The following is a 72089-nucleotide window of genomic DNA, read 5'->3' as shown; positions in this document are numbered from 1 at the left end:
ACATATACATAGAACGGATGTCACTAGGTGCTATAGCATGGACCCAGTTCAGGATCTAACTATACTGATGAATCACAACGCAAGTGTGGTAGTTATATCGAGTATACATGATCATAGTAATGTGGATGCTCACGGCTTGCAGATATGCAGGGGTCGTGGGTAGGTCCCAAAATCCCTTTGATAGGGGAGCGTACAGCCTGGGATCTAGACATCACATTATACCTTATCCCTCAAATAAGGCAGCTGAGTACCGATGTAGTATTTATTACAAATACTACAGTACTTACATGATTACCCTAGACTTAAGGTAATTGGTACAGTTGTAGTTCGACACTACACCATAGTACTATTCCGTTTTACCATTACATTTATTTCGTGAACATTCACACGACGCACGGTAATGTAGAAACTATATTTTTAGTTAATGATAGTCATACCTGGGAAAACACATACTCTTACAAGAGACACACACAGACACTAGATGTCTTGGTAGAAGACTACATCCAGAGCAGTTAGGTCTTGGTAGAAGACTACATCCAGAACAGTTAGGTTTTGGTAGAAGACTACATTGAGAACAGTTAAAGTCTTGGTAGAAGACTCCTTTTGTTACTAATAGGAATCATAGGGATTTCTAGGGCTTTTCAAATGTTTACAGTTGTTTTACAAACATTTTCATACCTACAGTTCATTTACATTTTCAATACTTACAATTCGTATACATACAAATATTTACAATTCAAATACATACACATATTTACATACAAATTAAGACACTAAAATACTTATGATCTCACCAGCTGCAAAGCTGATACTTGCTTTCAAAATTACTTGTATCCTCAGGTCATCATAGACAGGTACAAATGCAAGGATTTGGTAAGATGGAGCTCGTTGAAGACTCATCTTTCATTTTGATTTATGCTTTAGTGTTTATCAAAATTTGACAAAACACATTTGTATAATAATTATATTATTAATGAAATGGATGATGTTGTTACTTGTTTACTACTTCACATTGTTGTGATACTGAACATGACGTCCTCCACCCCAGAACGTTTCCGCCGTTCTTGGTTTTGGGGTGTGACAGATTGGTATCAGAGCATTGTTTATAGTGAATTAAGTATATCAACCCATAAAAGATATACTAACTATAAATACATAAGGGATTAAAAATACTCTGACCAAGAGTTTATACTTTAAATAATAAAATATTTAAGTAAGTATACGTGCTGCATTCATACTAAAATCAGTGTCACTAGGACAGTACAAAAGAATTACGATTGTTGGGCAACACAGGTGGGCTTAGAGACATATGGTCAAAACTGGGAAGATATAGCCTGATCACCTATATTATCCGAGGGTTGACTAACATGTGCCTAAGTTTAATTGTGTGGTTGTAACAATGCTAAAATCTTACCAACCCTACCACAATGAGAACAATAGAACATAACATTAAAATTTAAAATACTATAGGAGTATTTGGTGTTACTATAAGTACTTTATACTTGAGAACTAAAACGGGATCTTCATTTCTAAGTTGATAGTTACTAAGTGGATACACAAAGGATATATGTAATTAGGATGTTATAGACTTAGAATCTGTGAAATTTTACTTTACCCCGATTCTGTGTGAATTTGGAGTTAAGGTCACATATTCGAAGGCCTATCCTGTTTCGATTACCTATAACTGGTATGCACTTCACAAATAGCGATGTAACTGATGACGATTTTCTAAATAATTATCTAGATAGTTCGTCTAATAATTATTCTCTTACCCCAAGTCTCGCATAGATAACATGGCTGGATTCCATCCCCGCGGCAACCAATATATCCTGAACGAAGTCATTTCTGGTTAGTTTGGAGAAGAACCAGAGAATGATCATCCTATCACTTTGAATGATCACCATGATGAAAACCCTTCGGACTATGCTAATTCCGAACCAGAGGTTGAGAACCTACCCTAAGCAGCTCCCTTTCCAATTCCTAACCCTCGTCCGGATTTTCATGGCCCGACGCCTGAGTGGGTGGAATATTTAGAAACATGGAGCCAAGGACAAGATCAGCCCATGCCATTTAATGGCGACCGAAGCTTTTACGACCTGAGCAATGGGGGCTTAGCAAATAGAATCTTGCCAATCTTGGTCCGCAGAGTGGTGCGAAATGAAATTCCAGGCAGGACAACCCTACATCAGATCACTAAAGTTGTCGCCAATGCAAGAATGCATACCCTCCACACCATTCGTCTAGAAGATGCTCGCAAGAGACCAGATAGAAACCGTGAAACCCTACTTCACACACTGGCTGAATCACGAGCCGAAGTCATAGAGCGCCGAGTACGCCAGAGGGTGTACGAAAGACACTTACTTGATGTAGAACGTCAACTGGCTGAACTGAGAGTTCACCTGAGGGATGACTGTCGTCAGTAGTAGATTCTTTACTTTATTTTCCTTATTAAAAGGAATCATTTTTTGTCGATGCCCGATGTGGCATTTTCTATGAAATTATCTTGTATTGTAAGTACTTTTTGTTAGGTCTTTACGCTGTCAAGAACTATCTTCTCTGGTTATGATGGAAGACCTTTACAGGGTCATTTTCCCACATCTTTACGTCGTGAATATCAAAGATATTGACAGCCGGCTAACTTCTGTGTCATTCTTTATTCAAGTACTCTTATCATACTCTCATTGGAGTTTATCTGAAACCTGCTTTAGTCAAGTCATTGGACTATAGCAAGTTAGATCCGGAGACATTTCCAAGTCTCTTTCAGTGGTTGGATCTTGTTATTCACCAACCCACGATACCTCGGTTTGAACGACAAACGTCTTGAGACCATTCTACAAACTCACTTCCATTCTGTACTAGGACTGCATCATAGGGATGTAGGTAAACCTTTCGAGAACATACTCTTACTCCTTACTTGAACAATCTAAGTACATCTAGGTTCAACCAGAATCGCTCACAAAATCCTTACCTTTCGTGTAACAGAATCATGTCGTCATCCGGAAACAACCAGCCAAGCAACGAGACCTCTACTTTTCCTATGGACGCCGCTACTTTTCAAGCCACCGTTACAGCTGCCGTGATGGCTGCTGTGACAGCAGTCCTGGCAAATCGCAGCACTGCCAACGCAAACAAGGCTGAAAAAGGAGTTGACAATCCAGATCGTGTTAACGATCCGAGGAATTAACAAATAGTAACAGTCACCACCACCCAAAACAACAACTTAGAGTTCAAGAAAAGAAAACGTCAAGCCAAAGTGGAACGCAAACGATTTCAGAGAATTGCCAGGCAACAACCACAAGTAGAAACCTCTGCCATCCCAGTACCGAGCAGACCATATAAAGGAACACTCCCGAAGTGCGACCGGTGCAACCACCACCACAAGGGAATTTGTCGAGCCTGGCAATGCAATAATTGCAACAAGATGGGACACATTGCTCGTTTCTGTAGAACTACCTCCACCACTGGAGCAAGCTTAGTTTGCTATATTTGTGGTGAGGTAGGGCACTATTACAGAAGTTGCCCAAAAGGGAAGATCAACGAAAGCAACCGTGTCCCCATAACTCCTACTCGACACTTCAATTCCTCCACTGATGTGGGTGCTGTCCAGATATGTCACCAATGTGGTGAAATTGGACACCTCAAGAAGGATTGCCCGATAACGCAGAACTCTGGCGAAGACGGGAAAATTCTCAGGATCACAGCTGCAGGAGAGCCTGCTTCGAAACCACGTTAATGTAATTTAGGCGTTTCGTTGTAACAGACTTATAAACTATCCCGAACTAGTGCAACTAGAGTCCTATCTTTTGTGAGATTCCGTAGGTTTAGGGATGCTCGTGCTGCGTATACTTGTCTTTTGTAGTATACCTTTTTAACAGCAATAGTCTTGTAGGAACTCTGTTGATGGTTGCACGGTTGTGTTTGTCTGTAAAACGTCTTATGTTCAAATCTAATGTCTTTAAGTTTCAGTATGATTCCGACATTATCATGAGACTCGATTCAATTTGATCCTCACAAAAATAGCTTCATACGTACATCTCTTTCTTCTAGATCGCTTTTCCAGCGAAGCTGTTATATCAGAACACCGAAGTACTCATGCATGGAGTACCTCATAGTTCTTTTTATTTCCGAAGAAATCCCCGAAGTACCACTCGTGCAGTACGTCAAGTTCAATCCAAGGACTCATATGATTGATCTACCACTGAGGAATGTATGCATAAGAGTGATATATAATCAAGGTTCTACAGGTTTAGAATTGATGATTCCACTTTAACTTTTTTTCCCGGATGGGATGTGAGCTTAAAAAAGAATCAGTTATTCGACTACCTTTTCAATCTTAATTATATATGACTCGTATACACGAAATTTTGATTGTGAACCATGTATGAATTCTAATATGAACTTCAGGACGGAGAACTGCTTAAAGCCTACGAGTAATCACATCGTCATGTGAACAAACATAGAACCCAGTACGACTCTTGTAAACAGATCACCCTATAGTCTAAACACCTACGGAGATACCAAAACAGTACAAAAAACTTAACGAAATGCACGGCGATAGAATAAAAATACTAGGCTTCTCACCCTGGAGAAACCCCAGTCTTATTCTCGCAGAGATCGACGGATTGCATCGTATGTGCCTCGGATTTCGAGGACTCCGTCAAGATTTTTCATTAGAAATCGTTAACTCTGTCTCGCATAGATGAAATGGTTGAGCAAACACAAGGAAAGATTTACTTTCAGAAATGGATCTGAGATCCGAATATCACCAGTTCAAGTGTTAGGGAAGGACGTCCAGAAGACTATCTTCCGAACTCGATGCGGACACTTCGAGTCCGTAGTGATATCCTTCGGATAGGACCAATACGCCCATAGCTTTCATGAGCTAAACGAATAAGGTACGTCTTTCTTACTTGGATCAGTTTGTCATTTCCCCCTGCAATGAATTACTTATCTACCCTCGTAGTAAGAAGGAGCTCCTAGAAACATTACCTTCAGAGGTACTTTTCGCGAAGTTCTCTAGGCACGAGTTTTGAAATTGAAGAGTCAAATTTCTATGACACCCTGTTAGTGATGTGGGAAGTTTTGAGTACTCTTACAATTTGTCAAAACAGTTGAGAAATTTGTCGACACCTGAGACGCCGACAATCATTCGTCAAATTCTAGGTCTTATCGACCTACCGTCGTAGTTCATTCAGAATCCTCGCAAATTACAGAAACCTTTACGACCTTGACCCATCAAGGAGTGGCCCTTGACTGGGAAGTTAAACAAGAAAAGGAACCTTTGGAATTCCAAGTGAGTGACCAAGTTCTTTAGGAAGTCTCACTCCGGGAACAGCTTAATATGCTTGGTATCGCATGGAAAGCTAAGTCCAATATAGTTAGGACCTCCGAGATTCTTATATATTGCATGCCTCTATATGTATAGTTATATAAGAAATGTTTAAAAGACTTAGGAAGGCTATCCACCCTATTTCCTTTTCACGCTTGAGATGTGGTCTGGTGGGATATCGGGTATTCATCCGAAGGTCATTTAAACATTAGTTATATATCACATGTACATATATAGTCATAAAGGTCCTTCCAGTTCATCCCACACCCTTGGGTAGCAAGGGTATACATCCATGTCCATACATACCAGTTAGATTACTAGTAAACTACCATGCGGGTAGTTTAGGAAGATACTAGAACTATTACTAGAATGCGATAGTAGACAATGAGTCAGTTCATTCATGAGTCAATACTTGCTAGAACATTACAGTACATTACTATACTTGCTAGATAGAGAGCACGTACACTACAGCTAGAACATTACAGTACATTACTATACTATTACATAGATAAGTTTACATGGCCACACTTACATGAGTACAATTACATGGTCGCGTTTACATGAGTACAATTACATAATCACACTTACACCAGTACACTTACATATACATAGAACGGATGTCACTAGGTGCTATAGCATGGACCCAGTTCAGGATCTAACTATACTGATGAATCACAACGCAATTGTGGTAGTTATATCGAGTATACATGATCATAGTAATGTGGATGCTCATGGCTTGCAGATATGCAGGGGTCGTGGGTAGGTCCCAAAATCCCTTTGATAGGGGAGCGTACAGCCTGGGATCTAGACATCACATTATACCTTATCCCTCAAATAAGGCAGTTGAGTACCGATGTAGTATTTATTACAAATACTACAGTACTTACACGATTACCCTAGACTTAAGGTAATTGGTACAATTGTAGTTCGACACTACACCATAGTACTATTTCATTTTTCCCATTACATTCATTTCGTGAACATTCACACGACGCACGGTAATGTAGAAACTATATTTTTAGTTAATGATAGTCATACCTGGGAAAACACATACTCTTACAAGACACTCACATAGACACTAGATGTTTTGGTAGAAGACTACATTCAGAGCAGTTAGGTCTTGGTAGAAGACTACATCCAAAGCAGTTAGGTTTTGGTAGAAGACTACATTGAGAACAGTTAAAGTCTTGGTAGAAGACTCCTTTTGTTACTAATAGAAATCATAGGGATTTCTAGGGCTTTTCAAACGTTTACAGCTGTTTTACAAACATTTTCATACCTACAGTTCATTTACATTTTCAATACTTACAATTCGTATACATAAAAATATTTACAATTCAAATACATACACATATTTACATACAAATTAAGACACTAAAATACTTATGATCTCACCAGCTGCAAAGCTGATACTCGCTTTCAAAATTACTTGTATCCTCAGGTCATCATAGACAGGTACAAATGCAAGGATTTGGTAAGATGGAGCTCGTTGAAGACTCATCTTTCATTTTGATTTATGCTTTAGTGTTTATCAAAACTTGACAAAACACAATTGTATAATAATTATATTATTAATGAAATGGATGATGTTGTTACTTGTTTACTACTTCACATTGTTGTGATACTAAACATGACGTCCTCTGCCCCAGAACGTTTCCGTCGTTCTTGGTTTTGGGGTGTCACAAGTCCTTATTTGAAAATCAATTGAAATTCAAAGATAATCAAAACAAGGGTCTTAGGTATGATAGTGTTCCTCCCCTTTTCAATCATAACTATATATCCATACCTTTGACTTAGGAAGAGATTGACCGAGAACAATTTATGGTATACGGTAAACCAGTTGTTGAACAGGCAACTGAGGATGTTGAGATGAACGATACTAATGATTCTACTTCTTGTGCAGGTAAAGTAGCAGAGGATGAGAACAAGGAGAACACCATTGAACAAACCAACATCTCCTTGAACTCTGAATATGTTGCTTCGTACTCAGTTGCTTCTGATCAACCTGCCATTGAGAAATACATGCCACTAATTCCAATGCAACAGAGTTCTTGTTGCAAGTGTGCGTGTGGGAACAACAAGAGACAAGGCAAAGACACGCCACCAGGGGCAGGAAGAAACAACTTCACAGTGAAGAAAAAGACATGTTTTCACTGTGGAACACCTGGACACATTGCCCGAAACTGTCCAAATCGCGCATACGTTCCCTACTACGTACATGGCTGGCAGAAAACACCAAGAGGGAGATACTCCAAAAGAAACCCCTCAAGGCCACATTCAGAAAATAGCGACTAGAATGCCATGAAGGCCACAAATCAACCCCACAATGCCAAGAAATCAACTCCCAAGGTCAAGAAAGGAATGTCGGCCAAGAAGCCAAATCCAAGAGATGCTCCTATAAAGCCAATATCAAAGTCATCTCAACGGCCGACATCAAGCTCAAAATCAAGTGCTGAGCCACCCATCAGATCGAAAAAGAAATGGGTTAAACCCAACTACAAATGGGTTCCAAAGGCTCACTCTCCCAAATCAACTAATGACTCTAATATTTCTTCATCTTTTGTTTGTGATAAACAGGACATGTCATGGGAGAGAGTATCATGTGTCGATGACAAAGTTCGACCCAGTTTCAAAATGGACTGGGTTCCAAAGACCAACTAATCCCGCTCTGTGTCGGAGCAGCTATGGAGGCATATCATCAGACTTCCGTTTGTTGGTAGTAGTTGTTCCACGCACATGATAGGAGACAGCTCTCAACTGTACAGTACTCAGAACATTATTTGAGAGTATGTTTCCTTGGTGGGAAAGGAATAAAGGAAGAGATCACAAACGGGGTTTGTGCTTAACGACATGAAGAATTTTCAGATCTGTTCTAAGTTTACGCGTGCTGTTCTCAGACCTTCTGGATGCAAATTCAATTGGTGACTTACGGTTTGCGTTTTCTTCTCTATACTCCTGAGTTTTTCTTAACCTGATTCGCTTTAAGGACTAATTTTTGTTTTAGGATAGTTTAAATTTGCGCATTTACTTTCGTTTCTCTCTTATGCACAAATTTAGGGGGAGAAATAAAAACAAAACAAAAATTAGAAAATTTTAAAAATCCAAAAACATTAGAAAACCAGATAATCAAAAAAAAATTTATTGGTTATGAAATGTGCTGCTTGAGGGAGATGTTTTGGGAAGTGATATGATAAAGTGATAACAGGCAACCTAAGTCTGCGTAACGTACCAGAAGTTGAAGGGTCTATGCTCTTGTTTGATGCGTCAGTAGGCACGAAATTTTTTTAAATGGACTTGACTAGGGAGAATTGAACTTAGGAAATCAAATGACTTGACAAATCTTGACCTAGATAGTTCCGTTTAGCCTGACAATACGACGCTTGGATAGGTTGAGCAGGGAGATATATATGGGAATGTACTTGTCACATTAATTGAACCCGTACTTGGAATCGTGGCTTAACGTTTCCTCGATGTGGGGATTTTGTCCATAATTCCGGTTGGATGGGGCGACTGGTAAATTCCGATAAATTAGATCTGTAAAATATCATTTTCTTTCTTTCTGTCTGTTAGTCATATGTTGTCACCTTTGCGCGACTTCCAATCCGACCTGGTACACAACATATGCAACTCTATTTCTCTGCATGTTATATATATGCGAAAAACTTCTTATCTGTTAGCCATATGATGTCTCCTTTGCGCGACTTCTAATCCGACCTGGTACACAACATATACAACCTTCTACTTCTCAACCCCTCTGAAGTAATAACTAATAATTAATAGAATTCTGAATCTATCCTCTCTCTGAATGGTTGTCTACTCACCCGGTGTAAGGAGTACTCTGGAAGTTCTTGATGGCTGGGGCATATCAGGAAGCGGGAAACACGTTCTAATACACTTAAAATTGAGCACATACAGATTGTCTATAGATCTCGCTGCTCAATTTAGGTGGATAACAATATCCCTGGTCGTCGTCAGATGAATGGTCCTTAAGATATAGTATCTAAGAAATTAGGATCATATATAATTTTTAGGAACTTAAGTTCACCTGTCTTGTAACAAATAGTGTGTCCTAAATTTGTCACAATTTTTCGTGTTTAAGTGGACAACAATACCGACAATCGACCAGACAAAGATGTGAATATGAAAGGTACCTATAAGTGGATAAAGGTTGTCTAAAAACTTTGATCCCAAATCTCTCTTAAAGTTAGATATCATTTTTATTTCTGTTAAATTTGTCATAGTTTCTTCTAATTTAAATTTTAGGAGGAGAATTAAAAATAATTCAAAAATCAAAGAAAAATCAGAAAAATTTAAAAAATCCAAAAATAGTGTTATTTTTGTTTTATTTCTTGTTCAGAAAAATCAAAAATCCGAAAATATTTTTTGTTTCTGTTTTCATTTGTGTGCTAAGTTTTCTTTTAGTTTTGTTTTGTCTTGAAAAGTGATTTCAGGTATAGATAAGACTTATGGAGTTTGTGTTGAAGATTTCTGAGCCAAAGCCTCGTCCGTGAGCATCGAAGAATTCACATTCGAAGGAGCAAGAAATGAAGATTATTATTTCGACATTCAATCTATCAACCCCAGAAGCATGGTGAAGCTGTACTTGAAGATTATGTCACAGATTGCATGGAAGCCTCATCAATCAATCTGTTGCTATCTTTGTACCTGCTGAAGTGATCCAGAAGATTTGTTCTCTCTGTAGATTCTCAAGCTGAAGCGCTATCTTTCAAGAATCTATACATCAAGCCTCCTCACCCAATGTGCATTCAGAGTCAAATCTTGAAGAAAAGCCCAACCGCTCGAGATGAAGTCATTCATGAAGATTCATCAAGTTCATCTTGAAGCTGTGAAGAAATCAAAAATTAATGCTGAAGCCAAGCTCCCAATGAAGATTAACAAGAAAAAGCCAGCTACTTTTTAGGGGGAGCTTGTTGGGTCAATTAGAAAAGAAAGTTATAAACCAAGGGGGAGATTGTTAGGTCAAAAATATGGTTTATACTTTGCTTTTCTAGGAAAATATATTTTTATGTAATGTTGTATGTGTTTGCGGTTTGTGTGTACGGTCGTACACAGGGTGTGCGGCTGTACACATGTGTATGGCCGGAGGTCCATATAAATAGAGGAGTGCATGTGAGTGTACGGTTGAAAAAAAGGAAAAGAAAAGAGAGAAGGCTAGAGAAGAGAGAGAAAGTTAGAGAGAAGAAGTGTGTGTGAAAGAGAATCTATTGTAAGGAGCATCAATCATATCATCAATACATTAGATTCAAGTTATTCTTCTTCTCCTTCTCTTATATATTTGATCTGACATCATCGAATTGATTGGGATTCCGCACCATCAATTGGATCTGATTGATACACAAGAAATTTTGGGGACTTTCATTCTTTCAGTGGGAACCATCTCTAGACATAGAATAGCCAGGTGACTGAATCTGGCAGTATATGCAACAATATCGGAGTCCTTCATCTTCAGATCCCAGAGTTCTTGCTCTAACTTTTGACTTTCGCCACATCGGCAATATTCTGCTAGCATCAGAACTTTTAAGTCATCCCAGCCCATGGCATTGGCAACCGAGAGAGATAATGATTTGACATAGCCATTCCACCAGGAAAGGGCTCTATCTAGGAAGGTGCATGCTGCGAACTTTACTTTTCTTGCTTCAGGGCAAGCATATATTTCAAACATTGATTCGGTTTTCTCGAACCAGTGTGTCAGAGTAAGGACACCTCCGGTGCCATCAAAGGTTTTGGGCTATGCATTTGTGAAGTCCTTATATGAACATTCCCTAGGGTGTCTAGAACTTTCCCTGTGATTTGAAGGATGAGCACCGCTACCCGCTCTACTATTACCAGTTGTGTTAATTTGCAACATGGCAGCAGCCACGACGGCAGTAACTAATGCTTGGAATACCTCAGGATCATATTGTGGACGTAGTGGCGGTGGTGGATTTGGTAGGTTGGCGTTCTTTTTGTTAGACTTTCTTGGAGGCATCTTTCTCTAAAATAATTTAAGTGAAAATTGATGATAGGTTTTCTATAGCAGTTATGAGTCAGGGTGATACTGAATAAATATATATTAGTTCTAAACACATCATATCCTGACTTTTAGAGTGTTCTGCGATTTACAACAAATGTTAACTAATATAAGTAAACAATCGGAATTTCAATTTATGGAAGTTGTGGTATCTCTTCAAATTAATATGTATAATGTCATCCGTACCGGATCTTTCTATAATCACTTAGTGTATACGAATCATACACAACCAAGACTAAATAGATCTTCGAATAAGTGATCCTACTCAAAGTCCACAACCAAACAAGGAAAATGAAATAAAGCTAAATTACAGACTCTAAGTCTATAAAACCTTAATTATATATAACTCTTGTGTATACACTTAGTAATTATAGCTTTACCAGTAATGATCCTTTTTTTTCACGTGTTTGTTTCTAGTAAGGATGACCTTCTTGAATCTTGTTGTTTCTGTGTTATAGTGTCATAAAAAACTCCTATAGTATTTTAACGTTATGTTTGATTATAGAGGTCTTCTAATATATAGATTTGGTAAGATTTATACATGTTTCAACACCACTATCACTCCGAAACACATGTTGGTCGTATCTCAAATAAATATAGTTGATCAAGCTATATTTATCCCATATATGATTACATAACTGTTCAGGTTTAACTATAGTGTTCAACATTTAAATACTTTTGTATAGTTCTTACCATGACAGTGTTTCTTGTATGTATGCATGTTAGTATACTTCTTATAAAATAATTGGATTTTTGAAAGTATAATTTTGGTCAAAGCGTTTCAGCCCCATATTACTTATAGTTGTATATCTTTTACATTTTGATATACTTTGTTCACTATAAAAAATGCTTGGATACCAATCTCTCTCATACCCCCAAACCGGAACGGCGGAAATGTTCGGGGGTGGATGACGTCATGTATAGTATCACAACAACGCATCATATTATTCTAAGTACAACAAACATGTATTGAAAAAGTATAATTTTTTTACATATATGTTCAAGTCATTGTATACATGACACCAAAAGTTAAAAGACATGAGTCAAAGAAGCTCCATCTTCTCAAAAATTCGTGGATGTACCTATCTACCGATTCCCTGAGAATACAAGTAGTTTTGAAAAGAAAGTCAACAATTAAGTTGGTGAGTTCATAAGTATATTTGTAACTGAAATATGTTTTCTGATCCTTGATAATGTAAGTATGTTTTCGTAGAAAATCCAATATTTTCTGTTGTAGTATGTTGTACTCAAAATATGTAATTGTTATTATACTCTGAATTGGTATAATGTAGTTTTAATTCACATAAAACCATGTAAGGTATGTTTTCTCTGCATTGGAGTAGTATTCTGTTTTTGTACCCGTATGAACATAGTATAATTGTAACTATCTGGATTTACCAGCTATACTTGTAAAATATTGTATTACAGTTTTATTATTTAATAAAACTATGTGAATTTGTTTACTTATTCCTACACTAATCGTATAGCTAAATACCAAATTGTGAGTTATTATAACCAAGCTTGATGACCTAAGATGGCCTGATGTCACACCCCGAAACCGAAGGCGGAAACGTTCCTGGGCGGAGGTGACCTCATGCGTAGTATCACAACCAATGTGCATAGTAAGCATAGTAAACACACAATATTACATTACATAGAATCATTTACATTTGTTTGAAAATAAAGTTATACATGATTATAGATATATACATCCAGAATGAACAAAAGTAAAGACGTGTCTTCCACGTACTCCGTCTTCGCCAAAACGATCGCTGGGTACCTGTCTAATGTAAACCAGAGAATACAAGCAGTTTGAAAATCAGCATAAAGCTGGTGAGTTCATAAGCGGTTTATTTTCGAAAAAGAACAAGTTTCCTTTGGTTTTCTGAAAAAGTTGTTATCCAAGAAAATCTCATATTTTCTTATAAAGATAGTTTAGTTATCCATTCGTTACACAATTCGATTATGAGCAGTTATGTTATTCCAGGAAAAACCCTTATTTTCCTAAAAGTCGTGGTTAGTTCTTAGTTCGGACTTCAATGTACTAGTATCTACCATACCGTTAATATTAGATAAGTATTCTGAAAGCCTGGTTATCCTACACACGAATGTCGAATATCTACTATACTTATTCGCAATTTCGAATCTTTGGAGATACTCAGAGACATACTCTAACTGTATATTCGAAGTTCTGGTGACATCCAAAGGCGTGTTTTAGACGTACTTCCGAAGCTCTGTCGACATCCAAAGGCGTATGTTTTTGAAACTCTGTCGATGTCCAAAGGCGTACTTTCAAATTATTTCCGAAACTTTGTCGATATCCAAAGGCATGCACTACCTATATTTTCGAAGTCCTGGGACTATTCGAAGGCATATCTTATTAGATATATTTTCGAAGTTCTGTCGATATCCAACGGTGTATCTTAGACATGTTTTCGTACTCTAACGATATCCAAGGGCATATTTTATTAGTAAATACTCTATTAACGATTAGTATGGATTATTTGTAGATTATAAATATAACATGTACTATAACGTTTTATAATGATTTTCTCATTTAGTATGAAGACTAACTTTGCAAGTCAAACTGTTGGTTAATACAATTTTCGATATTAAAAGCATAAATAATACGAAACAATTGAACTGAAAATAATAAGTTTGAGTACAAGATTTTCTTGTACTTTTGCTTGTATTCTCCCCTGAAAACATTTGAAAACACGGAAAAAGGTATAGGGGTATGAACTCACCAGTCGAGGAACGTATCGGTTTGGATGCTAAATGTCATATCGAGGCTTACAAATGTATGAGATTTCCTATGTAATATGAAAAGATACATAAAATGTATCTAATTAGGCCTTGATCTACTAATTAAAATGAATAAACACTTCGAGGCGCGAAAACACTTCAATTCAAGTATTTGAGTGACCCGGGTGGCATCTAAGGAGGGTGTAAGGCCTTGGCATGGAGTTTATCTTCAAGAGTAAACTCTTAGAGGAGTTTTCGGCCCTAATGACCATATCCCATGAGTTTACGGCCGTAAACTCATGGGTGGTGTTCTTGGGTGCTAAATGGCCTTATAACACTTGAGGGGCGATGCTAGGTTTGGTTCCAGGGAATTGGAAAGGGATTGAACCAACACATGGAATACTTTAAGGAGTTTACAGCAGTAAACTAAGAGTTTACAGCCGTAAGCTCCCTCATACCCCTTTCTTTGAAGTTTTGGTGGTCCTAGATTAATCACATGTGATTCTAAGTCATTTTACAAGCCATGGGGTGAATTTAGGGCACCATTTAACCAAGTTATAGGAGTTTACGGCCCAAGAACCTATCCTTGGGGGGTTTACGGCCGTGAACTCCTAAGGGAGTGGTTTCTTTCAATTTTAAGGCCCCTAACTCGTTTGTGGTTGCTTCTAGACACTAGTTAAAGGCTTAGAAGGGGTTTAAGGGCATCTTAACACCTTAAAATGTGTTTACTGCCCATTAAATGGTGTTTAAGGTCCAAGCATGTTCTTGGGACATAAACTCATATTTATCCCTCAATTGATAAGGTTTTGATGTTCCAAGTCCAGTCTTGTAAGCCCCTAAGTCATATCTAAGCTCCAAAGGTGGTTTGGAAGGGTTTTTGGTCTCCAAAACCCTTTTTATGTGTGTTCGCGGCCTAGGACTGTTCTAGGGCCATAAACACATGAACATGGTCCTATTTCTTGATTAAAACACAAATTTGAAGGCTAAAGATGTTATACTATGAGTTAGGATAGTTACCTTATCGATTTGGAGCTTGAATTGAGTGATTTTGGACCTAGAACTTGGATTTGAGGAGAGAGAGTGGAAAAGCTTCAAATGAAGCCCACTCAACTTTAAATATGATTTGAATTTGAGACACGGTGGAATTCTACCCGATACCAACGTTAAACGGGGCTTTTCGTCCTACCCGCTTAAGTTGTCGTAACCCGATGTGGTCGAAACTAAAAATTTTCCAAATAATAATTTGGGCCGTTTACATGAGTTTCTAAGGGGTTTGGACACTCACGAGATCATAATAAAAATATCAATTTAGATAACTTAACCCAAAAACGAAATCGGAACAATTCGCTAAAGACGAGTTTTTACGGACGGAAACGGGTTACGGCGATGGAACAAACTTCGGGTTGTCACATTATCCCCCCTTTAGAGGGAATTTCATCCCGAAATTCAAAAATTAGGATACAGTTCATGAATTTGGAAAGAGATGTGGATAATTCTACTGCATCAGGTCTACGCGCTCCCAAGTGAATTCGGGTCTCCGCTTGACATTCCAGCGAACCTTCACTATCGGGATGCGGCTTTGTTTTGTACATTTGATCTCTCGATCCATGTTTTCGATTTGTTCTTCCAGGAAGTTCTGGTTTTCGTTGATCTCGATCTTGTCAGGAGGGATTACTAGGGTTTCGTCGGGCAGGCACTTCTAAAGATTCGAGACGTGGAAGACAGGATGGATACTAATAAGCCTTTGAGATAGTCGAAGTTTGTAGGCCATGGTTCTGATTCTGGCGAGGATTTCGAAAGCTCTGATGTACCTCGGGTGAAGTTTTCCGCGCTTTCCAAAGCATACGATGCCTTTCCGGGGTAAGACCTACGACAGGACGCGATCTACAACAAGAGGGTACATCTTTCTGTGTCAGAGTAGTTAAAGGTTTGGCGATTCTGGAAGAAATTTCTGAGTGGGTCTGCGATAATAGCTGGCAGGACCCAAGAATTGACGGGTTTCTGTGGGTATCTTCGGTGCCGACTAATTCTCTATCTCCTTGATTTTTGGAAGGGTCCACGGGTATGGCTTCATCGCTTACTACATGACCAGGGAGAGTGTTTTGACCAAAGGGCACTACCACGAACTCGTAGTGACCATATCGAGTCCTAAACGCTGTCTTGGAAACATCATCCTCACGGAGACTTGGCTACGGGGTAGCTCTAGGAATTTGGTCGATGCAAGACTCAACTTGACGTTTGGGAGGAATTCTCGGGAGCTCTTTGGAAAAGACATCAGGTAAGTTGCAGACTTCGGGGATGCTCTCGTGGTCTTTAACTTCCTATTTCCCGATGATCACGTGGACTAGGAATGCATGGCACTCCTTTCGGGGAACTTTTTAAGCTTTGATGCACGAAATGATGTGAAGATTTGGAATTAAGTTTGTCGCCGTTGATCATGAGAATCAGGTCAGAGGGGAGATTGAGACAGATGGACTTTTCGTAACCAGAGATATCAGCTTGAATGAGACTCAGTCATTCCATGCCAATGATAGCATTAAAGCTCTTCATGAAAATTTTGCCATTAGGTCGAATGGAAAAGAATAATTGTCTAGAGTAAGGATACAACCTATGGATATGTCGTTAGCGTTCTCTTTCTCACTATTAGCCATCTCAATGGTAAACGTTTCGGTTATTAACGAAGGGCTAAGTTTAGAAAGGTATTTGAATGAATAGCTAACAAATTTTCTTTTGACACTAGAATCGAAAAGGATTACAGGCATAAGAGTTGTCGAAGAGGAATATACTTGTGGCAACGGTGGGGTCGGCGGCTGCCTCATCTTGTCCCATAGCTAGGACTCTCCCTGTGTTGCCAGTTGTTGCTGCCTTGGGGCAGTTTCGCTTGTAATGTCCGACTTCACCGCAACCGTAGCAGGTCTGACCGATACCCGCTCCGGAAGCTTGATTGGTTGATTGGGTTGGTGTTCTGCAGCTTCGCGCAAGGTGACCCTCCTGGCCGTAGTTTTTACAAAACTTTTCACGATATGGGCCAGGGATACGATGGTGGTAACTACACCTATTGCACCACGGAGGGTACCAGTATATCCGGAGATAGGTGCTTGGGATGAGGAACCGACAACGGAAACAGTAGCGGGGGTAGTAGCAGCGTGGACTGCCACAGTCTGCTGCTTCTTCGAGGACTCCTGCGAAGGCTGACTCTTCTTTTTCTTCCAGAATTTTCTTTTCTCACCACTCTTCTCTGTCAGCTCAGGAGTGGTGGCTGCTTCCTCAAGGTCATCACTATGGTCGATCAGAGTCTGCGCTAAACATTTGGCGTTGTCATAGGTGTCTGGCTTTGCAACCAAGACATTACCCTTCGTTGGCTGGGTCAAACCCCAGATAAACCTCTCAATCTTTTTACTCTCTGGGGTAACCAATCCTGGACAGAGAAGCGCCAAGTCATCAAATCTGGATGTGTAAGCGACGATATCAGAACCCTTCATCTTTAGGTTCCAGAGTTCATGCTCCAATTTCTGCATTTCATCCCAAGGGCAGTACTCCGCACGTAGAAGTTCCTTCATGATCTCCCAACCCATAGCATTGGCTACAGGTAGGGTCAAAGATTTGACTCGGCCATTCCACCAAGTCAGGGCTTTATCGGTGAAAGTGCAGGCGGCGAACTTCACCTTATCCGATTCAGAGTAGGCAGAGATTTCAAAAATAGATTCGATTTTCTCGAACCATCGGGTTAGGGCGATAACACATCCAGTGCCATCGAAAGATGTGGGTTTCGCATTCATAAAGTCTTTATAGGAACACTCCTTCCGGTGTCCCTGGTTACCTTCCTGGTTTTGGGATTGTGTACCACCTCCTGAACCACCGGAGTTCATCTGAGACATGGCGGCTGCCACTGCGGCAGTAACAGCTGCCTGGAATAAGACAGGATCAAATTGAGGAGGAGGTGATGGTGGCGGAGGGTTGTTGTTCTTTGAGCTGGGTCTCTTTGTTGGAGGCATCTTGATCTAAAAAGATCAGGAAAGAGAGGATGGTAAGTCCTCTGAATTGAATCAAGAGATATGACAGATATAGAATTCTATTAAGCGATAAAGCAGGAAAGATTTATCAAGGAGTTATCAAAGCAGATAAATCATCGCTAAAAGAATGATTATGGAACAATGTTGGAATGAGGATTTCTATAACGAAGTTGGCTCTAGAAATACTCCCATAGTATTTCATGATTCGCTGCAACGACAGCTCGTTGATTGGGTATTGGGTAAGTTTTAGGCATGCTGAACACCACAGTCACTCCCAAGGATATGTTGGCCGTGTCTCGAATGAATATAGTTGATCATACTATATTGACCCTAGACACGACTACATAGCTGCCCAGGTTTAACCACAGCGTCCAACACACATTTACTTATGTTTTGTTCTACTCGTAGTTATGGATTTCGGCGATTAGGTATACTTGTATACTTTTGAAAATACTTATATTTTAAAGTATACTTTTAGTTCAGAGCACTTAGTCCCCTTTAATGTTTATAGTCTTATACCATGTAAGTTTTGGTATACTTTGTTCACTATAAACAAGGGCTCTAATACCAATCTGTCACATCCCCAAAACCGAAGGCGGAAACGTTCCGGGGCGGAGGTGACGTCATGCGTAGTATCACAACCAATGTGCATAGTAAGCATAGTAAACACAAAACTTTACATTACATAGAATCATTTACATTTGTTTGAAAGTAAAGTTATACATGATTATAGATATATACATCCAAAATGAACAAAAGTAAAGACGTGTCTTCTACGTACTCCGTCTTCACCAAAAGGATCGTTGGGTACCTATCTAATGTGGACCTGAGCGTACAACCAGTTTGAAAATCAGCATAAAGCTGGTGAGTTCATAAGTGGTTTATTTTCGAAAAAGAACAAGTTTCCTTTGGTTTTCTGAAAAAGTTGTTATCCAAGAAAATCTCATATTTTCTTATAAAGATAGTTTAGTTATCAATTCGTTACACAATTCGATTATGAGCAGTTATGTTATCCCAGGAAAAACCCTTATTTTCCTAAAAGTCGTGGTTAGTTCTTAGTTCAGACTTCAATGTACTAGTATCTACCATACCGTTAATATTTGATAAGTATTCTGAAAGTCTGGTTATCCTACACACGAATGTCGAATATCTACTATACTTATTCGCAATTTCGAATCTTTGGAGACACTTAGAGACATACTCTAACTGTATATTCGAAGTTCTGATGACATCCAAAGGCGTGTTTTAAACGTATTTCCGAAGCTCTGTCGACATCGAAAGGCGTATGTTTTCGAAACTCTGTCGATGTCCAAAGGCGTACTTTCGAATTATTTATGAAACTTTGTCGATATCCAAAGGCGTGCACTAGCTATATTTTCGAAGTCCTGGTACTATTTGAAGGCGTATCTTATAAGACATATTTTCGAAGTTCTGTCGATATCCAACGGCGTATCTTAGATGTGTTTTCGAACTCTAACGATACCCAAGGGCGTATTTTATTAGTAAATAATCTATTAACGATTAGTATGGATTATTTGTAGATTATAAAATATAACATGTACTATAACATTTTATAATGATTTTCTCATTTAGTATGAAGACTAACTCTGCAAGTCAAACTGTTGGTTAATACGATTTTCGATATTAAAAGCATACATAATACGAAACATTTGAACTGAAAATAATAAGTTTGAGTACAAGATTTCCTTGTAGTTTTTCTTGTATTCCCCCCCTGAAAACATTTAAAAACACGGAAAAAAGGTGTAGGGGTATGAACTCACCAGTCGAGGAACGTATCGGTTTGGATGCTAAATGTCAGATCAGGGCTTGCAAACGCACGAGATTTCCTATGTAATATGAGGAGATACATAAAATGTATCTAATTAGGCCTTGATCTACTAATTAAAATGAATAAACACTCCGAGGCGTGAAAACACTTCAATTCAAGTATTTGGAGTGACCCGGGTGGCATCTAAGGAGGGTGTAAGGCCTTGGCATGGATTTTACTCTTCAAGAGTAAAATCTTAGAGGAGTTTTCGGCCCTAATGACCATATCCCATGAGTTTACAGTCGTAAACTCATGGTTGGTGTTCTTGGGTGCTAAATGGCCTTATAACACTTAAGGGGTGATGCTAGGTTTGGTTCTAGGCAATTGGAAAGGGATTAAACCAACACCTGGAATACTTTAAGGATCTTACGGCAGTAAACTAAGATTTTACGGCCATAAGCTCCCTTATACCCCTTTCTTTGAAGTTTTGGTGGTCCTAGATTAATCACATGTGATTCTAAGTCATTTTACAAGCCATGGGGTGAATTTAGGGCACCATTTAACCAAGTTATAGGAGTTTACGGCCCAAGAGCCTATCCTTGGGGGTTTACGGTCGTGAACTCCTAAAGGAGTGCTTTCTTTCAAGTTTAAGGCCCCTAACTCGTTTGTGGTTGCTTCTAGACATTAGTTCAAGGCTTAAGAGGGGTTTAAGGGCATCTTAACACCTTAAAATGTGTTTACTACCCATTAAATGGTGTTTACGGTCCAATCATGTTCTTGGGACATAAACTCATATTTATCCCTCAATTGATAAGGTTTTGATGTTCCAAGTCCAGTCTTGTAAGCCCTAAGTCATATCTAAGCTCCAAAGGTGGTTTGTAAGGGTTTTTGGGCTCCAAAACCCTTTTTATGTGTGTTTGTGGCCTAGGACTGTTCTAGGGCCGTAAACACATGAACATGGTCCTATTTCATGATTTAAACACGAATTTGAAGGCTAAAGATGTTATACTATGAGTTAGGATAGTTACCTTATTGATTTGGAGCTTGAATTGAGTGATTTTGGACCTAGAACTTGGATTTGAGGAGAGAGAGTAGAGAGAGAGTGGGAAAGCTTCAAATGAAGCCCACTCAACTTTAAATATGATTTGAATTTGAGACACGGTGGAATTCTAGCTGATACCGACGTTAAACGGGGCTTTTGGTCGCACCCGATTAAGTTGTTGTAACCCGATGTGGTTGAAACTAAAAATTTTCCAAATAATAATTTGGGCCGTTTACATGAGTTTCTAAGGGGTTTGGACACTCACGAGATTATAATAAAAATATCAATTTAGATAACTTAACCCAAAAACGAAATCGGAACAATTCGCTAAAGACGAGTTTTTACGGACGGAAACGGGTTACGGCGATGGAACAAACTTTGGGTTGTCACACCTTAACACGATGTTCTTTAGGCATCGCAATCGGTACGACCTTTGTCACCAGAGGTGTGCTGGCCTAGCTGTTGCAAGTAGCTCTGGTACGAGATTGTCAGTCTCGTATAGATCTATACACAAGTTTCACGCTCTCCCTCCAAGAGACTCTGGTTATAATTTTAGGACTTGGTTGGTACTTAGATAAGTACTTGAAGTGTGTCTCACAAATGTTATATTGACGGTTACGTGTAGAATATTGAAAAGTTACTTTGTAATAGATAAAATGTAAACTTTTTTCATAAACTATATAGAATATAGTTTATCCGTTTGTTATCTGTAAGCTATCCAGAATATGTAAAGTAGTATACATGATCCACAAACTGTATCTTGTATGTCTATTATCCTTATTGAAATTTGATATTTGAAAAGTAATATGTAAGTTCTAGAAACTATAATTATTATAGTATATATCTTTGCGTTTTACCAAAATGGAAACTTTTATATTTTAAATAATTTGGTAAGTTTAAATTGAAATTCTATAATACGGTTGTCCCGGGTAATTCAAGAATTATACTCAAATGGTATTAAAGTAGTTTGCAAAAATTGTATTATTTATATAATTTTGATTACACAGACTGTCGAATAAATAATTCTACCCCAAGCCCACAACCAAATAAGGAATAGGAAATGGAGTCACATTATCAATTATATGACTGTTAAACCCTAATTATATAATATATATATATATATATATATATATATATATATATATATATATATATATATATATATATAAGTATATAATTTTATTAACGACAACAATTAATAATTATTGAAAACACTTATATATCAACATAAATTTCTCGTGTTATACTTGTATCCCCCCCCCCCCCAAACAGTGAAAAATCATGTAAACGTTGGGCTATGAACTCACCTCGTGTGTTAGTTCCTAGTTGGTTACGATGTGGTTGTGATGATCCTTTGCTTATAAAACACGATTATAAACGTATCCTGATTATATTTTACACATAATTGTATCCATAAATTAGGTAACTAGTAATCTAGCATGCTAATACCATTAGATTGTATAGACTACTTAAAAGTAGTGTAGTGATTCCTGGGTATTGATTTGAATTTTCAAATGAAGTTTGAAAGTTTGAAGGTTAACTGGTTAACTGCTTGCAGATACAAAGGATTTGCTATGTGTTTTGAGAGCATATGTGTGAATTACATTTACTGTAAGTGTCAAATGAATTCATTTTTTCCTTTAATATGAAGTAAACTCATAAGGCGGTGAATGTAAGAGTTATGGTGTAATCACATTTGGAAGTTAACTTTGGATATGATTATGAAGATATTTGATGTGTTCACGGTTTAAATGCTCCCAAATAGAAGTGTTTTCGGTTTGTTTCATTCCTAAAAGTTGTTCACGGTTTTACTTTCACTCCATTTGTTGTTCATGTTTTGACTTCTACTTCATAAGGTGTTCATGGTTTGAATCTTTAAGGTGGTTCATGGTTTGGCTTTCAACTATGAACACCTTTTTTATTCTAGCTTTGGACTGTGAGCTCATGTTCTAGACGTTCTTAGAACGTAAACCCTTTATGGTGTGTCATTTTGTGCTTTAAACTTTAACCCCTTAACTTATCTTGCCTTGTATATTGAGTTATAAATGTATGGTTTTGAATATAAATGTTCATTACTTATAAATAAGTATGATTAACAAAGTATGTATCCTTGGTATTTCGAGTTCTTATTGTATTATTGTTACAATGTAAACTTACCTGCATACTCTTGTAGTTTAAACTTTTATTTGAACAAGTTTGATTTACATAGACTTGAAATAACGGGTTGTTACAAACATGGCCAAGGACTAGCCATGATGCGGTTGGACGTTGACCATTGACTTTTTGATCAGTTTGATTTTTGATCAACTCTGGTGTCATTATGTCTTGGATTGAGTTTTTAAAGGCAAAATGGTCTTTATCCCAACATTATAAGAATAAGTAGGCCAAGACCATCATGGGATGATTTGCCAAACAACCCATATTCCTTTAATCAGTTCCTTTAATCCCAAAGTTATTTCCAAATTAATTTTTGATTACATAATAATTAAATAACATGATTTGTAATTAATATATTATTCTCATAATACATTAATAAATAATTTATCAACCTCTCTCCAAAGGTCATCCTGTCAAGTTGCAAGAGTAAAGACAACCTAAAAGGACCATGCAACTATCAAATCAAGTACATACCAATTATAGTTATGGGCTTAGACACATAATCCAACAGATGGTACATAGATTTCCCAAATCATAGAGTGTCAATCATAATTACATATCTAAACGAAAATCTACAAGTATTCAAGCTCATAATCCTTTCCCGACTTGATCTTTACTCCATCCTAGAAACACATGCGATTTTTGAAAAGGTCAACTTGATCTTGGTGGGTTCACATGTTTTGAGGTGAAGGTATAATAAACTTTTTTTGAATACCTTTTTGAAATCTTTATGTTTCTTAATTTCCTAGCTTCCTATGTTTTATTATATCACTTCCTAGATTTTTAACCATTTAAGAAATTTTGCTTATCTTATTTTATTAACTTGTTATGATATTTTATCTATCCTAGCTTACTATCTTTTTAGGATATCTAACACTCCTATCTAATTATCTTTTTAGGATATCTTGTTAATCCTAGTTTACTATCTTTGTAGAATATCTAACAACCCTAAAGTATTTTATCTACCACTCCAAGGTGTCCATAACGTTTGTTGTATCTCTAAGGTGTTTGTAATGTATTACCATGAACCCCCCATAATCGATGTTGTTTGACTAATAACTATCCCGCCACGACGCTTCATCAAACATTAAATAGTGAATAATAAGAAAGTTATCATGTCGGGAATGTAGCTAGCAATCGTAGATGGGGTGTCAATCCCTGTATAAATCTATACATATCTTCCTAGGTCTCGCAAGCTTAACGATTATAGGTACTGGGGAAGCCAAATTTAATCAATGCTATTAGATGAATATTAACAGCTCACTAACGGATTAACCTTGGTCATTTATTTTTTATCTTTCATCTTTCGGATAACTATCACAGCATAAATCTTTTACCTTATATTTGATAATTATAACCTTCTGATCTCATAATTAGTTTATATATATATATATATATATATATATATATATATATATATATATATATATATATATATATACATATACATATATATTCATGCATATATATATCCTAATTATGGTTATTTGAAAACAAGATCTTTGGGTAGAGTAACATTTAGGTACGGTGTGTATCCTTATATTTGAGCATCATAACTTCTAGGTACTATGTTATCCTAGGGATTTGGCCATTATAACATCTTTCCTAGACTATCAGGCATTGTAAATCTTAGGCATAATGTCATAGCTTACAACTAGGAATAGTATCTACAACTACATTATCCTAAGGCTTTAGGTTTTATAAAATGATTTGATATTCATAGATATAAATATATATTGATAAAACCATTTGATAAGCATGTATTACCCATGTAAAGTATTTAAAATAGTGAAATAGGGGGTGTGAACTCACTCTAGTAGTGTATTTCAATGAATCTAAGTTGTTGCATCCGAAGCTTCGCGCCACTGAGAGGATCTCCAAAACAGCTTTAAAGGTATAAAGAGGGTTTGGGAGAGTGCTTGAGATGATAAAATTAGAAAGTGAGCATCTCTATTTAGAGTGGTTATCCACGCGGCACACTTCATGCCTAACGTGCACTTGCTTTGTGGTTCCATCAAGAGCTTGCCATATGTCACACTTATGATGGTCCACGTCTCCCTAATCTTTGATAAATCTATGTATCTCGCATGAGCGACGGGCATGACGCGCACTTCGCGTGCACCTCTAAATTGTTTTAAAAAATCATATCTTCCTTATATGAATCTTATTTCTCGCCCTCTTTATATATTTGTGTAGCTCTCTAGTATTACTACAACTTTCCTTAAGGTTTCATTGCTAAATTTTAACTTCTATTTTTTAGCTGTATTTAAGTTTTTCTAAAAATTGTATCTCTTTCATATGAACTCCGTTTTTGACATTTTTCCTTTTCATAATCCTTATCTCTCAGAGTACTACTATCTTCCTTTTAATGACGTTTGCCGAAACTCAATCGATTTGTTTATGCTATTTTGACATTAATAGCGTTATTATCATGATTGATTTTTATATTTTATAAAATCATAACTCCTCCAATTGGAGTCATATTTCCACAACACTTGTATCCTTGAGATCACTTTGTTGTGTACTTTCTAAATACAGTAACCATTATTAAAAGAGATAACTATTTGGTCACTTATTTTTTACCCAAGTTATTATTATTGAACTGATCATATTTTCCTTTAATATGAAAAGTTCTATTATCATCATTGGTTGACATTAATCTCTAGTGATGATTGGTGAAAGGCAATATTCCCAATTATCACATTATGCATAATCAAACCTTCACCTTTCCCTTGTCCTCTAAATACACGAAACCATAAAAATCAAACTTGGCTTAAACCAATAAGCAGGTAATCTTGAAGACCTCTAGTCTAACACTTCCAGAAAGGTTTCTAGCATCATAAATAATGTAGAAATCCATGCTTTTTAGACATGTAGGTCCAATGCATGTCTTGAACTCCTATTAGGTCAAAAAGAGGGTTTATGGCCAAAAGTTCATGCATGTCACCTAAACTCATTACGAATCTAGATCCAAAGCACCAAATACCCTCAATTCCTGGAGATTTATAAAGTCGCAAACTTTATGAGATCTCACTACTCCAACCAACAGGAACATGAAGATTTAGGGAAAAAACTCGAAATCTAGCATCCTATCATGATAAAAAGTCGAGTCTTGGACACTTACAAAGGACTAGAGGAGTGCTACGACAAAGGATGAGGACTTGCTTAATGAATCTTAGCTCACTTCTTATTCTTTATTCCTTCAATGGCTTCAAAGGACACCAAAAAGGGCTTAAATAAAAAAGGGAAATGATTAGGGTTTCTTAGGTCTCAAGGAGGCTGAGGGTGAGAACACCCTAGCCTCTTCATTCCTTTAAATAGGGAGTAAAACTCAAAAAATAGGGTTTATCAATTGTTAGTTGCCATGTTGTGGCCATATACTACGACACCGTGGCAAATTAAGTGAACCACCAATTTTATCTTGATTTACCACTTCGTGGTTGAAGCTTTGTATTGATCGGATACACTTCCAGCAAAAAGAACAAAAGCAAACTAATTTAAGAAAACAAAGAACAGAAAGTAAATAACAAAAGAAGTTCTCCATACTATTCTTTCACCCAGAAAGAGTTTGTTTGCACCAAGAAAACGGGTTCGTCACAAGGACGGTCACAAAGACGATTAATAAAACCGAGTAGGGATACATTAGGGTTTCACCCTAATGTAGAACATTTACTAGTCTATACAAGTATATCCCTTAATTGGAGCGATTGTATCTAATTTATACTAAGAGCCGATCCTCATCACAAGGATATCGGATATGCTATCTATTCTATACTTATCTATATTATTTACCAATATACAAAAGATTACATAAAATAACGATACTAAGCGTTGACGCTGATAGACTTGATACGTTGATGCTAGCGGTGATGTAGACACTGGCGCTGACACATTGTGACCTTTCATTGGTTCCTCTAGCACATTGTGGCAAACCCTAAAATGCCAAAAATTGGAAATGTAAAGTATCTCAGGATCCAAGTGTTATAGATATGCTATGACATCATGATAGTTGGTAGGTTGATTATCATCTACCATTAACTCATCACCTTTAGATATGAGTAAACCATATATTTATGGCTCATGATGTATTCCACTATAATGATGAATAATAGTAGGTGGTAATATGCCATATTTCTCAGTGATCCTTTGTTGATGCTCAACAGCTTCTTTAACCTCATGTAGAGTAATATTGTCAACATTAAGTTCTCCATTGTTTAACACTTAAACTTCTTCAAGATGAATCTCGATGCTAATGGCCTATTTGGAAATGAAATCCATTTTAAACAAACATTGTTCTTCAAGAGACAAAGACTTTGTTCTCAGAAGGATTACAAAAGTAATACCCAAAGGATCTATTTCTATGATCTTGGTTCCTACTTTTCTTGAGCTTTACGGAGAACTTAAGTGTTATAACCCTATACATTTAAATCTTCTACTAATAGTTTATTCCAACTCCATATTTCATTGGGTGTTTTGGAAACCTTCTTTGTTAGTATAAGGTTTATGACTTTTATAGAACCTTACGTAGCATTATCCCTAGAAACTGATTAAAAGCCTAGTACGACCCACCATTAACCATACCATGTAAAGTAATTTTTGGCTTCTCCTTTCAACTACACGGTTTTATAATTTTATTATGATGTCCTATAAGGAGATTCTTTGTTGCTATAATTTATGAAAAAAAGATTCATGGTTCAATGATGACACATTTGATTTTATGCTTCAAACACTTGTGTTTTTGTTATGTTCAGTTATGCATCATGCTTCAACATGTTTATAGTTAAAATATTAAACACATTGACATCAAATATAATTATCCTAAAGACAAAAATTTAAAAGGTCACATTGAAATGGATTTGTCTAAATTTTCACTAAACTTATGGGATGAAAACAAGTATTAACATTTCCTTGCTAGACATTGAATCCTAATCTCCTCAATCCTTGAGTGTATATCTTTTGCTAATGTAAAATTTTGGTTCCTAATTATTTTATCTGTACTGATTAGTTTTTTTTAAGAATAGGTATGTTGAAGAAATATATGTGCTTTCGATTCTCTCTTTCATTCTATTTTGCTACCTATCTTTTTTATTTTATTTTCTTACGAATTAAGTAGGTGAAAGAAAAAATATATATCAAGAAAATTAATTTCAAAAATCATAATAATGTATTCGTACATATCTGAAGATTAAGAAAAGTTTATGGAGATTTTTGATAATGACCTGTTGTTGAGAATTTTCGGAGAATTATAATCCAATGGGAAAATGTGTGATTAATAGTTCCCTAAAATGTGTTTTAGGATCATATGAAAGATGAAAGTTATAAGTTATATTAGTTCTTAATTTGTAACATCCCCCTATAACACGTATTATTATATTATCTTTGGGCTCACGACACAAAACTTCCTAGGGGGTCACCCATCCCGGAATTGCTTTCGCCCGAGCACACCTAATTGTAGAGTTATTATGGGATCTGTCGCACTCATGGCTTTAAAACGTGTTGTGACAGAGAAGGTATCCACACCCTTTTAAGGAATACTTAGTTCTCCTTCTCAGTCGATGTGGGATCATATGTAGCTAACCTACCCACCTTCACCCCCATTATAGGTTTGACGTCTCCGTCGAACACATCAACCCCTGACTCTAATACGTGCCAGATGGGGATGTTACATAATTTAGGTAATATTAGTCCATAATTAAGGTGGCAGTTCTTTTCTCATAATTCTCAATGTGTGTGTGCGTATATATATATATATATATATATATATATATATATATATATATATATATATATATATGGGGTTACATGATTTGATGGTATAAAAAGGGTAAATTTACAAAAGTATTATGTTTACAAAACAATTCGATTTTGACAGTGTGTTATTTTTGTTACAATTTAGTCACTAAATTTCCTTTTTTTCAATATTGACAACTTGACTGGTCAAACTCAACATGACATACTGATATGTCACTATTTAACACACATGATGATGTGTCATAATTGGAAAAAATAACACAAAATACATTAAGTTTTCAGCATTTTCACTTTTAACACCAAATTTTCACTTTTTTTTTCAATTTTGACACATTATTTTTTTGGAATAATTCGAACATCGTTTTTCAATTGTCTTCAATGTTGTCTGTTTTTATTTGAAATCGTATGTGTGTACATATATTAGAACCTGTATATATTTTTTAAATTTAAGAACCATATTTTTTGTATAAATAGTAGGGAAAATTGCAAGAAAGTTACTATATTACCACAAAATTTCGATTGTGACACCAAGTTTTTTTTCTCAATTATGTCACTATATTTACAGTTTAATTACAATATCAACCAAATAATCGGTTCTTCCTGTTTTCCCAATAACGACTTTTCCTGAATCGCAATAAAATCACTATATTACCACAAAATCTCAATTTTGGCACAAGTTTGTTTCTCAATTATGTCACAAAATTTATAATTTTGTTGCAATATCAACCAAATGATCATTTGATATACAAACCCTATATTTGAAACTCAATCATGCCACATAAGATCCAATGTAACTTCAACATCATAATATTGCCATGTCATTTATTTGGTACGTTGCTAGATTTATTATTAGCAAGTTATCAAATAAATGGCATGACAATATTATGAAGTGGGAGGCACGTCGGAATAACAAACTAACAACTAAAACAAAAAAATAAAAATGAGAATGTAAGTTGTATTGATAAACTTCTAGCTATATGGTTGATTTAGTTTCCAATGACTCAATTACTAAAGATATTGCAATTAATAGTTAATACATATTTAATGTATAGATAGATACTTTTATTATGTTTAAAGTGTATTTTTTTTATGTATTTATGTATATTTAGAGCATATTTTTTATATTTAAGTCACATATTTATATGTAAAACTATGACTTTTACATTAAAATTGTGTATTTAATAAATATATATGGTCATAAAATAAATACTACACATTTATATATAACATCATAGTTTAAATGCAAAAGCTTATATATATATATATATATATATATATATATATATATATATATATATATATATATATATATATACTCACAAAATACGGTTTTTAAATGTAAAAAAATGTATTTTTACAATTTTAAATGTAACAAAATTACTTATTTAGATTCAAATCAAAATAGTCAATCTTGAAACGAATTTTAAAAAACCGATGTCTGATTCGGATCAAAAAAATGTAGTGCCAAAATTGAAAAAAATAAATAATATCATAGTTATAAAATTGAAAAAATTGAAAACATAGTGTCTTTTGTTGTATTACTTTTTTTTAGATGTTATCGTGTATCGTTAGCGTCAAATAACCAAATAGTGTAATGTTAGTATGCCACAACACTAGATACTACACATCAACATGCGATGTTATTAGGTAACTAAGTTGACCGATTAAGTATCGCAAAAATTAGAAAACTTAGGTGACATTTGGTTCATCACTTCATTGGAATCCTTGGGAATTAGAGAGCATCGTAAGCCCGTTCCACTAAATTCCCTTGTTTGGTTCAAGATTTGATAATAAATTGGATTCTGAACTTTCCATAAAATGAGGGAAAGTCCATTTCATCAAAAATAGGATGGAATTAAATCTTTTTTTCATGTGGGAAAGTTTAAGATTACCATAATACCATTTTTTACCGCTACCATCATCTCTGCCATTACCAACAGCACCAGCACCCTCACCAGCACCTCCACCACCGATTGCCCTCCCTCCCTATCACCACTAGCCATCGCCATCTCTACCACCCCGCCATCGCCACCACCTCCTCTACCACACACCGACATCTCAACATCAATAATGCCACTGCCACCGCCACCTACGACATCACCCACTACTATGGCGCCACACCACCACCACCATAACCATTACCACCCACCACTACTTTCGTCGCCGCCACCACATCACACTGCCACCACTACCGACCGCCACCACTACACACCACCAACACTATCACCACCGTTAACACCTCCACCATCGTCACTAACAACCAACGCCACCACTAACACCTCTATCACCACAACCTACCACAACTCATCGCCATTGCCACCTCGACCACCACCACCCACCACTACCGCCACCAAAACAATTTACTATTTTTATTATTTATATGATATATCTTTACATATAAATTATAAAACATATTAAAATTAAGGAAAAAACAAGAAGAAATTTTTTGTCATTTTATATTATTCCAATTTAATTTCTCGCCAACCAAGCAAAACATGGAATTGGATTTCAATTCCATTTTCTGCTAACCAAACAAAATACAAAATTAGAGTACAATTCCTGACAAATTCCAATTATTTGACAAATTCCAATTTATTCATAAACATTCTACTTACCAAACATCACCTTAGTGACTAAATTGTAACAAAAAATTACATAGTGTTAATTTAATTTAATTTAATTTTTTGAAAATAGTAGTGTTCACATTTATGAAATTTACCCTACAAAAAACCTTTAAGATATCTTGAGCCTCGTCATCATTAATGGATTCACTTCTTTAGGGCTAATGGATTTTAGATGTGTTTTTATAGGATTTGCATTTTCGTATCGCGATATTATGCTTTCATATGTAAGTGTCAAAATGATCAATGATGTTTATTCTTTAATATATGGACACAATGTACCGTATGTCACCACCCCATTACCAATATCACCAAGATAAACACCATCTATTGTAGACTAGAGATCACATGATTCATCAACAAGAAGACTCATATTTTTATTTTTAGATAAAACGTTAAAGTCATATTAAAAATTGTATAGGAAGAATTTTCATGTTATATTACAAACTGAAACTAAAGGAAATTCAAATAAAATATCATAGGTAAATGGAGAGTAAATAAAAAATCAAGAAATGTCAAAGTAATTTCAAGCTTACAAGTTAAATTAGTGAAGATTGAAGAACTGTAGCAAACTATATTAAAGAATTCAATTCAAGACAGATCGTTTTTGGTGCATTGTAGCCAACTATATATATATTGAAGACCTGCAGTAGCAATCCACAAGTGTGATGATAAGCCACTCTGCACTATACACCAGAAGGAGAGGATAGTTTAAGACATCATTAAATGAAGGAAGAAACCTTGTGAATAATGTCAAAACCCAATAGTCCTTGTGATTGATCACTTACATTAGGACTTAGTTCTTTTTGAACAGAGAAATTTAATTAAAAAACTCTAGTAAGAAACTAGAGAAAAGGAAACATGACCATACTTAGTGGAGAACGTATATTGGTATAAGTTCATATTGAGACATATTTAGGTGTCTCGTGAGTATGATGGGGATAATTAATGTGGAAAAACACCCATTTTTAGTATTATTTAGCCAACTTACTGTATGCTTGAACATGAAAATTTTCTATGAGTGTCCATCCAAATGAGATCTAGTTAAGCCTTATATCATTTTGTGGTCTCGGTTTTAAGTCTTAAAGGAGCATTTATAAATATATAGGTGTTTACCCTACCGAAATGGTATTTAAGACTTTGATTTAGAAGCAAACATTCTCATAATATTTGTCAATTATAGGTTTTGCGATCTTGTTATGCTCTTTCAAAGTGATTGCATGGTTAATGTAATTCTTGTTTTACTCTAAAGTATTGTTCAAAATCAGAATATTTCCATATTGCTTGTTTAATTAAAAGTTTAGTGTTAAGACTCCTATTATCATGTAATTTTCAACAACACATGTTTTGTTCATTTTAAACTTTCTTTGTGAGAAATCTTCGAAGAGCAGTTACAAATCCGTTGAATATTCGTTACAAATCCATCACGAAACCATTGACATTCCATTACACAGTCTGATAATTGTGAATTTAGTGTAAATTCATGGGTATCGGTTTAGTTACGATTTTGTGAAGGAAATTGCCTTTGGAAATGAGTTATTTTTTTCTAATAGTTACGATTTTGTGACGGAAATTGCTTTTTGAAAAAAAAAATTTCTAACAGTGCAACCCCTCATTTTTCTTTCTGGATCTGCTACTAATTTCACTTTATTTCTCACATCCGATATGAGGGTTTGTGTACATGGGATCCAAATTAGTGAAACGAGATAAGAAAATAAATACATTAAACCAGTTTAGATTATGAGACTTAAACCTTTGATTGGAATATAATGAAAGCATACCTAATGAGCCCCTCTTGAGGCCAAGTGCCGCATGGTACTGTTGAGATCTTTATCACCCAACCAGCTCCGTAGATCATCAACCACAGCATATTTGAGCTTTGGTGTGGTCACAGAACCTTCAGAGAAAGTGTATATTTCTGGGCAACTCTTTATATTCACATGAGTTAGTTCTGGTAGTTCCATGTCACATTTGTTATGGGAGAAGTAACTAAGATTTTGCAGAAATGCAAGATTCAGTTCTTCTAGCTTGTTGAGAGATAGAACTTCTTTCATTTTTCCATATGTGTGCTCATATCCAACTACTTCCTCCATCATCTTGCAACTAGATATATTCAAAATCTGGAGATTTGATAGACCCTTGAATGTATAAAAAGAGCACAAATTTGTCAACATTGGACACTCATGGACAAATATACATTTCAGCTTTCTGATTTGTTCCTGTGTAGAACCCCACACCTGTTCGAGAGAATCACACTTCTCCACTTCTAACTTCTCCAAACTAGGAAATACTGTTTGCAAATCCGATGGAAATATGTTCACCAGTTTGTGACATTTCTCTACTCTAAGAGATTTTAGCTTACCAAACTGACTCATGGGAAGTTCGCTGGACCATAACTCCTCAACACTGTCAAGTTCAGAGACTTCTAGTGTCTCGAGACTAGGAAATGAGACCTAATACAACATAAGTAGGAGATAATAAATGGGCTCATTCTCAAAACAGTTTATAGACATGGGAGAAATGGATTAAATAATTTGATATGACTGTTTTAATTTGTAGATTAGTTGATGTGGAAATATCTTTTAGGATGATCATAAAAAAACGGGAAGTAATTAAATATAAGTAAAACAGCCATCTTTTCAACATTTATCAGTTGTCGTCAAATGATTTTTTTTAAATACACTATTTTTTCATTTTGCAAAACCATTTTTTTCACAAAAAAATCAAATAAAAATATGCATCCTAAAACTATAGTGGGGATCACTGAAAAAGCAATTACACAGAAAAAGTATTTTGTGAAAATACATGGTTTGTTTTGTGATAACCATTGAAAAATTGGTCATTTTGTAACATTACCTTCCCATTTTTTGTTATTTTTGTGATCACTAGCATATTTTTTAAGCTAATATAAACTTGTATATGCACCACTATTTTGTACTTGATTTGAAATGCATGGCTAGTTTATTTAAATCGTTCTCACCGATTCATGATTCAGTCAAAGATTTAAGCTGATAGATTAATATATGTATGTATGAACAGTTCATAAATACCTTGTCATTGAAGAGAGAAGATGTGCGACCTGTAGTCTCTTCAGGACAAAATTTTCTGAAATGTGTTAGCCAACGGAGTCGTAAAACTCTCAGCTGGGGAAACTCAACATGATCAATTCCTTTGCAGAAGAAGGTGAGCTTGTTTAATCCAAAGATGATTACTTCTTTCAAGTTGAGGAAAACAATCCTTTCTTCCATCGTAGTTACTGATGGACGTTGGACTGAAATCACTTCTTCCATCATGTGACAAAATTGAATGTAAAGTCCTTGTAGATGTACTAGATTGGGAAGGTGACCACACCAAACATGCTTTATATTGCCCATGTTTGTGATTGTTAATTCAGCCAAGCTTGAAAATTCAACCTACATAGTTTTAGATTGTGTCAAGAATATCTTTAAAGTGACTTAACAAACATTTGGAATGATAGATAATAACTACAATTAATTAATGACAAATTGCATAAAAGATGTTAAGTTTGTACAAATTTTCAATTTTGACATTGTGTTTTTTCTTCTCAGTTAAGTCACTAAGTTTACAATTTTATTCCAAATTTAACCAATCAAGCAATTTTTTCAGGTATTTGATGTTTCTCACTTGCTGAGTAGACATAAAACTGATATGACTTCCACATATGACCCTAATTGGCAAAAATTAATGTTAAATTAAACCCTTACGTAGATCTGTAGTCACTTTCCCTTATTTCTTCTTTTCTTTTCTCAAAGCATCATGATTTTGTACGCTGGCTTCCAAGTTGGCTCAAGTTGTTCATCATCCCAAAGTGGTGTAAGCAATGCAAGGAAGGTTGTCGATGGTAACATCTTCTAGAGGAAACCTTACTTGCCTTGCTTACACCACCCTGGGAATGATAACCACTTGAGCAATCTTGAGAAGCCGGTTATTACACAAAATGGTAATGCTCTAAGAGAAGAAAAGAATAAGAAATAAGTGAAAGTGAGTACATATGTACATAAAGGTTCAAATTAACCAAAATATTTGCCAACTAAGAACATATGTGACGCATCAACTTTTTGCCTAGTTAGCAACTAAGAAACATAACAAACCGGTTGATTAGTTAATCATGCAACAAAATTGTAAACTTAGTGACTTAATTGAGAAAAAAAAAGGCACCGTCGAAATTTTATGTGAACATAATGTTTTTTATGCAATTTGCCCTACATTAAATTTGTGAAAGTCTCAATAAACTAGAGTAAAGAACATAGTATAATTCTTGCAACAAAATATATATGGAAGAGTTAAAAACCTTGTGGTCGACTAGAGATTGAAAGTTTGTGCCTCTCTGGTTGCCTTTGGAAGCCAGATTGATCTCCTCAGGACAAAAGGTATGAAAATTCTGTAAATATTCAAGCTTTAATACTCTCAGCTGAGGAAACTCAACTTGCAGGTTGATTCCATGGGAGAAACAAATGAGGCTTGCAATGTCGTTCAAGATTAATTCGGTTAACTTTGGGAAAACAATCTTATTTTCAATGGTACTTTCCAATGCTGAAGGTCTCTGGTTCAAAATGACTTCTTGCATATTGGTACAATATTCTATATGAAGCCTTTGGAGATGCTCTAAATTATTTGCAACTCGGTATGTAAACAGATGGGTCATTTCGGGTAAAACTGACAGATGAATCTTGCGTAACTTTGAAAATGATCTAATTGGTAGCCCTTTTCCATTGTAACGTATAATTCCCTTCAAATGCCATATTTTATCCATACGAAGTTTTTCCAGATTATTAAACACACCATTACCATTTGATGTGTTGCTGTAATCTGAAAGATACTCTATTCCTTCACTGTTGCAAGATTCAACAGTTAAGTTCTTGACTTGCTGAAAACCAACTGTATCTAGTTCCTTTAGAGCAACTTTGATACCATCACCAGTCAAGAACACCTTCTCGGTGTTGTTAGTTAACAACTTCTCGATACCACCACCTAAATGTGTATATGTACTCTCAAGATTCAGCAAAAGCATCCTGTTATTGAAGGATCGTCTTTTTTGAAGATGAACTCCTACAGAAATTACATACCTTTGCAGGTTTTCAAAGAGGTTGTAATTAGGTAGGAACCTTGATGATTTAATGCGAATCCCTAAATATTTCAAATTGGTCAAGGAATCTAACTCAGTAAGGCTTGCATCTCCTTCTTCTTCATCTCCCCACCATTTTGATCCTGTATCTAGCTCTTCAAGTTGAGACAAGCTTGAGATAACACCAGGTGAAATCCTTTCAAGCCAGCGGCAACCACTCATGTCAAGAAGCCTTAATTTTGATAATTTTCGTATCTCCTTAGGCAACTCTGTAATATCACAGTTTCCAAAGCTCAGTATTTCAAGATTCAAGAACTTGTCAGTCATAATATCTCCGATATTTTCCATTTTGCAGTCCATACACAAAGCATAAATGTCTCTTGGCAATGAAAAGAGGATTGTTGACAATGATAATAGAGACATATTCCACAGCTCAACTACTCTTACTTTCTCCATCCTCTCAAACATGGTATTCAATTTCTCTACAGAGAGTTTTGGGCATGCAAGTTGCAGAAGTTCAAGTTTTCTGAAATCCAATCCACGAGAAGGAAGCTCAGATAATTCATTTGATACAACTGAAATGGCATTATAGTTTCCATATGTCATACCTCTAGGCCATTTATCCTCATGTATCACCATTCCACTAAATTGTCCTGTGTTTGATTCCAATCTAGAAGCCACAGATATTCCCACAGCACGTACAACATTGTGTACCTTCACAGTCGACTTCCTATCACCACTTACCAATAGAAAACGACGTCTAAGCATATCAGTTAGTGCATATACTCTATTTCTTGCTTCTATTAATAAGTGGACGCCTTCAAAGAAATCCAACCCAATCCCACATCGTACCAATGCTTCAAGTGGGACATTTGCATATTCTGGATACAGACAACAAAGGAGAAAGAGTCTCTTAGCTTCCACATCCCCTAAAAGATCATAACTTACTTCCAGAGATTGATAAACTTCTTCTTTCATGCCTTCAATATTTGATGGTACTATACACCTCTGTAGTTTTAGAAGGGTGTCATCCCACACTTCTTTCTTTTTATCCTTTAGTGCCCTACCTAGACATACTATTGCAATAGGTAAACCACCACACCTTTTTGCAACTTTAGATGCAGTTTCACATAGATCAGGATCATTCAGCGAATCACCAACCATTTCTCCTAGAAGACTAAATGCTTCTGATTGTGTTAATACGTCAAGTCTTAAAATGTCTTGGCATCCGATTGCTTTGCATGCATCTTCACTTCGAGAAGTCAAAAGTACTTTGCAAGTCTTATATTCTTTTCCAAATGGAATTCCAATACATTTCAAATCAATGTGTTTCCATACATCATCAAGTATCACAAGAGTCCCCTTCTTGCTTTGGAGTAGCCGTTTCCATAACTCATCAGCTCTTCCTTCAAATCTTGGATATTTGAACTTTAATCCCAAACATTTTGCGAGATCTTCTTGAACATTCTTCAGATCGTGTTCTTTGGACACCACTGCCAGTACGATTTCATCAAACAATTTATCTCCTTTTACACGCCTTGCAACTTCGTTCACCATTGTTGTCTTTCCTGATCCTCCCATACCACATATACTGATAATTTGTCTTGTGTCATCCTTTAAGAAATGCATCAACTGATTTATGGTAGGTTCTCTTGATTCGAAGTTTTTAAAATCTCCCATAGATCTGTCTCCTACTGCAAGTGGAGGGGCTGGGTATGACATCTTAAAGAACGTTTCGGCTTTTAATTTGGCAGCATCAGCCTTCTCAGTCATCTTCTTTGCCTTCTTACTTAAGATGTATCGTTTTTTGATGCTTAGGAACCAACCATTTAGGATACCCTTGTTTTTTGGAACTTCATATTCGAGAATTCTAGTAGACTGTTCATAAATTCTGTCCACATTTGAAAACCACTGTTCAACCTCAGGCGCAATATTTTCTCCATTTCTTCTTGCTTCATCAACTTCTAGTTGGATACCTTGTGCTTTTGACATTAACGTGCCCACTTCTTCCATTAGACTTTTAATGTAGTTGTTATAGTAAAGCACGTACTTTAGGTGTCGGCCAGTTTCAACAAAAAGCTTTTCTCCAATTTTAGCTAGTATATTAGCAGCACAACCTATTACCACATCAACCATCTCTTGAGAACTGAGATTTGCACTATCTTTAAATCCCCCTGATGAAAAAACAACAGCAGTTCATGATAACCTCAGACTGTTATGGTTATGGCATATTTAGTGGTAATATTAGTATTCTCCTTTAAGATAGTAAGAAAAAAAAATATTGGCATTGCCCCCCTTCAACAAACTAAGGGACTGGTTGTTGTAGTATGATTAACCATCTTTTCATATTTCTACAAGATAAAATGTACAATGATAAAGTTTTGAAGTAATATTGGTTGTAAAACCTGATATTTCACCTTGGAAAAAAATGTTTTTCTTTTTCTTTTTTTATTAATTTTTTTAAGAATATGTACACAACTATATATTGGCATTTGTGGTCTATTTATGTCATATTTATGGGGTTGTGTGATTCTTCATAAGCAACATATTGGATCTAGTACTCTGAAGGAGGGGAATTCGTAAGCAACATATTAAACAATAGATATATTAAGTCCGAGCTACACACAACGAAAGTGGAGTTAATATTGCGAAAGACAACTTTACAAAGGACATCCACTCTTCATTAGCAAATATTAGGGTTTAAATACTTCAACAAATGATTCAAACAATTTCACACACTGAGTAATAATACAAATATAAAACAAGTATCACATTATGTAATGTGGTTCATACAATCGAAGTGATTTACCATATGCAGCACCCCATGGTTTATTCCGGCTAACACGGGTATAGAGTAAAATGGTGAATCAATGCTCCATAACTCAACAACCTCGGTAAATCAAAAGGCTAAAATCATTGGGAGAATGAATATCTTGCTCCTAAATACATGATCAAGGAAATTTAGCATGTTTAAATATTGAGACTTTGGTCTTTATCAGTTCTAGTTAAGAACTATCTGAATAAAGGGATCCAGACGACCAAGTCCTTAATGAAGAATGATCTACCAAAAGAAAAAGGAGAAGTCCTTCCGTATACGTAGTTAAGAAGAAAAACAGACTAATGATATCGTTTCGTATACTTTTCTAGTTGCCTATAGATTAGTAGCATTTTATTTCAGTCATGATCCATCTAGTTCTCTTTTTACCAAAGTTTTATCGAGCTCTCAATATGCCTCTTCACATTTTGGAGTCTGGTTTAGAAGTAGAAACCAAATGGGGATTCAATATCAGTTTGATGTGAGCTTAAAAATGTCACCACACACTTAAAAAATACATAAATTTATTGTGAAACTACTCACTATGGATATTAGTGGGTTCGATGTAGATTTGGGTATAATTTAGTTAGGTTGGAACGAACTAAAATTATTTTTTGCAATATGATGGTTTAAATAAAAATACCCAAGGGAAATTAAATAATTATTGACGGCAACCAAAAAATAGATCAGATTTGGAATTATCTTTATGACTAAAGCTCGAAAGTATCTTGAGAGAAGATGTGCTTCTTATTTACCTCATGTTATATGTAACATTTATTTTTTTGACAAGAATTATCCTTTATGATTAATCGTTCAAGTTACCAAGAGTAGAGATCTTGAGTAACCACGTTACAAAGCTGAAGCATGTAGCGGCCCGGCCACATAGATCATTTAAGTGGCGACGCGGTTAACTATAGACAATGATGTTGTGGCGGCTGGATTGAAAATCGTATATCTCACGCTTTGGGCCCTATTTAATGGTACAAACTTCTATGGTTCCTTAATTAGAATCATCAGCCTCCTTCTCCTTTGTCTAAACCCTATCCTCCATCTTGAATGTTAAATAGCTTATGATGTTCTTGAAAAGAGTTTGAAGACGAAGAAAGCTCATGAAGCTTGAAGAGATAGGTTCAATCGAGCTTTCCACCTTCATGTCACTTCATAAGAAATGTAAGTGTCAAAGTGTGCTTCCTTATTCAAATTGAGGCATTTATCTAAGGCATGTATGAGTTTTTGTAAAAATTGGGCCTTGGTGAGCTCTTGTTCTTTGAGTATAAGCAACTCCAAAACTTTAGTTGGCAAATAATTATGTTTCTGGACCTTAGGAAGAAGAGAAAGGTGTTTTCTTGGGTTCCTTTGCAGCCATGCAATAAATTATTGACTTTAGTGTAAAAAATCTTTTTATGACTCTAGATTTGGTAAGATCTATCCCTTCGAATAGATAAAGTTGGAAACTTTATCCATTACGTCGTTTATAGGAATTCGATTTGATGATATGAGCCTTGATCTGAAGATATTAAGTGCTTAATGAATGAGTTTATACCAGCGGGAACGTGGCATGGTCAAGGACGACTAGAACGTGGTAGTCAATAGAGTCACTTGTATATTTTTTCGTGATTAGATCACAACATGGCCAAGGATTGGCCACAATGCGATTGGATGTTGACCGTTGATTTTTTAACCGGTTTGAGTTTTGGTCAACTATGGTGTGATTATGTCTTGAATTGAGCTTTTAAGGGCAAAATGGTCTTTATCTCAATAGTATAAGAATAAGTAGGACAATAATGTTTTGGGATGAAAAGATATGTATTGTACCCTAATGGCTAAATCAAGGTTACATATATATATATATATATATATATATATATATATATATATATATATATATATATATATATATATATAGGGGAGTTCAGACGAACTTTACTATTATGTGCACTATGTAATTATGTTATGTAAATCAACGAAAGCCTCTTAAGGGAGGGAAGTGTTTGGTGATTTAACAATTGGAGAAAATCCTCTCAGAAAGGGAATCTAGTTGTTTTGGTCCAGATGACCATGTACCGTTGGTCGAAGGATGGACTACTAGATAATAGCCTCTTAGCCGAGGGATGTTCTAGTTGTACTGTGGTAGTATGTTGATCACCAATAGCCTCTTATACGGAAGTGTGATGAGATGATCTATGTTCTATAGATTAACCTCTTGGAGGGAAGTTCTAGACATAATCGTTAAGAGTATGCTAGCATATGTTATATGGTATAATGTACCGAATTGTTATTGCATATGATATGTATAATGGGAGAGCATTGTGATTACTCACTAACCTTTAGGCATACAATTACTACTCTATGTGTTTAGTTGTAGGTCTTTCTAGTTTGAAGGGACATGCCAAATAGTTTATACATTCTATGTTACATCATGGTTTTCAAAACTAGACTTAGCTTTCACATTTTACCACAATTATGTTGATATGACGTGCAAAGATGATCTTATGATTTATAATTGCTTATACATAAACCCTTTGGTATCAGACCCGTGGGTGAGAGAATTAAACATACTCCTTAGTGTGCTTAGACTAAAATCACTACAACCTTTCAGACATGAATTTGTTTTCTAAACAAAAAAAATTAAGTAAATGGGACTAGTTTTGAAAATATAAGTGTGAGGAAATGTCATATGCCTTGAGGAAGGTTAGTTAGTCATGATTATCGAAAGAATATGGCACTTTTGTGATGAAGTAGGCTTGTATGCCTTATTTGATGATTATATGCAAATTAGTACATGCTTATATATTAAGATCTAATTAGTTCCATTAGACAGCTTGTACAATGTCTTCCATGATTATACATGTTAGTGGTCAGATTAAGGATCTTTGCATAAGTAGGGTGCGGGAATTTCCTATAAGATTAGTTGCTTAACTGTTAGCTTACTTGGTGTTGGAAATTTATATTTGTATTAATTAAATGTTAAGTGAATGAGTTCGAATTGTATTCCCCTAGAAATAGATAGTCTTATCTTGTTAGGTCTAGCCTTTGTTGTGCATCTCTTTTTGGATTCCAACCGTTGTAATGTTGGATCTCTCAGTCTAAGGATTGCCTAATTCTAGTTGAATATAGTTAGTGTTCATAACATAGTTCATTAATGTTGATAGAAGTTTCTTTCACCTTGGGATAACAGGATAGATTGGGATTCCTAGTGATCTAGGAAAACTATTAGAGTGTGTTAGTGTAGGCATATGTGTGAGAAGAATCTTAGAATGAGAGTTGACAAAGATTATTTTAATGCATTCTCATTCGAGCACATGAATATGTATATAGAATGTTGTTAGTAAATAGTGACTTGCAAACTGTGATATAATACTTGGTATGATCACGGATAGGAATGGAAGGTTATATATGCCCATACTACTGGAAGCACAAGATTGGTACGAGGACCAGGAAGAGTCGAACACGTTCCTAAGGAACTTGTAAATGATTAGACAATTTGATATAACTCTACCTATCGATCGTATGATTATGGAAAGTCACGATGTGAAGGATTACAGTATTGTTTCAAACCTAGGTACCTGAGGATTTGGGTTTGGGTGATGCAAACATGTTCAAGCGATTTGTTTTTGAGGTAGGGTGGACCTAGTTCAAGTCTTAGCTCATGTTGTGAGACTCAATAACATAGAAATCGAAATGATCGGCATGAGGATTGCAGATTTTGTTAGTACTGATTAGCCAATGGCTAGACGTGTCACTTGCTGTGACGTAGTTATTTCAATATCCCAGGGAGATGGGAAGAAAATAGACTCTTATCAGTCAATAGGTAGCTGATAGGGAAAACATTCTTTCGCAATAGTTTCAGCCTTGAGGAAAAAAAGTATGAATTTTTGTGGATCATTTACACCTATCAGTGAAGAAACGTGGACATGTGAATATGCAGATAGTTTGGCAGAAAATGTGAAGACCATATCGCAAGTCAACTCTTCGGCTCACTTGAGGAAGGAGTGGTGCCTCTAAGGAAGATTGTGCACATGAAACTAGAGAGTTTGGACTGGATGTCCAACAAGGAATTTATGGCCAAGTATTGAATCAAGAAACAATATTAGTAAAGAATTTTGTGACTATTGATGTTCTTGGTAGGACAAGGAAGTCGCGGTTGTGAGGATATATGTGGGAAATTACTTTAAAGAGTTGTGATGTGTCTTTAACAGGGTGTTTCTTTCTTGGATAAGTGGATGATTACATCGGTAAGTAAAAGGAGAAGGAGGTGTATTCTACTTCGTAAAATAGCCAAAGCACATCAACAAACGTTGCCTCTTATTAATCTAAAGAATGGTGTGAGACCAAGGATACGTCATCATGACCAATGTATTTCGATTGGGTTATGGTGCTTGTTATATTCCGATCCACTCACTTCCGATCTTAGCTTGTTGACTCATAAGCAAGATATACAACTAGATTCTTATTGAATGGAAATAGTTTCATGTTGCTTTGGAAGCATGGAAATGTTAGAAACATTCAAGTGTTATTTTAGTTGTGAAAGAACCATGCTTCACCATGCAAAATTGGGTTTACATAGACTCCAAATTTTTGGCTTAGCCGTATAGTCTATTCTTATCTGATATGATTCTAGTACTGAGTTAATTATTCAGAGGGATTTATGATTCTATTATATGTATGGTCCTAGAAAATCGATGATTTAAAGTATTAATTGAGCGGGTTCAGGGCTATTATATTGTAGGCGAGAATTAGTGGCACTTTGAACCCTAAGTGGGGTAGAACTGGTATTTTGATTAGAATTCGAGTTACAGTTTGACTATCCGCTTCAACTTTATTTGTCAAAAAAATCTACAATTCGAGTATTCGGGGCTATTTAAAATCAAGTTTATGGATTCGAAAAAAGATGGAAGACAATTTATCATCGGATGGCTCCTTGTTACAAAGTTTTCACTGTATATCTCTCTAGGGTTTGCTGGACTGTCATCCAAGCGTCAAATGGAAGGAAAAAGTTGATTAGATTATAGGTACAACTCGGGTACCTGAGAGGGCTATTGGCTTCATGGATGCATATATTGTCCTTGCAATATAGGATTTGTTGGAGAAGCGACTCACTCTAGCCAGTAGTTCCCTTGGTAGTGCAATGTACTACCGAAGGAAAGCAGCTAGGTAACTACGAGGGTGTTTTTGGTTTAATGAGCTTGGTTAGATCATAATAACGATCAGTTATTTGGGACAAGTTTTGGAAATTGTTAATCGGCTTTAGAGGACAAAGTGTGTGCCTTCTTTGCAAAATGTTATGGTAGCTATCATCATAAGGGTGTGAGTAAATGGGTGGTTGAGAGCACCCTTTTAATGAGTTATGACTAGTATATTTTGGTCCATACTACTTACTTATCTATGCCGTCTATCATGAACAACTGAATCGTTCGGGGGGGGGGGGGGGGTATATCATGAAGTAGTAGAAGTGAGTAAGGATGTGATTCTTTGTCGAGTTCTTTGTACTAAGGATGTGATTATTTGGATATTCTTCATTAGAAAATTTTGTGAGTTAGTAGGGTATCGTCATTGGTTGTCCAAATTTTCCAGATTTAGCTTCTGTCAATTTGGTAATTAAGTGGGGGGGGGGGGGGGGTAACCTCAATAGTTTAAGGTCCGACAGTTGTTCTGTTGTTTGCAAAAATTGATAAGTAAGATTTTGTGTGTCAATGCTAATTGGGATTTAGGGTATCTATGTCATCTCATGTGTTAGAGGTGGTTGGTTAGTCGTATGTCGAGGATTATAGTGAGAGTCTCCTTGATGGTATTGGTTTTGATCCCACCAAGTTTCAGTCTGCTCTATTGTGAGTGATTATGAAATCTTCTCCACATTAGGAGTTTTGAATCGATAGTCAAATGTTAATGATCTATTTATATTTCTACCTAAGATTTGGAGCCTTATAGAATGATTGTTGGTGGACATCTGGAATTGGATCGGCAGTTGGAAGAAATGTTTGTTGTTTGTAGTCATGAATGTGCTTCAAAAGGTTTCCTTTTTGTGTAACACACCATTTTCACCTTGCAGTTTAAATGACTAATTACATAAAAAATACATTTTGATAAAGGACTATTTATGATAGATATTCTTGACAAATGTTGTAGTAGTCGTAAAAGCGAAGTCGTACATATAAAAAACACCCAAATATGACTTCTTATGAGGAAGTTGTGATTTTTAAAAGTTTCAGTGTAATAGTGTAAGAAATAGAAACTTAAATTAAGATCAGTTGATTGTTAGGAAAAACAATCTAAACGAGAGTCAAAAATCTCATCCATACCTATTTGTGGATATAAAGATACTCAAGAACCGATATCGTATGAGAGAGTTATGTTTTTTACATCGACTTTCATTGTTTAAGCCTATAAAAATATAACTTTAAAAATAAAGTGAAAATCAGCTGATGGAGTCTAAACGAAAGTTGTATATATCGCTGAAAGCTACGCATGGACATAAAATGCATCCAAAACAAAGCTCATACAGGGAAATTATGCAATTTTTATGAAAAAAAATTATAACGCCTGTAGTCGCACACGTTGGCAGCTTGTGCGGCGCACCCTAATACACCACCAAAATTGCGACACGTGTCAACACTCCCGATGAGAAGTGTGGGGCGTAGTTGGTCTGTGCACTGTGTGCTCTCTGTTTTTTCATTATAGATATCGGTCATTTCTTCTTCCATTCCCACACCATCCAATCTCTCTTAATTCTATTATTAGGGTGCAAAGCTCTTCATTGGATGATGTCTTAGGATTTACTTTATTTGATAACTAACCTATAAATACATATACAATATTCGTTATATAGGTTTGAGAGAGCTGACAATGTATATATAGAGAGAGAGTATTGTAGTAAGCAAGCACATGCTTCTACATTTTTATACTATTCCATTGTCTATACAAATTGTGCTTAAACATTATATTAGGTCTAATTGTTGATACATTGATTCTTAATTTCACATTTGTCATCTTCTATGAGATCTTACATGTGGTATCAGTGCTTAATCTTTAATAGTTAACAAATTTTTCAAGACCAATGATCCTAGATGGCAACTTTCATTTGTAATCAAATTAAAGATTCAAAATATTTTGTGAGTCTCTCCGATAGATCTATTTACCCTAATAACATTTCCTTTATTTAGCCCAAATCTCATGATCAATACTATTCATCTTGATTTTTATTGGCCCAAAATTATCCCAATCACCTGCTTAGATTTGTTCGTGCATCAAAGTGATTAAGGCATGAACTATTTCTTTTGGATCGAGCAAATGATTTGATCTTTGAATCAAAATTATTTTCTTCTTCTCGCTCGTAAACATTGATTTGATTCTAATTCTTGTTGTTTCATTCCTTGATCGAGTTCATCAATTGATTATATCTTGAATGTATTTTTATTCAGTCTCATCTATTCCTGTATTTTGAAATTTAATCGATTAATTGGTATTCTTTTGCTCCATATGGTTTGAATTGATGTTTGGATGAGGGAATCGAATCTTGTGATTAAATTGATTCGGTGAGAAATTTCAGAAAATGATTAGCTAATGATATATGGTGTAGAACAAACGATGAAAAAGACGAATTTAATTGAATAGATATTTTGATATAAAAATTGATTTGGATGAAATTCACTTGGTGTTTCTCGATATCAGTTTTTTGAGTCAAATAGGCAAAGTCATAGTTTGCATTATTGTTTATCTAGAAACAAAAGAGGAAGATGAACTGAAACGAAATGTTGTGATTTGGGTGTGTGTTTTGCAAATGGAAGCTACCTTTATAGATGTATGTTTTCTAATCATAACGAAGGGCTAATTTGAAATTGATGCTGGTTAAATGTTTCCTCTTCAATGGAGAAATAATTTTGGATTTGTGATTTAAGGGCTTGATATAGAATGAAAGATGAAAGATTGGCCTTGCTAGTGGGTTCAAGTTGAAGTTTAGGATTTTAACAGTGCATTTCCGTTATGATCCAGGAAGTGGTGATAATGGGATTTTGGTTTGTGAATATTGGTTTTCGACAGAGAAGGGGTGGACGTTGATTTTCGCTAATTGGTTTGACAATTGCGATCCGCTATTGATGTGTTTGAATTATAAAAAAAATTTGAGTTTGCATATGACTGGTATATAGACTCGAGTCGAGGTTTTTCATTCAATTGTGGTTCCATGGTATAACCAATATCAATTTGGAAGTTGATTGAGAAGATAGCTAAAGTCTAAGGACTAAGAGCGAGTGGTCAAATGGTTGGTAGCATATGGCTGGATAACGAATTTTTGATTCTCAATTGGGAAGTTATGACTTTGCTAGTGGTTCAATTTTTATTGATGTAGTTTTTTTTTTGGAAGGTCAATTAGGAAGTTATTCATTCGTTATTGGGTTTGAAGGCTTGAGAACGAAAACATATTTTCGATGGGAAGTAAGTGGATCGATAGGAAGTGAATGGTCGAATGGGAATCCTATATAGTTCCATGGGAAGTGGGTTCCTCACACTTGTTTATTGTGGTTTGGATTTATTAGTTATTCTCATTCGTTCTTTTGCATCTGATCTAATTTGGGGAATAAGGACACACAAGATACATAAATCGTCCCTGAATTTTCAAAAATGTGACACCTTTTACCTAGAAACCAAAATCTTTTCACATTTTGGAGATTTTTTGGGGGGATTTCAAGATTGTTATTTTTTGTAAAACATTTTTACAACAGCATAAACATGTTTTGTTTATTTTTAATGTAAAAGTTGTCCGAGAAGTCAAGATTACATAAATTGTCATATTTTTTGTGTGTTATGGTCTCGAAGCTTCAAGTTATTTGTCTCAAATCTGGGAAGGGGGGGGGGAGGATTTTATTGCCAACTCCACATTAGGCACATTCTCATTCCCATTTGGAATTTTATAATCATATTTTGATTATAAAAGGGGGGAGAGATTATGATATGGGTATTCGAAATCGAAAGTTTTTGGATATTCATATTTCCGAATGAACATTTATGAAAGAAGAGCAATATGACCTTGAAGGGAGATTGTTTATGAAGTGATTCAGATTCAATTTTCCAAAATGGTTTGTTTTTATGAAGGGTTTGACTTATTGAAGATTTTTGGTGCGTATTTTTAAGGTCAAGGGTGGCTAATTTGCCTTGGAGTTTTAGATACCCAAGGACCTACAATTGCCTCTTCGCTCTTGTTTCTTTGGATTGTGATGTATCACATTCTAGAACAGGGGGAAGCGGCGGGGGGGGGGGGGGGCTAAATGCAAAGACAATGCAACCAAGGCAACTAGCTATAGACATGACAAAAAGCCGCCAGAAGAGGAGAGACAATCATACTGATCGATCATAAAAAAGAGAGTGCCTTAGGGTCTCCCACTCTAAAGTGGGATTTCGTTTGAAGTTTACAAAAAATACTAGTTCGAAAGGCTCGTTTAATGTGGATTTCAGGAATGGGTGCGTCCTCTCAGCTTTAACTTGTCGCTATCTCAATCATTGAATTCAATTTCCATTTTTTTTATTGTACGAGTGCTGAGGGGCTTCTATATAAAGCGAAAGCCCTCCGGACAGAGGGAATGGAACCATTTTCTCATATGAAGTCTATCACCGGTAGGGCGAGGGACTTATTTCCTTGTTTTTAGGTTATGCAATAGAAGGGGGCTTGCGCTTGAATTGAAGTAGCGCCTTTAGAATATGAGTAGGGCTTGATGTGTGAGTGAGAACAGGCTCCAAGAAAGGTAATACCCAACAAGTAGACAACAAATAAACGTAGACGTGTCATCAAAGTTTCATATTAAGATGGATTTGATTTTAAGCCTTCTCTTTTCTTTCTTTACAAAATTTATCTTTCTATTTTAGCACCCTAATTCTCTTGTTTGTTGGCTTTAATACCATGAAAAATTTTTATGGTGAAATTATTCTTCGCCACTAGTGGCAAAAAAGTTCTTGGTAATTAGCAAGGGCGTAGGAATTACACTTCCGACATGGCAATAAGCAAGTTCCTTCTTCTGCGAATATGAGATAGACCCACGAGACTAAATGATTGTGGGGATAGCGAAAGCCCTTATTCAAAGATATTAGTCAGTCAAAAGGAAGAAAGAGACTACGAGTTGTTATTCTAGTAGACATAACCCGAAAGCCACGCAAACTAGACTCCTTGGTCTTACGAGCCGCTTATGCTAACTCAAGTAGGTACAAAGAGGGACATCTTAAGCAGTAGAATCGAGTGATGCACTTCATTGACTGCATACAAGTTTATGAATAAATGAAATGGCGTCATCTATTGTAGCGATACAAAGGTGTCAGCACCCACTCCTGCACCCACTCCTGGGCAAAAGAATGCTAAGGCCACAACTTACTCCTTCAATAGCAGATTCAATAGCAAAAGAAAATAAGCATGGCCTGCTACCACAAAGATATTAAAAGATCATTAAAGACTTGAAAATTTGTTTATTGCTTCTACATTTTTGTCACGCTTGAGGTCTTTTTTGCAATGTTGCAATTTTTGGAAACTGAAGATGGGTAATCCATTCCAAGGTTTGGGGGGAGAATATTAGGGTGCGAAGCTCTTCATTGGATGGTATCTTAGGCTTTCCATTATTTTTTATAGGTTATGGGTGGAGCTAGCCTTTAAATACTTGTATAGTATTCATTATATATGTTTCAGAGAGCTCTCATTATATTGATGAGTAGTGTAGCTTGAGAGAGAGAGAGAGAGAGAGAGAGTATTGTAGTAAGAAAACATATGCTTCTATATTTTTTTTACTACTCCATTATATATACCAATTGTGCTTAAATGTTAGAGCGGGTCTTATCAACTATGAATTGATTCTTAATTTCACATTTTTCATCCTCCATGGGATCTTACATCACTCTCAAGGCCCGATTTTCTAGCGTATTTTTGGGAGTCTTAGGAACTCCACTTTCATGAAGCTCTGAGGCAAAGAGTCAGACAGATAAGAGTGCTGGGTATTAGGGTGGATTTTATTGCCAAATCCACATTAAGAACTTTTGCATTCCCATTTGGAGTTTCACAATCATATTTTTATTATAAAAAGGGGAGAGATTATTATATGGGTATTCGAAATCAAACGTTTTTGGATATTCATATTTGGCGAATGATCATTTATGATTAAAGAGCGATGTAACCTTTTAGGGAAATTGTTTATGAAGTGATTCAGATTATATTTTCCCAAATGGTTCGTTTTTATGAAGGGTTTGGACTTATTGAAGATTTTTGGGGTGTGTTTTTAAGCTCAAAGATGGGAAATTTGCCTTGGAGTTTTGGATACTTAGGGACGTAAAATTGCCTCTTGGCTGATGTTGTTTGGATGTAATGTCTCACATTCTAGATCCTAGATTATAAGAACAATGAAGACTTCATGATTTGTTGATTTCTTCTACATTTTTGTCATACTTGAGGTCTTTTTCGCAAAGTTACCATTTTTGGAAATTGTGACTGAATTGATAATGGATTAATAATGTAGTTTGTTATAGACAAAAGTCTCTGTCATGAAACATAATCTTGAACATTGAGATTGGCATATTTCCATGTCTCATGATGTTGAGGCATAGCGCCCCCGTGGGGTTTGTGGGAGTACCCCAATGGTCTTCGGAAATTTGAATTAGTTACATTAGGAAAAAGTCGAATTCTAGTAGGCAATTATTATAGGATTGAAAATTTTTATCAGTTTTTGAAACCATTGACTATGCAATTAATTTTGAGATTTTCCTAACTAATTCAGAAGATAAAATCCTAATATGCCATGCATATATACGATTCCTATTTTGAGAATTAGGTAGAACGCTTGTTAGCTATTCTTTTTCTTGAATGAACTCAGATTTCTCTGGCGATTTGGATTGTTTTTATTTTCCTACATACACAAATGTCCTTTTGGATTATCCTATACTGTATTTTCTATAACCCAGGGATAGGGTGGAAATATTAGTTCGGAAAGTGAATCTACACGATCCCCAAGGAATCCATTTTTCCACCGTTACCTTAATATATCCTTCAACAATCGAAATAATATTCTTGTAAGTTGGAGATGGCAGAATCAATTCGTAAGTTGAACACCAAGTTCATGAAACTTGAAATGTTTTAAGTCAATGATTTCAGGCGCTGGAAGAAAAAAAGTCTTGCTCATGATGACCACACTGAAGGTTGCGTATGTATTGAGTAGTCCAAGACAAGGAATGGTGGAGAATGAGACTTTGGAAGAAACTAAGGGAAGAAGAAAGTGGGACAACGATGACTACATCTACAGAGTTCATATAATGAATGGTATGGATGATTCCTTATTCCATGTCCATAGTGAGGCTAAAAGTGCAAAGGAGTTACGGGACACTGTAGAATCAAAATACATGGTTGAGGATGCTTCTAGCAAGTAGTTTCTGCTTAATGATTTTAATGACTATAAAATGGTTGATTCAAGATCTATCATTGAACAATACAACGAACTCCTTCACATTTTGGGTCAATTCAAACTACACAACATGAATATGGATAAAACCATTTATGTGTCATGTGTAATTGATAAACTTCCACCATTATGGAAAGACTTCAAAAATAATATGAAACATCAAAAGGAGGAACTTTCTATGGTTCAACTTGGTACTCATTTGCATATTGAAGAATCCCTTCATGCACAAGAGAGTGAAAAAAAAGGCAAAGTTCAATCTAGGCAGTCGTCCTTTCATGTGGTCGAAAACAAACCACGAAAAGGAACAACAAAGGACACGACAAACACAAGCAAGAAGTTGTCCCAAATAATTCCAATAAAAAAAGGAACTAGTTTGTTGGAGGTATGTCGAAGAAGGTCATTACAAGCGTGTTTGTCATGTGAATATTGGAACAATGGTGCTGGAAATAGTGGAACCAATAGAAGTGGAAGCATGTCTAAGGACCAATTTAAAGGAGGTCATTTTTTAACTAACTTTGATAATCCTGAATAGCATTACATTTATCAAGTTTCGTTTATTCTTAATCACGCTATGCACATGATGATGATGTTGCTTAGTGGATCGACTATGGTGCAACAACGCATGTATGCAAGCATGAACGGTTGTTTGAAACTTTATCATCGCTTAAAGATAGATATGTGTTACATATAGGAGACGATTCTTTCAAATCTATTTGTGGTATCGGTGTCATTAATCTTGAATTTACTTATGGAAAGACTGTTAGACTTTTTGATGTTTTGTTTGTTCCTGAGATTCAAAACAGATGTTGTAGTGGTACATGTTTGAATTATGATGTTTATAAAACGTTGGTATATTCTATTTGGAGGTAGATTGTTTATTGGTTTTGGATATTAGAATAATAGGATGTTTTGTTTGAATGTTATTAATAAATTGTCACCTATTTGAAATCCTGCTTTTGTTTCGTCATCATCTTTTTCTAAAATTGATGAATCTATGCTTTGGCATGCCACATTGAGTCATATCAATTTTAGAAGGATGCATGAAATGTCAAAGGATGGTCATATTCCACCCTTTTACATGAATCTGAAAAAAAATATAAAAGATGCATGCTAACAAAAGTTACAAAAAACCTATTCAATATGTTACTAGAAAATCAACTACTTTGGAAATTGTACACAACGATTTGTGTGATTTCTAGTCAACTCCATCTTTATGAAAGAAAAAGTAGATGTCCACATTCATTGATGGATGTACTTGGTATTGCTATGTGTATTTGCTTAATGCTAAAAATGAAGCATTCGAAAATTTTAAAATATACAAAACTGACATGGAATTGCAACTGGACAATCCAGTTAAATGTATTAGAATGATTAAGGAGGTGAATATATGGATCACATATACTTCCAACCAGTGAATATCATTCATGAAACCATAACACCATACTTCCCCAAAAAAATGGAATTGTCGAATGCAAAAAGCAAGTTTTAAAAGAAATCGTAAACTTCATTCTTTCTTACTTGAGGTTAAGTAAGGGATTATGGGGAGAGACCGGGTTAACAACCTACTATTTTTTTAACAGGGTTCGAAATAAAATGAACAAAATAGTCCCATATGAACTTTGGTTGAAGGAAAAGCCGATTTGAGCTCTTTTCGGTTTTGGGATGTCGGATAGTTGTAAAAATCACCAAGCCGAAAAGAAAAACTTTTGGAGAGCATGGAATAAGTTGCGTATTCATTGGTTATGCTGAATATTCCAAGGCATATATGTTTTACCTAATATAACCTAATGATTCAGTACCAGTCAACACCGTTATCGAGTCACGAGATGGAAATTTTGATGAAATGCGTCTTGCATCAATTAAAAGGCCCAAGGATCTAAATTTTGGTGCTAATAAATGCAAAATCCAGAAAGTCAAGACGGTGTTGTTTTACCAGAAACACGAGAGCTTCGTAGTAACAAAAGGGGTCAAATTGTAAGATTTATGTTCCGACTTCCAACTATACTTGGGGGATGGTTCAATGGACGAACTTGGTATTCAATACTCTTATTGTTATAGTATTGAAAATGATTTTAAGACTTATCAAGAGGGAATGAAGCCTCAAGATGTTTTTTGGAAGTAAGCAATTAAATAAAAAATGTCATCAAATATTGAGAACAACACTTGAGTGTTGTATGATTTTCCTCCAAGTTATAAACTACTTGGTTGCAAATGGATACTCAAAAAGAAAATGAATGTAACTGGGACTATCGTAAGTACAAAGCCTTGTTGGTCATTCAAGATTTTCGGTTAAAACCTGGTGTTGACTGTTTTGATATTTATGCTCCGGTTGTGAGTATTTCTACCATTAGATTTTTTATTGCATTGGAAAGTGTCCACAATGCTATTGTCCATCAAATGGATGTTAAAAAACCTTTTTAAATGGTCAACTTGCTGAAGAAGTTTACATGAAACAACCAGAAGGCTTTGTTATGCCGGGTAAAGAGCATATGGTATGTAAATTGGAAAAACATTTGTATTGGTTGAAACAAACACACAAACAATGACATAAAATGTTTGATGAGGTGATTTTGTCATCTAATTTCATGTTAAACCAATGTCACAAATTTTTTTTTATAGAAGATTTAATGATGTTGTTCATGCAGGTGTGATCATTTGTTTGTATGTAGATGTCATGTTGATTTTTGATACTGACCAAGATCAAATAGATGAAACAAATCAATTGTTTTCATCTAAAATCTCCATGTAAGACTTCGGAGAGGCTGGTGTAATTCTTGGTAGAAGAATTAATAGGGTGAAAAAGGGCTTAGTAATGACTAAAAGTCATTATATAGATAAAATTCTCAACCGATTCAACGTTAGTGATTGCTCTCCTGTAAGCACTCCTATGGATTCAAGTTTGAAATTATTGTCTATCACTAGAATTCCTATTGCTCAAGTTTCCTATTTTACTAATTATGAATGGCGTGGTTTCGGTTGAGTTTGTAAAATCGCTACAAAATTTAGCAGATAACTTGACTAAAGGTTTGACAAGAAACTTAGTACATAAGTCTATTACTAAGATGGGATTAACGTTCATTAAATTCTATAATGGCGAGACACCAAATTCCCTTCTAATATGACATTAGGAGTTGAAGTCAACATGGAAAGCTCACACTTATAGATTGGAACACATAAAGCATACATCACAGTTATATGTTCGGTTGTACAGTTGACCAAGTTGAAGTTTAACTTATTAATAATTCATTTTGATAAAATGTGTATACAAATAAATGAAGTAAATGAATTACCTATGTGATTGTGAAGTGTAGCCGCATTTTAATAGGTTAGGGGGTTCGCCTTGATAAAATTATGAGAGGGTTAAGACACACAACTTTATAATAGTGTCAAGTTCTATTTCACTAAACCAGTAAGTATTTTTAGTTGAAGGTATTTGGTTAGGTTGAAGGGTTCACTTCTTAGAACACATTGATTCTCTAGTATTTGAATTGTTTGATACTAAAATGTGAATTCAATCGTGTCGACATTTTCATTATTGTACTTGTTTGGTTCGTTTAGATAATTTTATGTTTATTCATGCGTTACACTAAAATGGGGGATGATTGTTTGTGATTTTTGTGTCACATGGAATTTTATGTAATTGGAACTGACATGTGAGCTAAAGGATTTATCGTTTGTACTTTATATTATATCTTTTGCAGAATGCGGAATGCATGCATATATAAGATCGAATTATAAGTCGGTACGAATGAAATATAGAGTTTAATGGCGCAGACCCACCGCGGTGTTTAGGGCAGTGCTCCAAAACTTCTTCGGAAATTTGAATTATTAATTATATTATGGAAAATCCGAATTCTAATGGGTGATTTTGGTAGGATTGACAAAATTTTGTCAGTTTTGGAAAACATTGATTGTGCCATTAATTTCGAGATTTCTTTAACTAATTTAGAAGATAAAACCTTAATCTATGATGCCTATATATGGCTCCTCTTTTGAACCGTAGGTAGAACCCTTCTTAGCTATTCTTCTTCTTCTTGAACGAACTCATAATTCTATAGTGATTTGACTTGTGTTTGTGTGCCTAGATACACAAGTTTCCTTTTGGATTACCTTAGACTTGATTTCTTGTAACTCAGACATAGGGTGAGAATATCAGTTCGGAAATTAAACAGAGACGATCCACATGGAATTCGTTTTTCCAACATCACCCTAATATATCCTCCAACAATCCCATGCATGCATATGGTTCGGAGCATATTCAACAAATAGTGATAACAACAATATCAGGAATACAACCATAAAGTTTACGTATTTGAACACAAAACGTAGTGGATGGATGATTGAAATTAAACACATGGTTGTTGGAATGTTGAACAAAAATCAAATAAAACACTTAATTTGCAGGAGATATTTAATGAACTTATGAAGAGATTGGTTCTTGTACAAGTACAATACAAATGGATACAATAAGAAATCTTTATTTTTTTGTACACAAACCTATCTTGTTCATAAGTCCATTAAATCTTTCCTACAAATTATGCATTTTATTTGATTTGATTCTAAGAAAGTGGTATCTGAGCCATTTCGGTTTCGGTTCAAGATTGAAGATTGAGTGAGAACAACACGGAAGAATCTTAAGGAGAAATTGAAAAAAATAAATCTATTCTATGGCTTCTCAAAATGATATATATCAAACTCAACTTCCAAAAATTAGAGGAAAGAATTGTCATATTTGGGGCATTCAGATGAGGATAGTTTTCGAGTCTCAGGATCTTTGGACATCATCGAGAATGGATTTGAAGAACCAGAACAAACTGATGATACAAGTTTACAGCAAATTCGTGAAGATAAAGAAATGAAGAGGAAGGACAGAAAAACATTATTTATCATCTATCAGGCATGGATGACCACATTCTTGAGAGAATCTCAAATTTCCAAACATCCAAAGAGGCCTAGGATATGTTATACAAAACTTATCTAGGAGAAGATAGAGTCAAAGTGGTGATATTTCAAACTCTTAGTTGTGAATTGCTGATTACTACAACAAAGTTATAGTTTTACTCAATTAAATGAGATTGAATGGTGAAACTCTTGAAGACAAGAGGGTTGTAGCAAAGATTCTTCGAAGCTTTACAAGGAAATTTCAGTACATGGTTCTTGCAATACAAGAGTCAAAGGGCTTGCACATAAAAGCATCTCTTTCCTCTAGTTGGATTGTCCCTTTAACCTTCTTTTTCATCTATTTCATGCAACTATCAGTTATTGTTTATGTCTGATATGATCTCCAACAGGGTAGGTGATTAAGTTTGAGCACGATGATTAGGAATGTTGTGGAAGAAGATGTAATAGTGAAGGGGATGATGAATTTGGAAGAGAATTGATGTGCAAATGAGGGTAGACTAATGTAGTGCACTGTAAGTATAATTCTGAAATATATAATCATATCCAATTGTATAAAATCGCAATATTCTTCAGAAAATCATACAAGTATTTGTGTGCTTGAGGGACCGGAGAACAGCAGAAATCAAAAGTGTGTGCCCTGATTGGTGCCATATATTGAAGAATCATTTGGATGGTCGTTGACCCGAAACTAGATAGAAATCAATGATATAGTGTGATTGATGCTTCGAGTACATATACCTTAATAGATTTCTGATACCATGTAAACAATATCTAAGATTAATTAAGTTATCAAGTGAAGAAGGGGATGGAAATGAGCCATGGCCATATTTTCCATTCAACTAAATTCTTAATCGCAATAATTTGGAACTAGGGAATTAAACTAAACCTAATAGAAGGAGAGATACATAAACTACCACTAAGTATGCCAAAAATACATATACAAACCTATGTTTGAAACAATCTGAAAATATACGCTAACACATATATGACAGTGGTTGTATCAGGATTACTGAAAAAGCACGTCCACAAATAGACAAAAAGCCACACATCCTATGCATAAAAGTAATGTTGTTATTCTTGGTAAATTGAAACTCATAAAAGTTACATACCTTTAGAGGTAAGTTGATCACGTTCCAAATGAAGTGGACTTCTGATTAAACCTATATATACCCCAATATAAAATCATTATGAGATACAACGGATTCAAAAGAACTGCAGTACACTTTAATTAATCAGCAGCTATAGTGAATGTTACAAGAAGAATGTTCCAAGATCTGATAATTTGAAGAAGATTGACGTTTTGTTATAAACTTTTTACCTAAAATAACTTGTTTAAATGATATGAAAGGCGTATATCAACATATAAAATTAAATGGGTGATGATTCCAAACCCTAGCGTTGCTCTTGAGATGTTATATTAAAGTAAAGATACTCGAGGTTGAGAATGTTACCTTACTTCTATAATCTATATATAGGATTTTTTGAATGGCTCTACGTATAGGATCCCTATAGCCTTTTTAAAACTTTCATGTTCAAGTCAAATGCTTTCAGCTTTTCATTAGGATCATGGTTTGAATACATTTTACCTTTTTTAAGTTCTTTCAAAACATAAACCACACAATAATATGGATGGCAAGCTTGCTTTGGTCTATTAAAATTACTTCACCAAATTTTAAAACAGAATATGTGAGCTTCTAAACTGATTTTGGCGTCTGTTTTAACATATTTCAGATAAAGGAAAAACAGAATGAATACTGCTTCACATATGTTGGATCTTTGCAGTTGCTCAAATTTACAATCCCTAGCCTGATCTCAGTATTGTGCGACATAGAGATATTTGTGTGGAATTTTCCAAGAAAGAAAGACAATTGATTACGTTTATTTAGGGAGATTGCCGAGGAGAAGAAAATAATTTGTTGTTCAAAAAAATAGAACGGAAATAGATTTAAGCATGTTGCTACATCTAACTATTTTAAAAAATTGGAAGTTTGACCATGCAAATTTTGATTACAACACCAAATGAAAATAACAACACCTTATTACAAGTGTTACAAAAAAGACATCATAAAAACTTGTATGTAATAGTATTTCAATTAGTTAGTAAAGTTAGATAAATTGAAAACTCAAATATTTAAACAGTTTGATCAGTTTATTTAGAGTAATCCACATAGAAGATAATACAAACATAGAAAAGGTCAAAACCAGAAAAAATGAAGACAAAATCGAAGAAGCTATATTTAGCGATTAATCTTTACCAGTGTTCGATATTCCACCTCCTTTGACAACTTGAAAGTGCTTATAGAGACGTGATATTTGTCCATTTTTTTCATGGATGTCCTATTATCTTGTAGTATTAAGGTGGCTATATATATTGTGGCACAATTTCTGTGGGTTATGGATTTGGGATCTTGACGCACAGTGACGGGTAGAACAAGTTTGGAAGCAGGAATGAGTGGGTTTCGTTTTGCTTGGCAGTGAATCAAAGGATCAACTTATATAGGGAAACAAGTCTATTCTTTTGCATAAGTTAGAAAAGTGTGCGAGATTCTTTTATAAGCCAGTTACGTCTTTTTCCTTTTTCTTTTTATTAAGGTGATACTTTATTATTCTTTTTAAAAAAAAAATGATTCTAGCAATAGCATGTGACTTTTTTAAGAATCTTTCAGCAGTAGGTGTATAATTCAAGTATTTATGTAAACAGCTTTAACTTAAGTTAGGAACTTGAGAAACTCTGTTGGACATCTAGTTTAGTTTGTTCAATATTCTTGTCTTCTTTGATACTATTCATTTTATTGGGTAAATGAGGACCACATTCCAGTAAAGTTTATTGCATAATAAAAAATAAACGAAATGAGTTGTTTAGGGTTTAAGCACTTTAACAAATGATAAATGATTTCATTCAAAGAGTAATAATGCAAAATAATAATAATAATAATAATAATAATAATAATAATAAATAAGAGCATAATCAGTTGATGTATTTAGAATGATCGGTAACGTACATTGATGAACTTGAGAGATAGATTTTATTATTTTTACCGAATGGGTTGCTTTTTTCGATTAGAGAACGTACAAAGTAGAACATATAATCTTCTCGCTTAGGTCCGACCATGGAAGAGAAAATAACCATGAGGTGGCATATGGTTACTATTCCTAAAATGTAAACTCAAGATATTCTAATTCTGATGGCAAGACTCAATTTTAACGTGTTTGAATTTTGTATTACTTATTAGAGGGTGTTTGGTATTGTGTTTTAAATTAGTTTATTGGTTTACTGGATTTTTAAGAATTCTAAAAAAATTAAAAAAAGAAAAACCAAAATAACATTTTAGATGGAGAATTCCATATACGCTATAAAAATAAATATCAAAATATCAAAATAACATTTTAAATGGAGAATTTTATTAAGCTCTAAATATCAAAATATCATATGTGGCGCATATAATATATACCATAAATTAATAACCGTTTAGAATATCACATTTTGCCAAAAAAAAATATTTGAAACATTCTTTTAATCATTTGTTTATTATTTAAAATCTTTTTATTTGTAAGACTACTCCCATCCATGAATAATTTTGTAGTCTGTTGGCCCAAATATTATAAAAAAATTGATAAATTTACAAAACCCCAACGACGAGTTTGGTGCAGAAACTTTTAGTTGTAGAATATTTTATTATATATCTTCACAATCACTCCAAGTGAATTCATTTGAAGATCAATTCTTATTTGAATAATATTTATTTTTTCAAAAATCTATAATTTATCTAATTTTAAAACTATATAAAAAAATTATAATTTACTTTTACTTATAAGTAGAGATACTTTCACGTCCAATGAATTCTTTCGTTTAATATATTTTTTAAACTATTGATTTCTTTTTCCAAGTTTGTATTTTTATCTACGGGATCATTCGTTTTTTTCTCATATATCATTTGCTTCCAATATGAAATATTTATTTAAAAAAATAATATAATAGAAAAAGTTATAAGTCGTATTTATTAATAAAAAATTGATTTAGCTGGGTTGTTAATGAGAATGAAAATTCAGATTTAATTGGGTTGTAGAGATGGAAATAAAATAAATTAGTTTTTTAATAGATAGATGAATTGAGTTTGGTTGTAAATAAGAATAGTCTAAAAAAAAATCATAGATGGACTGGTATACCCATCTCCATTTCTTGCTCTTTATCAAATCCATTCTTTTCAGTATACAAACTCTCTTCAAAGATGTTATGTTAAAAAATGAAGGATCCTTTTCTTAAAAAAAAAAAAAAAAAAACCTCCGAAAGGGTTTGGATAAGATAAATTAAGGTTTCAATTGAATCGGTTAGAGGTGTTCATATGAATATATTGGTTCAACAGTTCTTGTACGATGTCTCCAAGATACCTCAAGAACAAGACCGTTGAGGGGGGTCGGGGGTGGGGAGGGTGGACAGCAACACATGACCTAATTATTTTATTAAAAAAAAATTTATTTCAAAATAACAACTTATAATAACGACAAGTGTTATTTTTTTTTTTGTTCGTTCTGGGCATTTGAGGATATTTAATTTCTCAGCACCGACCCTCCAACCCATTGTCGTCGATCTTGCTAGCTTTTTATCTTTGATAATAACTTCCTTCACTTTAAAAAAAAAAAAAAGTTAAATCATGTATGGTTGTTTTAAGCGACGTGGAAATATGACGAAGGAAAAGTATGCAAACCACAAGGAAGACATTTTTGTTCCCTGTTAGAAAAAGTTAAATCATGTCTACTTGTTTTAATTAAATGCTAATCTTCAATTCTTTTTTATTTTCTATATTGTTCCACATAAACAAATGGGAAATCATATTTTCTTCACAACGATCAATCATTCTAAACGAATTTATCCTTTTTTTAGATGGAGAGATGCTCAATAAAGTATATGTATTTTATGTTAATAGGTATTTTGTTCATTTGTTACTAAACTTATATTTATAAGATGGTAAACTCATAATAATTTAAAATGATTATATAATGTTTATTTATTTATTTTGAGTAAATATGATATTGTTGATGTTTATTTAAGGTATATATGATATTTAGATTTTAGATATGATAAATATGATATTTTATTGTTTATTTAAGGTATTAGTTTATAGATCGTGGAAACTACAGTTATAAAATCAATTAAATTTTAATAGTAAAAACTCAAAATTATCAATCAATTATTTTAAATAACCTATTGTAAATAAATTATTATATTTCTTAATTATATAAAATTATAATCGGTGATTTAAATAAATACGTGAAATTATATAAAATATATCTTTTGGATACTTGTTCTACATACCTAGTGAGAACTTGGTCTTTATAGCTTGAAGGAGAGTCTTTCATGACAGATAACTCATATTCAAAGAGGACTAGTGGGAGTGCAGTTGACCTTCAAGAGATTCAGAATTCAACCAATGAAGGAACCTTAGAAGACACTAGCTCTCAACCAGATGATGAGACTCCTTTTGAACCCATTGACAATTCATTAACTCTTCATCAATCCAGTAGGGTTAGCATGCGACATTTGTTTATGGTTTCCATATAATGTTGGATGGTGACACACACTTATCAATGATGGCACACTGGTAAATTTGGATGAGCCAAGTAACTACAAGGATCCAATAACGAGCCTTGAGGCCGCTAAATGGGAAGAGACAATAGACAGCGAGATCAAGTCCATGTATGATAATCAAGTTTGGATTTTGGTTGATCATGTACCAGGTCAAAAGATAGTTGGGTGCAAATGGATCTTCAAAAAGAAGAAAAACATGGACGGAAAGGTAACCACTTTCAAGGCACGACAGGCCGCGAAGGGCTTTATTCAAATCTAATGGATTTACTATGATGAGACCATTTTACAAGTTATTAAGATAAGTCTATCAGGCAAATGCTTGCCATAGCTGCCTTTCATGCTTATATAGTTATAACAATCTGTTTTGAAACGTTTCATTATTCACGGCCGTAGCCCGTTATTGGTTATCATAAGGCTTAGGGCCTTAGGGAAGAACGGAATTGGCCCTTCTTAGATGAGGGAGTTATAGACTAAGTCATACGATTGTCCGATTGTCTTTTGGAGCCCATGAGTATAATCGTAATTTGGTAGTTTGGGCCTTTATGAAATTTGGGTTTTTGTTCGGGATGTTTTAAAGCGAAGTTGAGTTGATAGAAGTGTAGGGCTTCTCGTCACCTTTCTGTGGATATAAAGTTCGTCAAAAAGAAATTTGCAATGAAGGAGTCATCGCCAAGTACGTTGGGCATAGTGGCTTGCCATATCGCGAGTTCTCTTTGAGTATGCTGAGTGTACTAAGGGGTATGCGGGATGTACTCCCTTCAACAAGAAACACTAATTTTGGGTTTTGCACTATATAAGCATCATTATATCTTTCCTCTGGACATTTTGGATCAACCTCCGTCCCCTTTAGCCTAATATTGAAACCCTAGAGTGCTTTGAGTGAATTTTGGAGCTTAGAAGTGTGTTTGTGGTGGTTTGTGTAAGAGAAGTTGGACGTTGAAGACTTATTGTTTGGAGAGGAGCTTAGAGATATGGATTTAGGACTTTCATTTCGTGACTTTTGAGGTATAAAGTCCATATCTTGTCTACTCCTTGTATAGATCTTCTTTTGAGCTTGTTTATGGTCATTTTAGCCCCTTTTGGTTGGTCCTTGTGACCCAAGGTTGTTTCAAAATTATAATCTTGTAGATCTAGACATTTAAGGGGTCCCTTAAGCATAAAAATGCAAACTTTATGGTGTATTTGCACTCATGCATGTGTTAAGACCCTTTATTAAGCTTCTTTAGGAACTAGAGCTCCATTAAGCCATGTATGCAAGTAAAGTTGCCAACTTTAGATGATAAGTCATCCATAGGAATCAGATCTGAGAGTTTGGAGCAAAGGCTTAAGTGATTTGCTTAATGGAGTACGATAAGGTCAAGGACAGAGCTGACTAGATGCAAGAGTGGGCCATGGCCTACCCTAGATAACTTGAGCATACATATATATATATATATATATATATATATATATATATAATTTCCTTACTTAAAACAAATTTTGGGCTAAAATGGCCCATCGTCTACAACTTTTATGTTTGTTTATTTTATTTTATTTTTCCTTTTTCTCTTTGTGCATTACAATCAAATAAGGTTTGTGGTTTTGAAACGTATTGCATAGTCATTCCAATTTCTTATTGCAATTAAAACACTTCAAAGTTTAATCTCCATAGCGTCACCAGGTTTGTTTGTTTGTTTGTTTGTTTTGTTTTTTCTTTTCTATTTTATCTTAATTAATCAGTTTGTTTTATTTATATCTTATATAATTTTTAATTTAATTAGTTCTGTCCAATATAACATTAAGGTATGCATTGATTTTATCTTTTGATCGTATATTCGTATGTATTGTATAAATTAGGTCGTTAATTGTTGCTCTGAAATAGTTATATGAATAATTGTACTATGTGTTATTGTATTACATATAACTTTGATTTGTATACAAATATAAGATTACGTTTGTAATTGAGTTTTTATGTGATTAGTGAATTTTGTTGAATAATGGGAACAAAACAAAAAAGATTGGATTCATTTTTCACGTGTAATGTCTTACCAAGAGGCGAAGAGAAAAACTCGATATCATCATCATTACCGGTTGGGAACCCTCAAGCACCTCCAGAAGATAGTAACCCTCTACCATCTTCAATGGCTAAGAGCCCTGCACCATTTTCAACGGTTGAGAATCCTACATTTTGTTCTATTGAACATGATCCTAGCCTACGTCTACTTATATGGAAATATGCAGCCAATATGAAGGATGAAATCAGACGAGCATACTTAAGATCGGGGCCACATCAACCTGTGTTGCCTAAATATCCTCCATCCGGTTCAAAAACTCACCCACGACGTTTTCAATCTTAATGGTATTCCAAAATTCCTTGGCTTGAGTATTCTAAAATTAAAGATAGAGCATATTGTTTTTATTGCTATATTTTTCTTGAAGAATCAAATACCCATAATGCCCATGATGCATTTACAACCAATGGTTTTAAAAACTAGAACAAAGTTAAAGGGAAACATTATTCATTTCTGAAACACATTGGAGATATACCAAACTCTCAGCATTATAATGTTGTGCGATTTTGTGATACTTTGATGAATCAATCAGTACATATTGATAAAGTGCTGCAAAAACAGTCTGCTGATCAAATTGAAAAGAATAGGCTAAGGGTGAAAACATCAATAGATGTTGTTCGTTTTTTTTTCATTTCAAGGGATTTCATTTAGGGGCCATGACGAGAAAATTGATTAAAAAATTGTGGTAACTTCATTGAGTTAATCAAGCACACAACTTCTTACAATGAAGAGGTTACAAGTGTTGTTTTAGAAAATGCACCCGACAACGCGAAATACACTTCACCTAAGGTTCAGAAAGAAATTTTACAAGTTTTTGTTGAGAAAGTGAGAAAAAAGATGGTTGAAGATATTTGTGATTCTAAATACTGAATAATCATGGATGAGGCAAGTGATGAAAGTAAGAAAGAACAAATGGCCATTGTTCATAGATATGTTGACAAGAAAGGTTACATACAAGAACGATTTTTTGATCTTGTCCATGTCAAAGATACATCGTCTTCCACTTTGTATTCTTCTATATGTGAAACTCTTACTTCTTATGAGCTTGTTGTTGAGAATCTTCGTGGAAAAGGGTATGATGGATCTAGCAACATGCATGGTGAATTTAAGGGATTACAAGCATTATTCCTTAAGGATTATCCATGTGCTTATTATATACATTGTATGGCTCATCGGTTACAACTTGCGTTGGTTGCAGCAGCTAGAGAACTTGCGTCGGGTGCTTCTTATAAACGCCAAGATGAGCTACAAGCTTCTAAAGCTGCTGAAATTGCAGAGTTGTTAGAATCTGGTGAAATTAATACTGGTAAAGGGGCTAATCAAATTGGTACTTTAAAGCATGCCGGAGACACTCGTTGGAGCTCACATTTTACTTCTATTAGTAGTTTTATACGGATGTATAATCCACTTTGTACGGTTTTGGAAAACATAAAATAAGTAGGCTCTAATTTTAAAACAAAGGTGATGCTAGTATCGCGTTGAAAGAATGACATCTTTTGAATTTGTTTTCATTTTACATATGATGAAACAAATTTTGGTAATTACTGATACTCTTTGTCAAGCTTTACAATAAAAATCTCAAGACATCATAAGTGTCATCACAATGGTCTCCCATACAAAGAAATTGATTGAAACCCTTAGAGATAATGAATGGGCAACTTTTCTTGATGATGTTGTTGAGTTTTGTAAGGAGCATGATATTGACATTCCTGAATTCAAAGATCCATATTTTGAAAGGAGAAGCAACAGGAAGGGAGGTCATATTACTATTCAGCATCACTATCATTTTGATATATTTAATGAAACTATTGATTTTCAGTTACAGGAAATTAATACAAGGTTCATTGAAAGAGTTGTAGAGCTTTTAGAACTTAGTCTTGCTTTGAATCTAAAGGAGGGATATAAACGCTTCAATTCTGATTATATTTGCAAAATTGCAAAAAAATATTATTATCTTGAATTCACAGAATAGGAAATAGATGTTCTAAAATTTCAGTTAAAGCACTTTGAAGCTTATGTGAAGGACCATCCATTTTTGGGAAAGTTTTCATCTATTGTTGAAGTATGTCAAGGCTTGGTAGAGATAGGAAAAGCAAGTCATTACTATCTTGTTGACAGATTGATTCGGCTTGTGTTGACCCTTCCGGTGTCTACTACAACTACTGAGCGTGCATTTTCTGCTATGAAAATTGTGAAGAATAGACTACGTAACAAGATGGACGATGATTTTATTGCTGATAGTCTAGTTCTTTACATCGAGAAAGATATCGCTAAGATTTTTAGTTTAGACTCGATTTTAGATGATTTTAATGATGTAAAAGAGCATCGTGTGCAACTGAAATGAAAATTTTACTTTAAAATGCATACATTGTTACATTTTATTATTGTTTGAAGTATTTTGCTAGTAGTTTATATTTTGTAAATTATTTGGCATACCCTAAAAAAAAATTCTTAGCTACGCCATTGGATTGGGTTCAGGGGAGTACGCTAGGCTTACCATTGACCAAAAGTTTGACCAGGGTAGACCATTGAATATTTTGGTCCTTTTAGGACAATGAGCCTTCTCGGTTTATGTCTATGATGGGTTTGGGCTTAATTTTAATATTTGGGCCTTATTCGGCGTTGTGGTGTCATTTAATGAATTTAGGACTATGACGCTAGTGGATTTGTTATTGGATTTTGGCAAAGTAAGGAATAGGGTAAAATAGACATGTACCCAGAAGGTTTGGTTATTGGAATAGAATTTTTGGTTGGATCAGAATCAATTATTGATGAAATACTATTTGATGATATCGGTGAGAGGATTTCGGTAGCAGTGGCTCAAGTATTCGATTATCTTGGATTGTGGTGAATCTCTTCACTGCATCTATGGGTCGAAGGCACCAATGCCGACCCCATTGGCTTATGTATTGTTGAAGGACTAAGGGGTGGCCCTTAGAATTGAATGAATGATCCAGAGGTGGCTCCTAGTAAATCTATATGCAAGGCCAGGGTTCGGACGCTGGCAGTTATGTAGATAGTTAGTGGTAGATTGTATGCTAATTGTCTTTCTTATTCTTGCATGAAAGACCATGAGGTGGCTACCGTCACTTGTCTGTGAGACCAATGATGCTTAGCCCCCGGCTTGACAAGTAAAGACCATGATACGGCTCGTGGCAAATGACAACACTATGGTTAGCACATAACACTTTCTATTGCATGTATGACATGTACGGTATGTGGTATTTTGGGGAACTCACTAAGCTTTGTGCTTACAATTGTTGTTTATGATTTTTGTTACTTCCGGTTCAGGAGGGAAGGGGTCGGATTGATCGCAGTGCGTACACCCATGTTTTTCGCAACTTACTGATTTTAGGATTGTACTCTGATAACTATTTTATTATGATATACTTCTAAATGTTAAATAAAAGAGAATTGGAGTTTTGGTTATATTAAAAATGAAATTTTTACCTTGTAGTTTTCGGGGCGCTATAAGTTTGTTTCAGAGCCTTGGTTTGAGGGATTCATGCATACTCTCGGGTGTGCCTGAACTCAAACTTAGGATTTGAAAATATATTAAAAGGTGTTTCTAATAAAAAAAGGGGGTGTGATACGTGCAATCAGCCGAGCTCAAGTAAGTGGTTCCCAAAATACCCACACATGTTTATTATGTTATATGATTATGAGAATTGCATGCAAGATTAGGGCTAAGGATCTGGTCAAGATTTTATGCCAGGAGAGATGCATTTATATGCCTGATTAATTGCTCTTTTAGAATTACATGCTGGTATGGTTTTATGATGATTGAAAAGAATAGCTTGATTACTGATGCATTGGTTAGATTTTTCTGTTGCCCGAATGCTGCTTGCTTTGTGCATTGTGGGACTATTACTGATGTGGATTAGCTACTAAATGAATATCTTAAGTCACATGTTGCATAGGTTAAAGAATCTCAGAGTGACGGATTTGGCCCTATTGTGCAGCTCTCGTTTGAGTCCAACTGCTCTAGGGTTGAGTCTTTTACTCGAAGGATTATTTGATCTTTGTTGCATATCACTATACCCAAGAGGTAGTTAGTTAACATTGTTGGGAGTCATTCAGCAACCGAGGGCAGGGTGAAGTCGGGAACCTAGGAGAGCCTAAGAAGTGCTTTTGTGGGCTTAGTTGCACTGTTTAGCGATTTGGAGTATCATTTTGAGAAGGTGACTTAGAGGATTTCGGATGATTCTTGAGGAAAGTATAGATACGTGTGGAAGTTAGTATTGGGTACGTACTACTGAAAGCACATGATCCATACTCGATTAAGGAAGAGTCTTGGAGAATGTAGGAAGCCTGTGGGATCAGGATTCTTGGATATATTCTAATCTTTTTCATGTTGGTTTTTAGTTGGGGATGAGCAGTCAACGAGGTTCAGGTTCTGGTTCCATCTCAGGTGCAACTACTGAGCCGATTAAAGAGTAGATGTAGGAGTTCATTTCTTTAGAGATTACCCGTAATATTTTGGATCAAACTCTTGTGATCTTTAGTACGGTCAAGGAGGGGATTTTGGAGATTCTGGATGAGTATCTGGGTGCACTCCGTGCTGAGGTTATGGCTATTGTTAAATCTCACCCTCTTTTTTTCCATGAGTTCCGAGATTGTGGAGCTCCCGAGTTCTTTAGGTAGATGGACCCCAATTATAGTAGGAAATGGTTAGCGGATATGGCTAACGCTTTCCGGACAAGTTTCTACCCCGAGGGGTTAATGGTCAGATTTGCTTCTTGTCTTTTGAAAGACAGTGGCCAAGATTGGTGGGAGGAGGTAGACTTCGCTTTGCGAGGAGAAGCCCTAGAGAAGATTATTTGGGATGAGTTTGTGACCCAGTTTAGGACTGAGTTTGCACCAGCGAGGTGCAGCAGTTGTCGAGGGAGTTTCAGGACCTTCACTAGAATACTGAGACAATATCGAAGATCACTGCCAAGTTCTGGGAGAGGGCTTTGTCGGTTCCAAAGTATGAAACAAATGAGGAGATGAAGAAGGTAAGGTATCATGATATGTTGAGTCCGGACATCAATGAGTCCGTGAGTATCTTAGGGTGCAAGACCCTGCATGATATGATTTCTAGAGCCTGATATCAAGAGATCAATTTGGAGCAACTGAGAAGAGGGGGCCAGATCAGGTCCAGGCAATGGATGGTACGGTAAAGAGACACACGACTTCAGATCATCAATTGAGGGGCCAACAGGGCTAGGTCAGTGCAGCACGTGTAGGAAGAAGCACGATGGAATTTTCCATTCTTGGGGCATGAGCTGCAAAAAGTGTGGCAGTGTTGGTCATGTCAACTGGGATCGTCCTCAGGGTAAAAGCCCGTTATATTTTCACTACAACCAAGTAGGCCACAAGAAGGTCGACTGCCCGATATTGAGGGGAGGAGCAGTGAGTGTACTTGCTCTAGTTACTTTTAATATATGTGTTGGTCGTGAGAGTAGGGTAGGAGTCCTAACAGAGAGGAGCCGAGCATTGCAGTGCCAGTCGGGAGTTCTAGCAGGTGCTATTGCGGGTATGTTATCTTTTGTCTTCTTGGTTTTTGTATTTATTTATATTTCTTTGAGATTTTGTATCGGTTTAGGTAAGCATTATCTTTGGTTTAGTTCTCTGTTTTTTTCTGGGTTATATTATCAAGAGTTTTTATATGCCATCTTACATGCAAAGATTCTTTAGTGGAGCGGGTTTTAGTGTTGAGTTGTTGTTCTGATTCGATGATGGTATCAGCTCAGGGGTATTGTTTCAAAGGTTTACATTTAGATTAGTGGGTTAGTTCTTTAATGGGGTTAAAGTTTAGTTGTATTAGCATAACTTTTATGATTTTTTGTCACCAGTAAAAAGGGAATAAGGATTGGGTGTTGTATCATAGGTAGCGATTGGGGTTGGTAGACTTGTAGATATATAGGGGAGTGTTCATCTGGAGTTCAAGAGTTGTGTGGTCATTGGGATTAGCTAGTGATGGAACACTAAAATCTGGTGAGTGTCGGTCATCAACGATTCGAATTATAAGGAGTTAAGATGGGTTGGGGAATCCATCAAATTTTGTGGGTTGGAAGAGCTTCAACGAATCTAAGTGGGGGAGAATCGTTCAAATTTGCAGAAGCTGAATAAGGTGTGAAACAACGATGAGTTTCACATTCCCGTAGGGAGGGAGGACGACTTAAGCGGTCGTCTAGTTTTAAAAAAAAATTAAGTTGGGAGTTCTGGGGACTTCCAACAGTTAGTTGATGTCTTTTTAGGTTGGAAAGAAGGCACATAGATGGATCCAGGTTGAGGGTTGCGTTAGAGCCTCTCTTCTTATTCTTGTCTGATTAAGGGTTTGGGGTTTGAAGCATGACTCGAACATCTATTTGGGGTATAATGAGATGTGTGTTCGACTCCGGATGAGTATGGATGGATTGGTAGATGAGCGATAAGACCATGGGTGGTGGCCATGGAAAGATACTGTTGAAGTGTTGTAAGACTGCAGGGTGACCCGTAGCATTCACTAGGTTGGCAGGTAGTGTTGAAGTGTTATAAGATGGTAGGGTGGCCCGTAGAATTCACTAGGTTTCCAGCTAGTATGGGAGTGTGGTAATTGTAGAGTGGCCCATAGCATTCACCAATTCATAAGTAGCTTTGTGAGCATGGAAAAATCTATGATTTTGCTTGTAAATTCCTTTGGATGGATATAGACGAGGGTGGGTGAGGATATGAAACTGTGGGCATGCCACAATAATTTTTTGGGATCAACGAAGTGGTGGACTGTATGAGGCTGGTTGTGATATAAGACTACAGATGGTCATGTAGCATTCACTTTTAGCATTAGATTTGGTGACGTTAGTTTTGGCGCTGGATTATGATCGGTTAGATCAGAAAGGTTATTAGAGCCATAGTGGCAAGATAGCTAGGACAACTCTTGTCAGATGAGGCCTTCATTTGGAAGTCGCATGGTGTGACTGGGTATGACTATTTGACTTAGCAAACGGGTGGAAATCCGATGAATCGGTTAGTGTGCAGGTAAGTTAGGACCAGGGAGGTCTTGGTTGCTTTTGTAAAGCAGCTAGGGGATAACAAGATGATTCAAGGTGGTGTTAGTGATTTGGGACTCATGTGTGGACTTGCTTGTTATTCGGAGAATATGCTAAGTCACTTGTGGATTGGATTAAATAATATCGAAGAATATGCTAAGTCGCTTATAGCTTGCTAAGTCACTCGTGTGTCGATTCACTTGTTATTCGGAGAATATGCTACGCGTCTTGTTGTTCGAAGAATACGATAAGTAACTTGTAGCTTGGATTAAATAATCTCAGAGTAAATGATTGGACCTTGCTGCACAGCTCTCGTTTGAGCCTATCCGGTGCAAGGATGAGTCTTCTACACAAAGGATTATCTGATCCTTCTGTCAAGTAAAAGTGTTCCACAGCAATGAATGGTCAGTGATTTTGTTTTCGGTAGAAGCAACAAGATAGTCAGGGGTTGGAAGTGTTTGATTAGCTTGGGGTACAATGTGGAATTGATCTATTAGTGTTTTGTAGCAGGCTGTCTATCAGGGAGTCAGACCGGTTTTCAGAATCTTGGATTTTGGTTAAGGTGGTAATAATTATTCCTTAAGGGTTAATATCTGAAATATGAAGAGTTGTCCATTGCAAGAAAGTGAGAGCCTTTTTAAGGCCTGGTTTCGTAGTAGGTTTCGAATGTTGTTGTATGTGTGATCTGTTCCTTCAGTCGTATCAGAGTGTGGATCGGTTGTTCGAGTTATTTGGTGTGGTCGAGTGTTAGTAAAGAGC

The 72089-nt window shown here is 35.5% G+C and overlaps 3 protein-coding genes across 5 annotated transcripts; 2 read left to right on the top strand and 1 right to left on the bottom strand.

The window, feature by feature from the left end:
- Positions 1-31933: 31933 nt before the first annotated feature.
- On the bottom strand, positions 31934-59154 carry LOC145097443 (disease resistance protein At4g27190-like). 3 transcript variants are annotated; one of them, XM_079035009.1, is made up of 6 exons: positions 58935-59154; positions 57789-57839; positions 35770-38717; positions 34508-34870; positions 33239-33910; positions 31934-32143 (listed from the first exon to the last, which is right to left on the bottom strand). In XM_079035009.1, the coding sequence occupies exons 3-5, from the start codon at positions 38677-38679 to the stop codon at positions 33239-33241; spliced, it is 3945 nt and encodes a 1314-aa protein (XP_078891135.1). In that variant the 5' UTR covers positions 38680-38717; positions 57789-57839; positions 58935-59154; the 3' UTR covers positions 31934-32143. The 3 variants fall into 3 exon arrangements, with proteins under 3 accessions (XP_078891135.1, XP_078891138.1, XP_078891146.1); XM_079035012.1 differs by having other exon boundaries at positions 31934-32138; XM_079035020.1 differs by lacking the exon at positions 31934-32143 and having other exon boundaries at positions 33089-33910.
- A 6039-nt stretch (positions 59155-65193) lies between these two features.
- On the top strand, positions 65194-65754 carry LOC145060219 (uncharacterized). Its single transcript, XM_079007927.1, has one exon. The coding sequence runs from the start codon at positions 65194-65196 to the stop codon at positions 65752-65754; it is 561 nt and encodes a 186-aa protein (XP_078864053.1).
- Positions 65755-65920: 166 nt separating this feature from the next.
- Positions 65921-66661, top strand: LOC145060212 (uncharacterized). The gene is made up of 2 exons (XM_079007923.1): positions 65921-66253; positions 66314-66661. Exons 1-2 carry the CDS (start codon positions 65921-65923, stop codon positions 66659-66661), a joined length of 681 nt encoding a protein of 226 aa, XP_078864049.1.
- Positions 66662-72089: the final 5428 nt, after the last annotated feature.

The sequence above is a fragment of the Lactuca serriola genome, chromosome 1, assembly GCF_051521515.1.
Source record: "Lactuca serriola cultivar US96UC23 chromosome 1, Lser_US96UC23_V15, whole genome shotgun sequence".
Lineage (NCBI taxonomy): Eukaryota > Viridiplantae > Streptophyta > Magnoliopsida > Asterales > Asteraceae > Lactuca > Lactuca serriola.
Note: the sequence above shows the minus strand (reverse complement) of the source record. Positions and strands in the feature narration are given on the sequence as shown.

Excerpts from the sequence above, each read along its gene's own strand:
- LOC145097443 (XM_079035009.1), bottom strand. The coding sequence starts at position 38,679 with ATGGTTGATGTGGTAATAGGTTGTGCTGCTAATATACTAGCTAAAATT. Across the intron at positions 34,871-35,769 it reads AATCTCTAGTCGACCACAAG|GTTGAATTTTCAAGCTTGGC; the intron begins GTTTTTAACTCT and ends AAAACTATGTAG. Across the intron at positions 33,911-34,507 it reads CTTCTCTCTTCAATGACAAG|GTCTCATTTCCTAGTCTCGA; the intron begins GTATTTATGAAC and ends ATGTTGTATTAG.
- LOC145060219 (XM_079007927.1), top strand. The coding sequence starts at position 65,194 with ATGGATGAGGCAAGTGATGAAAGTAAGAAAGAACAAATGGCCATTGTT.
- LOC145060212 (XM_079007923.1), top strand. The coding sequence starts at position 65,921 with ATGGTCTCCCATACAAAGAAATTGATTGAAACCCTTAGAGATAATGAA. Across the intron at positions 66,254-66,313 it reads CTGATTATATTTGCAAAATT|TTAAAGCACTTTGAAGCTTA; the intron begins GCAAAAAAATAT and ends CTAAAATTTCAG.